Genomic DNA, 70,280 nt, shown 5'->3' with positions numbered 1-70,280 from the left:
GCTAGGGATGGAGCCGTGAAATGCAGGGCCATTTTCAAAGGCCTTGGCCTATACAGAGAATATGCCCAAGTCTCTTATCTCTGCCAGTGACTTTAAGTAGTATACAGTGAGTCCCTCAGGAAGAAAACATCTCTTTTTGGAACCGCAGAGGCTAACTAGATCTAAACTGATAGAATTTCCTCACTGGGAGAATATTTTACCCCAGTTCTTCATATTGAGAAAGGGACACTGTCAGCAAAAAAAAGAATGTAGCTAACACTTTTCTCAAAGGTTTACACAAGTCTACACTATTCTCTTTCTCCTACTACAATTGATACTCTTTAAAGTTCTTTTCAGAATCTACATGTAGAATCTCCGATGCTACATTCCAGGAAGAAAGTAAATAAATACATAAATCAATAATAATCCTACATTGATTTCCAAGTGTTATGAACACAGAAGTAAAAAAATATATAAAAAATAAAAACATCAATGGGCCAAATGAAAAAGAATAGATTCAAAGGAGGATATTTTTAATCCAAAAAAGTTTTCCAATGGTACTACAAACAATAGAGAATAGAAGAAAATTCAAACAACAATAATAAAGAAGCACCCCCAACAGTGTCCTGTTAGATAATTGGATGAGATTCACCAAGGCAGCAACTGGTGCTGAGTGTTTTTCTAATTTTCTCCTGCTGTGTCTTCTCCTCTCAGTGTCAACAAATAGATTAACTACTTGTCAGGGATGAGGCCTTCACAGCGCACAGTTGAATTCTTCAGTATTTCTTTTCCTCTTCATACCTCCTCCCCAAAGAGGAAAATCTGGCCATTTTTTTTAAAAGACCCAAAATCTAGAAATGATTAATTCTGCCCATGTGGGTCCCTTGACTACATCATGCAGAGTGCATTTCACCCCAGTCCACGCTGGAAAGCTGGGTTTGATAAGAATGACTAGTCTCCTTGCCTTCTGAAGAAATGAGCTTTGAAAGTGAAAAGACAGAGGCAGACCCATTAAGTGATGCCTTTGTGGCAAATGACAGCCAAATGGCACCAGGGGGCTGTCAACAAACAACAATTTTGCAGAAATTTGAATCCAGCAGAACGGTGGGGGCCACAGCACCAGGGGAACTAGGTTAAAAAAAAATCCATGGCTGTCCAGCTGGTGTGGCTCGGTGATTGAGCATTGACCCATGAACCAAGAGGTCACCAGTTCAATCCCTGGTCAGGGCACATACCCCGGGTTGTGGGCTCCATGGGCTCCATCCCCAGTAGGGCACGTGCAGGAAGCAGCCAATCAATGATGTTTCTCTCATCGATGTTTCTATCTCTCTATCTCCCTTCCTCTCTCTAAAAATTGATAAAAACATATATTTTTAAAAAAACAAAACCTATAGCTGAGCATCAGGGTTCCATGCCCTTCCACGTTAGAGATTTAGTTTAGGGAAAATGATATTATGGTTTAATTGGACTAATACTGTTAATTTTTTTAAAGAAATTTGTTAGCATTTAATTAATTCTTAGTTATTTAAAAGCTATAAACATTTGGGAAGTATACCTATTTTTTGTTTGCACCTTTTGTTGTGATATAAAAATTTAGGTCCATATTAGATGTCTTGAGAGAATAGTTTTCTTCTTGGAAAAAGGAACTGTATGTTAATCTAGTTGAGTAACCATGGTAAAGTAGAGAACTTTGGCCTAGAAAGTCAGACACTCTGGAGCCTGATTCAGGTAATCCCAACAAATTAGTAAAAAGAAAAAAAAAGAGAAAGCAATAGAAAATAAGCAAAGTATATAAATAAGTAGTTCATAGAAGGGGAAATCCTAAAGGCTAGCAAGTCTTTGAAGGGATGTTTAATTTCACAAATAATATGAAAAACACAAGAGAAAAATAAGATACCAGTTTACATCCAAAAAATTAGCAAAAATGAAAAATTCTGATAATACCAAGTGCTGGCAAAGATGTGGAGAAACAGGAAAGCTGATTGATGTGGTACAGCTATTTGAGAGAGCATTTGGTAGGCTTATTGGAAGGAAGAATGCATAGAGCAGGGGTCCTCAAACTTTTTAAACAGGGGGCCAGTTCACTGTCCCTCAGACCGTTGGAGGGCCGGACTATAGTTTAAAAAAAAACTATGAACAAATTCCTATGCACACTGCACATATCTTATTTTGAAGTAAAAAAACAAAACGGCAAAAACACCCGCATGTGGCCCGCAGGCCGTAGTTTGAGGACGCCTGGCATAGAGTATGGCCCAGCTCTGCCACTCTGGGTACACAACCTCTGCAGAAACTCTCACATGGAAGCATACAATGTCTACCACCTTGCTGATGGCGGTAACAAAGTGCCTGGATGTCCATCAGCAAGGGAACGGAAGGGTAAATTGTGGTAACTACAAATGACAAAATTTCTTGCAGTGGTAAGAAGGAATGAAATAAATCCACTTAAAACAACATAAGTAGGTAGAGCTCCAAAACGGAGTTGGGATGGAGGAAGAAGGAGGATACACTTATAGCACAATACCATTTATGTAAATTTGTAAAAGACACAAAGCAATACCACATGTTTCATATATGCAGATGAATAAACTGGCGGAAAGTGGATTGAAAGGGTACACATTGTAGTGGGGACAGGGGCCTTCCCCCCATTCCCTTTGTCAGGGCCAGTGCATCCGCCCCTAGGTGCAGGCATATTAGGGCTGAGGCTCAAGGCTGCATCTCAGAGGAATGCCCTACCTAAAGTTGTGCCCCTTCAAGGGGAGTGGTCAGTGGCTGGCTGGTTAGAAGATACAAAAGGCTTGGTGCCCCTTGCTTTGATTTGGGGAAACCCTAAAGGGTCATGCCAGGTCCAGAGCTCCTGTGGGCTCAGCTGCGTCCTCTGTTGCAACCACAGTGGGGATCAGCTTCGCCGTCAGTCACATCCTGTGGTCCTCACTCCCTTCCACATGCATCTCGAAAGAGCATCCTGAATAAACCTGCATGCAGCCCCCCAATCCGGAACTTGTTTCCAGAGAGCTCTCTCAAGGAGCACATTAAATAACCAGGTGAGAGCCTCTAGCGTGGGAAAGGAAACAGAAGGGAAAGTAATTCGGTAAATCAATGAGCAGTCTCACTGGATCCGTGATGAAAGCACACAATGAAATGAGGAGCACGATCACCTCAGTTATGTGCACCCAAAGTCCAAAATGTAAAACCACAAAAAGGAAAGCATCTGCCTGTGGGCACTATGCAAGTTGTTCCCTCTCTTGTTCACTTTTTTTCTGGAGTTAATCTTCTGCTTATGGGCCAGTGGTGAGCAAAGAATGGACTCAGAAAAAGCAAGGAAGGTGAAAGGGCAAGGACTTATGTTTCTTTACCTTTGCAACCAGGGGCATCCTCAGGAATCAGGAAGCCGGGACCCTCTCTGGTCCATGTCTATCCTTGCTGCAAGGAGCTGTGAGAGGTAGTTACATCCCACCCAGCAAAGGGAAGTGGAAGTAAAGGAGTGTGTGTGTGTGTGTGTGTGTGTGTGTGTGTGTGTGTGTGAAAGAGGCAGGGGGTGGGGGGGCAGGGGGAGAAGGGGGTGGAGAGACAAAGACAGAAAGTGTGTTTCTACCTCAGGCATAGAACAGCCCGAGATTAGACAGAGATATAGATCCTATTCTTCCATTCACTCCAGCACCAGATGGAGCAAGAGGTCTTTATGGCACTTGTGGGGTGGCGGTTGCTTACATCTGGGGGAGCAGCTTTGTCTGCCTCTGAGCCAGATGCCAGATGACTTGGGCATCTTGCTCTGCCTTCTACTCCCCTTCCAGGAGCTTCTCCCCTCCTCAATTCTCCTGCTTGATATTTTTCTGTAACAGAAATTTATTCACTTCCCTGGGCCCTGACCCAGCCCATTTCCTCCTCCATCTTTTTTTAAAATTGTTTTATAGATTTCAGCGAGAGAAACATCAATCGGTTGCCTCCCACGCCCCAAATGGGGATCAAACCTGCAACCTGCATATGAGTCTGGACGGAGAATCAAACGCTCCAACCGAGTCACACCAACCAGCCTCTACCCCCGCCCCCCGGCCCCCCAACCTCCATCTTTAGAATTTTTGGTCCTTTTCAGGGTCTACATGGGTCTCTGGGTTAGCTTCACACCCAGACACTGATGCAGACGAGGCTAAGGAGAGAGAAAGCTGATGCAGTAGTGCTGGCATATGCCTTGGGAAGAGGCTGACTCAGTGGCTGCCCAGAGGCTGAAGTGCCCATTCAAAGAAACATAGAGGACCATGTCTGAAGTGCCATAAGTGAATTATAATGTGAATTCACCAACCCACCCCTGCAATAAAATGCATTGAGCTCCTGCCATGTAACATGTAAGTATGTTTGAAAGGCAGGGCTTTTCCAAAATGAGTAAGATGGAATGCTAGGAGCTTGCAGCCTGGTAAAAAAGGTAAGACTTGCACACAAATATCTATGATATAAAGTATAACATGGTAATGGTAATAAGAAAGCTACCCCCAAATGCTATGGGTGTTCAGAGAAGGGAAGCTCAAATTAGAAGGAAGAATCAAAGGTTTCCTGTGCCATACAAATTTTGAGATGGATTGCAACTGATGGATAGACTTTATTGTTTATACTTTTTAAATTAATTTTAACATGTTTGAAAAATACATTGAATAACATTTTTTAAAAAGATGATCAACAACTCTACTGCTTTTTTAAAAACTGTATGGAATAAGAAATCAATATTCCCCCTTTGCCCATCCCACTCCATCCCCCAAAACTAACTACTTTAGCAGTCTGGTGTGTATCAGCACTAATCTTTGGATGCAAATGATTTTAACAGAAAGAGAAGAATGGTATCACTAGTAAAGAACAGAATGTGAGAAGAGAAAAGGCAAGTTGTGTGCCTAGAGTGTGTGACAAAAGTAGATGAGAAATGGCATCGTAAGAGGAAGTTAGAGTCATGTCATAGATGGCCCTAAATATAGGAGTTTGGGATTTCAGACATTATTCAATAGGCGATGTCTTAAAAGAAATGGTTGAAAGAACTAGGGATTTTTACTGGAAGAAGAGAAGATCTAAGAGGGCACCTGGTAGCAATAATTCAATTATATAAAGTGCTATCATGTGGAGGAGAGATTAGGCTCTTAATTTGAGGATCCATAGGTCAGAATTTGGGTTAATAACTGGAAGTTTCAGGAGTGGTACTTCAGTTTCACATAGAAAGGCCTTTCTGACAAACAGGCCTATGTAATGATAGAAAGCACAACCTGGTGAGGAGTAAGCTCCTCTTCCCTGGAGATGCTCAGTTAGAGGCCCACTGACTAATCACTGCAGGCGGAGGATTGTGCATCAGGCAGGGAGCTGGTCCCAAGAACCTGTCAAGTCTTCTCTAACGTTAAGATTCTACAGTAAGATGGGAAAGCAGTCAAGAGTTTTTAACTGAGGAGTTATACGATTAGAGCTGTGCTTTACGAAGATTAATCTGGCAGAAATGCATAGATTGGTTGAAGTAGAAACAGCCTTAAAACAGATGAGCATGCGGCTGATGGAAGAGCTCAGTCAAAAGCAATTAGGACTCCGGTTAAACATGGTGGGTTAGACAGGTTTGTCTATCTGTGCTCCCTCATGGAGCCAAGCTAAAATGACAACAAAAGAACTGTAAGGACCGGAACCCACAAAGACAAAGACTATGGAAGACAACAGCAGACAGGAGATATCAGCAAATCTGACTTGGGATTGGAAACGCCAGGTGCCTCTGAAGGCCACAGACTGGGGTGAGGATGTAATTGGGCAGCAAGGTAACTGACCAAAATGCCCCCCTCCAAGCCCAGAAGATGACAGTACCTCCCTGGAGAGAGTGCACTGGGTGGCGTTCACATGCAGGGACAAGAGTTACCGCTAAAGGTGGAGGTGAGGCGCCATTCTGAAACCTGGAGGGATAGGGGAAGATTACATGCTGAATGGTGAGATCACATGGTTTCCTTCCCTGGCCAGGCTCCCAAAGAGCCAGCAGCCAAGCTTATACTCACCTCCTCAGGCAGAAGACTAGAGAATTCCTTTCTTGGGAAACTTACCAGCTTAAGAGAAAAGGCTAACCAATACTTATGTTTAGGATTCCCCAACTAAATGGCCAGATTCCTGCCCATTCATTCTGCCATAAGACCCACTAGTCACCAAGACCAAACACATGCACTCACACACACACACACACACACACACACACACTCTCATATACAGGGGTGGGCAGACATAGGTTTACAGTTGTAATAGAAATTAATAAAACAATATAATTAATAAATATAATACAAGAATAAACTCTGTGTTTCGCATACTCAGAACTGTAAACCTATTTTCCCCTCCCCTTCATACACATACACACACAAAGAGAATCTCTATCTTTAGGACTTCATTTTCAAATACTACTTTAGAGCAAACTTTCAATAATCACTAAAAACTTGAGGTAAATCTTTAGCATGAAAAACCTAGAGGTCAAAATAAAGGAATTTTGAGGAAACAGATACAGAAAGAAAGGAAACTTTGGAAATATAGTAACTAAAAGTTAAGAGAATCAAAAACTAACATGTTATTCAATTTCCTTAAAAAAAGATACTATAAAAAAAACAAGAGAACTAGAAAGTGCTTTTTAATATTAAAATATCCAAAAATAAAACGTTAAATAGAAAAGCTAGGAAAGAGTTGAGGAGCGCTCACAGAAAATAGAACAACAACAAAAAAAAGAAAACAAAATGGAAAAGAGAAGAAATGGGATAAGAATATTTGAGCATCAATCTGGAGGTTTCAAAATCCAACTAGTAGGAATTCCAGAGAAAAGAAAGAGGACATACAGATGGCCAACTGACATATGAAAAGATGCTCAACATCACTAATCATCAGAGAAATGCAGATTAAAACCTATGAGACATCAACTCACACCTGTCAGAATGGCTATCATCAATGAACCAACAAACAAGTATTGGCGAAGATGTAGAGAAAAGAGAGCCCTCAGCCACTGTTACTGGGAATGCAGACTGGTGCAGCCACTATGGAAAACAGTATGGAGTTACCTCAAAAAGTTAAAACTAGAACTGCCTTAAGACCCACCAATTCCACTCCTGGGCACTTATCTGGAAAAAACAACAAAAAAAAAACAACACACTGATTTGAAAGAACATATGCACCCCTATGTTCATTGCAGCATATTATTTTTTAATATATATTTTTATTGATTTCAGAGAGGAAGGGAGGAAGAGAGAGATAGGAATATCAATGATGAGAGAGAATCATTGATTAGCTGCCTCCTGCATGCCTCCTAATGGAAATCGAGCCCACAACCCAGGCATGTGCCCTTGACTGGAATCAAACCTGGGGCTCTTCAGTCTGCAGGCCGACGTTCTATCCACTGAGCCAAACTGGCTAGGGCCTTGGCAGCATTATTTACAACTAAAGGCCCGGTGCACAAAATTCGTGCACGAGGCGGGGGGGGGGGGGAGGTCCCTCAGCCCAGCCTGCACCCTCGCCAATCTGGGATCCCTCTCATAATCCAGGACTGCTGGCTCCCAACTTCTCACCTGCCTGCCTTCCTGATTGCCCCTAACCACTTCTGCCTGCCAGCCTGATCACCCCCTAACCACTCCCGACAGCCTGATTGATGCCTAACTGCTCCCCTGCCAGACTGATTGCCCCTAACTGCCCTCCCCTGCAGGCCTGGTCACCCCTAACTGCCCTCCCCTGCAGGCCTGGTCACCCCTAACTGCCCTCCCCTGCAGGCCTGGTCCCCCCCAACTGCCCTCCCCTGCAGGCCTGGTCCCCCCCGCAACTGCCCTCCCCTGCAGGCCTGGGTCCCCCACAACTGCCCTTCCCTGCAGGCCCGGTCGCCCCCAACTTCCCTCCTCTTCCGGCCTGGTCACCCCTAACTGCCCTCCCCTGAAGGCTTGATCGCCCCCAACTGCCCTCCTTTGCAGGCCTGGTCCCTCCCAACTGCCCTCTGCTACTGGCCATCTTGTGGTGGCCATCTTGTGTCCACATGGGGCAGCCATCTTTGACCACATGGGGGTAGCCATCTTGTGTGTTGGAGTGATGGTCAATTTGCATATTACTATTTTATTAGATAGGATAGAGACCTGGTGCACGGGTGGGGGCCGGCTGGTTTGCCCTGAAGGGTGTCCCAGATTAGGGTGGGGGTTCCCTTGGGGCGTGGGGTGGCCTGGGCAAGGGGCCTGAGGTGGTTTGCAGGCCAGCCATGCCCCTGGCAACCCAAGCAGAGGCCCTGGAATCTGGGATTTATTTATCTTCTATAATTGAAACTTTGTAGCCTTGAGCAGAGGCCAGGGCCAGCCAGAGCCAGTGGAAAGTTTGGCTTCCTCCATCACCAGGGAAACCCAAGCCTCCTGCTCACTCCGTGGCCGGCTGCCATCTTGGTTGTGTTAATTTGCATACTTGCTCCTGATTGGCTGGTGGGCCTGGCTTGTGGGTGTAGTGGAGTGATGGTTAATTTGCATGTTTCTCTTTTATTAGTGTAGATAGCCAAGATTTGGAAGCAGCCCAAGTGTTCATCAGTAAGACGAATGGACAAAAAAGCTGTGGTACATTTACACAATGGAATACTACTGGGCCGTATAAAAAAGAAGGAAATTTTACTTTTGGGGACAGCATGGATGGACCTGGAAAGTATTATGCTAAGTGAAATAAGCCTGAAATTACCTGAAATTTCAGATTACCTGAAAAGTCAGAGAAAAACAAGTAATATATTATTTCACTCATATGTGGAATCTAATGAACAAAATAAACTAACAAACGAAATAGAAACAGACTCACATATACAGAGAACAGACTGACAGCTGTCAGCTGTCAGAGGGCAGGGGGTCAGGGGGCTGGGTAGAAAAGGTGAAGGGATTAAGCACACACCAGAAAACATATATACAAACAAAACACATAGATAGACAACAGTACGGTGATTACCAGTGGGAAAGGGGGGTGAGGGGAAGTAGAAGAGGATATAAGGGGGTAAATGGTGATGGAAGGAGATTTGACTTGGAGTGGTGAACACACAATACAATATACAGATATCGTATTATAGAATTGTTCACCTGAAACCTACATAATTTATTAATCAATGTCACCCCAATAAAATCAATTTAAAAATAAATCCCTTGGGGACTTGCATCAATGAGAATGCTCAGTGTTAATCGCCAATTTCTTTTCTCTTTTTAAAAAAATATTTTTTATTTCAGAGAGAAAGGAAGAGGGAGAGAGAGAGAGAAACATCAATGATGAGAGAGAACCACTGATTTGCTGCCTCCTGCATACCACCGAGCATCGAGCCTGCAACTGGGGCACGTGCCCTGACCAGGAATTGAACCATGTCCTCCTGGTTCATAGGACAATGCTCAACCACTGAGCCACGCCAGCTGGGCCCAACTTCTTTTCTCTTCGAAGTCTTATGAGGTGAGATTTCATTCCTTGCCTTATTGTGACTAGATGGTATTATTATCCATAAATTGTCGTCACCCTTTCTCTAAGAATGTACGTGAGATTAGTGTTCTTGTTGGGTATAAGGACAACCATCTATCTGGACATATGTGTGTGGGAGAGACTATATCTGTGTATGGGAAAGGTTACACTAATATATTTGAAAGCTTATGTGATTTCTCAGTATGTGACAGGAAAAATGACCCAAATAAAATGTGAATGTTTTCGTTTTTTTAAAAATTGGGGTCAGAGTTGGTGACAGGTACATATAAAACTAAGCAAATTTTTAGATCATCAATATTAACTAAAGAAATAAAGCACATAAGAAATGTAATTATAGAATATAACATGGCTTACCTACAGACAATATTTCCATAGTCATAATACTGTAAGTACTGAACAGCAATTCAACCAAAATTATATACTCACTAAATTAGGAGGCTCAGACATTAAACTGTCATCTTCCAGAGGAAGAAATCAATAATGATGTCAAAGTTGGGGTGGGGTTTAATCAAACAGTAGATGCATAACACTGTTTAGAAAATACAGACTAAATATTATAAGAGAAATTTAATTTTGAAAAGGTAATGAAGCCCTGAGCTAGAAGGGTGGCTGGTGGGGTTGAAAATAAGAAGATGGATTGATTGGAGTGATGTCACAGAAGCAAGACCTGGGGACCAATTAAATGTGGAGAGCAAGGGGCAGTGAAGCATAAAACAAACAGAAAACGAACAAAATTATCCCACGGTTTTAAGCCTGGGTTAGAATATGGTGGTGCTTGGGGAAAATAAAGTTTGAGAAAGGGAGCTGCTAGTAAGAAGATAAAGATCACCTTTGTGCAGTGGGGTCCCTTTGGCCCCACCCCCGTTGGCTTCTAAAGCTCAAGCACTGTGTTCCGATCACAGATCTCTGGCAGACAAGCTCAGAAGATCTTAAATGTGTAAGATTCGGTCACCAACAGGGTCTTAAAAATCACTTCAATTAATTACCCAACCTTCAACTAATCAAATCAAAGCTGAGAAATTACAATCCCAGGGAGGAAACAGTTTCAACCAAAGGATGGTCAACAGTGTTAAGAGCTTTAGAGGAAGTAAAGAAGTGAATTTGGTATTTAGGTAGTCACTGAGAAAATAAGTGCCCTGGAGTGGAGGGGAAAGCAGGGTTAAAAATGATGTGGAGTGGGCGGGTACGGGGTGGAGGGGTGTCAATGGGGAGAATAAGGTGGATGGGTTCAGGGTAGAGGGGATCAATGGGGGAATAGGGGGACATCTGTAATACTTTGAACAATAAAGATAAATTAAAAATAAATAAATAAATAAATAAATAAATAAATAAATAAAAATTATGTGGGGCTAAGGCAGTCGAGTCCATCCCCAGTGCCTAGCATATAGTAAGGCAAACTTTAGTTGTTGTTGTTAGTTCTTTTTCAGAGAAACATGGAATTAAATGAAGGGGGGGAAAGGTTAGTAGTTCAGTGAGAATAACTAAGTACTTAAGGTGTTTAAAAATAGTGGAGACTGTGTTTAGACAAAAGTGAGGTCTCAACAAAGACAAAGACTGAAGGAGCAGAGAGGAATGGCGGCTGACGGAGGTGAGGGTGGAGCACCTGTGGGGGACTTTCATAAAAGAATGATGCAATGATCAGTTCTGAAAAAGAGGATAATTCCAGGCTAAAGGGAAAGAGAAAGAATGGGGGACTATCCAGAAGAAATTGCGTGGGAAGAAAGGGGTATTCAAAATACCTAAATCAGATGATCTCTTTCTAAAGAAAATGGGAGGCATAACCATCAACGGAAAGTGTGTGTCTAAAGGTGGGGTCCTGCATGTGAGGCAGAAAAGCTTGCCCGGCTGGTGTGGCTCAGTGGTTGAGCTTCGACCTATGAACCAGAAGGTCACAGTTCGATTCCTGGTCAAGGCACATGCCCAGGTTGCGGGCTTGGTCCACAATGTGGGGCGTGCTGAAGGCAGCTGATCAATGGTCCTCTCTCAATAATGATGTTTCTATCTCTCTCTCCCTCTCCCTTCCTCTCTGAAATCAATAAAAATAAATTTTAAAAAAGACAGAAAAGCTTTAGAACAGTGGTTCTTCACCAGGGCGATTTTGCCCACCGCTCTGCCCCCAGGAGACCTTTGGCAACGTCTGGAGAAGGGGAAGAAGGTGCTATGGGCCTCTAGTGGCATCTTGTGGAGGTCAGGGATGCTGCTAACCACTCTGTAATCCACAGGACAGCTCCCCACAACAAGGAATTATTCTGTCCAAAATGTTCATTGTGACGAGGCTAAGAAACCATGCTTTAGAACAACATTGAGGAAAATTCACTAAAAAAGTCAGCAAAGGATGGGCAGGAGAGTGCTCAGCAGCTGCACAGGCCTACCCAAGCTTAAATAGCACAAATTTGTAATAAATCCAATGGGTATGTTGTTGTTGTTGTTTTTTTAAGTTTTATTGTTACATTAAGCAGAGGGCTCATACAAATAGAATGTCTCCTTTTGAAGGGCTTTACAAACATTTGTCATGAATCACTTACTAAAGGTGTAAATATCTAACACCTATTTCCTTAAACAAATCTGTTAGGTCGGTAACTTATCTCTGGTTTTCCAGACGAGGAAACAAAAACACAGAGAGGTAAACTAACTTGCTCAGTCACACAGCTAGTTCAGGGCAGAGAAAGAAGTTAAAGCCAGGCAGTTTGACACGAGTGCCTGTATTCTCATCAGATACCATGCTACCTTTGGTAACCTCTACAACTGCTTCCATTTCTCATTTTGCCACTCTTCAAATGATCTTCCAATTCTGGAATGGGATGTCCTTGCAAAGGCATTTATTTGAACAGTTCTGCACTACACATATCTTCTCCCCTTAATATAAAGAATCCAGTATTGATTTCAACAACACAAATCCTTGATGCTAAGGGCTAGGAAGGAGGTTAAGTTTTCCTTGGAGAGAAATCAAATATCTAATATATGACCTCTGAGAGAACTACTTTTTAAATTTTAACAGAGAGAGAGAGAGAGAGAGAGAGAGAGAGAGATCAATTTATTGTTCCCCTTATTTATGCATTTATTGGTTGCTTTGACCAGAGATTGAAGAGATTGAACCCTCAACCTTGGCATAGTGGGATGACACTCTAACCAACTGAGCTACCCGGCCAGGACCTGAGATAACTACTTTTAATGAGATCAGCAACCTTACCCCTTAGAAATTCTGCAAATGACCAGTCTGTTTTCTGAACCAACCTGTAGCCATGCCCCTTTTTCTGAGATGACAGAATGATTTAATGCCTCTGAGCATTATTCATTCTACCTGCGGAGGCCTTTTTGACTAATGATCCCTAATCGTATGCTCTGCTCAGCCTAGGTTTGGAATTACCAACCTCCTAGGGCAGTGTTGGGCAACCTTTTGAGCTTGGTGTGTCAAACTTCGCCAAAAAACTGAGCATAACTCGGGTAGTGTGTCACTTTGAGGAAAAAACTCCAAGACTCTAGTCGCAAATGTTTCATCCTCAGGAGCAGCAAATGTTTCATCCTCGGCATGCGGCCGCGTGTCATCAGAAATGGCTACGCGTGTCAGTGCTGACACGCATGTCATAGGTTCGCCATCACTGTCCTAGGATCATGTTCATCGAGACTGCAGAGGCACGGCTAAGGTTCCACCTTGTATGTGCATAATTCAAGAGAACTCAGGGAAACCAAACGGCTGACCTATGATGGATGCTGTTATGAAAAATGCTCAAGAAACAGATGGGAACCATCATTAATCCATCCTCAGAACCTGTTTGATTTTTGACCCAGTTCTGGCACATGACAACAAGAGGACTGTAGCAGGTGTAGGTAAGGCTGCTGCACTGGGACATGGAGAAGCAAATAGCTCACCTGAAGGACACTGAGTTGGGAAGCAGCTGGGAGGGGCCAGAGGACCAAGATTCCTGGCAGAGAAAGACTGCACCCCTCTTCTGACCCCATCATTCCTCTTCCCAGCCTATGTCAGCTCTGCCTGGAGGTCAAGGGGCTCATAGAAGACACCAGGGCTCCATCTGCCAGCTCCCTCCTTTCTTTCCAGTTCTTCTCATAGCTCCTTTATCTGGCTCTTATGTCCCCTGCTCCCCCAGTGGCCTAATACTATACAACATCCCAGCTGCCCTTGTCAACATTCAATCCGCATCCGTCAAGGCACATGCTTTCCTTGTATACTATCTCCCAGAAAGTCTTTCTTGGTTACATGCTGACAGATGAGGAAGACAGGACCAGGTCAAGGGAATGTTTTTATTTCTGTTTTAATTACTAAGTTCTTTAGGGCAGCAGCAGTCGCCAACCTTTCGGACCTCACGGACCACCAGTGGTCCACGGACCACCGGTTGGTGACCACTGCTTTAACGTTTCCACCCCTGATCTTTGATTTTGGTTCTTGCTTAAGTACTTAATTGATAGAGCATATTCTTCAGATCACTTTCATGTTTTCCCAACAATTCATATCTGATGATTCCCATTACTCTATAGATAAGATAAAGTAATCAAGGCTTAAAACACTAGGAACTTCAATTGACCCACACTGTATAACAAAAACTTGAAACTCTGAGACTAGAGCATGATGGGGGGTTACACATCTCATTCAGGGCAAGTGGTTCCAGTTCATTTGGTCTCCTATCCCTCCCTTCCCGTTAGAAAAACCCTGCTTTTATGTAACTTAAATGTATATGCTATTGTGTTGTCCATTCCAGGAGAAATCCAGATTTTCATTGTAGTACCCCTCTGAAAGAGTCACCATCCCAACTTTCTCAGGCTGTAGTTAGAGGATCTGGGGTAGGAAGTAAAATTCATCTGTTCTGACAGATGAGGAAACTGACGTCAAGGAGGACAAGGGGCTTCATCAGAGTCATGTACCTGAGAGAAAAGCCCAGAGTAGAGCCCAGATGCTCTGATTCCCCAAACCCCTGTCCCTCCTACTGCTACACCTAGAGGGCTTGCCCTTTCCTAAGCCTCCTGCTCATCTGTCAAGTGTCATTTTCTTTCTCTAATCCAGCGGTCACCAACCAGTGGTCCATGAGGTCCGAAAGGTTGGTGACCTCTGCTCTAATCTACCCCCTCCAGTATCTCCAGTAGTGAAGTTAGTATTAGGTGGTCTAGTTTGTCTTTGATTCTAACTCCCTGTTAAGAGGTCCCTCTCTTAACCAAGAGGCCTGCTTTCCTCAGCATCTCGTGTTGGCTGATTTCTGAAAAGGATATAGTTGTGCATGTCTGAAGCTGCCTGCATCTTGATTTCCTGCCAGGATGCTCAAAACCCATTTCTACCAGGAGGCGAAGAAAAATGATACAGCTAAGCTCCTCTGGGGTGGAAGACAGAGTCCCCGGGGTGCCACTGCACTCTCTCTTTAAATTATTTGGACTTTGAAACAAGTGATCTGTCTAGACACTTAGACCAATTGAGTGATGAGAAAGAGAATGCCTGCTGCTCTCGTTCCTTCTATGAGTGCCCTAAGGAAAAGCAAACGATGTAGGTGTGCATGGAGCCCACCCTTCCAGTGACCCAGAGAAGAGGTGTCATCTGCCAGGTCAGCCTCTCACCTAGCTATCCCATGAGGCCTCTTGGAACCTTCTAATCCAAACAGGACCTTACAGCAGAGAATGCATGCAGTGGGTGCCCAATAAACATTTGTTGAATAAATGAAAAAGAAGTTTTAATGCTCAGAATATCTCTTCAGTATGTAGGTTACCCTCCCTCTGAGTAGACAGAGGCTAAAAGAGACAGAAGAGAAATTAAAATGAGTTTGGCACTGAGACAGAGCGGAGCTGTGTATGAACAGGAGATAGAAATCGTGTTCTCTCCGAGCGCCCCAGATTCCCACGTGCAATGACTCAGGAGATAACACTGGCAGATGGAAGAGAATGAAAACGTATTTCCAAGACCACCAAAGCAGGGAGTGTTCCATCTCTGTGAGCCAAAGAGCATCTAGGCCTATTTCTGACCAAAAGAATGAGATAAAAGTTCCTCCTCAGGAAACCCACATTTATGCGGAGCTGGAGAACTTGCTGTTTCGCAGCGTTAGCTAAACAATGCTAGTTTGATTAGCAAATATTAGAATTGGGAGAAACAAGCATCGATGCAAGTAAAAGAATATTCTGCTGCTGATTTAAAGACAAGTGAATCGCTAAATATTTTTATTAGCAGCAAATTTGCTGCTTGCTGGAACTAATTTCACGCCCTGTAGATATGGTGCTTAAGTTGGAAATGGCGTTAAATTGCTCTCTCCTTGAGGCGGGTAAGGCCTCTCTGGTGGCAACACCCGCTAGACGACACAGGCAAGGGAGCTCCGCTAAGACAGACAGCTTTGGAGCCAATCATAGGAAAGTCCAGAGGAAGTTCCGCCCTATATTTCCCCTCCTGCTTCCAAAGAAATGTTTGTCTAAAAATCCAAGCCCTTTAAAAATAGAGTTGACTAGAAAGGGCTATTTCTCCTCAGGTTCTTGAGTTTCTCCATTCAATCTTTACTCTAAATTCACATTACTCTTTAGTCAGTATATCCAATTTGTCAATCAATTATAACATAGTTTGTGTATTGGTCCTGTCTTTCCTACTATACCATTCAGCTCCTAGAAAGGAGAAGTGAACAAACAGGTACAACTTGCAGGTCAAGGAGCTAGAATAGAAGAACTGAGGCAAAAATAGTAGCACAAAGGATGAAACCAGGTTAGAACAAGGCTGAACAGAAAATGCAGAGATCACGGCAGATGCGGGGGGCGGACATGAAAGCCGGTGAGCAATCCACAGTGGAGGCCAGGCTAGATAGCTCTGAGGATAAGAACTGCTATGGCTTAGATACCAGAGACAGAGGACACATTAAATAGTAAAGGTCAGAGCATGCTGTGGGTGAACAAATAGACCAACAGAATGCAGAACAAATGCATAAAGACAAAAAAAGGCAAGAGTCTAAAAGGCCAAAGCAACAGCCAGGATCTACATAGAAGCTGAAGAAGGTACAAAACACACAAATACACATACACAAATGGATTGAAGTGCTCATTAAACAGATGCTTAATGGTCAGTTAATACTAGAACCAACATGGGTTCACTAAGAGTAAGCCTGCCAAGCTACACTCATTTCCTTGTCAATAGAGTTATGTAGCTGATATGTCAGACCATGTTACTTATTACCTTGCTTCCTGACTTCTGACTTGACTAAACTCTTCACCTACAGGATAAAGCCTTAACTCCTCACCATGGCCCTGGAGACCCTCTGCACCCTGTTTTATTTCTTGCCATTCATTTCCCTGAACCTGGCGCTCCACCCACAAGAGAATATTTCCTGTCCCTGAACCTTCTGAAGACGTTCACTACCCCATCGCTGGCTTGTCACAGTTCCTCACTCTGGAATATCTTCCCACCTCCGTTCTCCGCTCATCTTGCCCAAATCCTAGGTATCTTTCAAGGCCAGTTAAGATGCTCCTTCTTTTGTGAAGCCCTCCTTTCTCCTTTCCACATGAAGAAGCAATCTCCCCTTGCTCTGTGTTATTGTATACTTTGTTTATACCGTTAATGCACAGTATGATATAATGCACACTATCTATTACCTATTATGTTTTATATTGAAAAAGGTATATATAACTCTAATACAGATCAGAGGTAACACATATTTAATTATACACACACTGATTTGTAGCTGGTGTATGAAGGTCCGTCACCTCCGCTAAATTGAAAGCTCTTTAAGACAAGAATGATATCTTGGTTATTTTCATGTCCTCAGCACCTAACACAGAACCTAGAAGACAGGAGGTCAACAATAAACATTTATTGATTTGGATGGGAAGAAATGCCAAGTACAATGTATCTTCAGAGTTATGAATAACGTAAAATGGGCATTAGGTGGAACTCAAGCTGTGTGAACACACACCCAGACTGGAAGTAGACCTCCAGTGTTACCGAGTTCTGTCCTAGGAAACATTTTTATTAGTGATTGGATTAAAACACACAACAAATGTTTGTCAGATGTGCAAGGAGAGCCACTCATGTCATAGAAAAGAGAATCAAGACTTTAAAAATAAAACTAATAGGCTGAAATCTAGTAGTCTGGAAAACTAACTAGGTAAAGTTTAAATAAGATGAAGTCCTATATTTAAACTTCAAAGAGAAACTGTACATACAGAGTATAGTGGAGATTTTGCTTGGCAATAATTAGTGTGCAGAAGAGTTAGAAGCTTCAGTTCATCAAAAGCTTTAAAAGCAAACAGTGGGATGTGACCAGTAACAAACTAAGAAGAATAGAGTTCCTGATGGTCATAGAGTGTCCAGCTCAAATAAGCAGTAATGGCATCACTGTACTCCGTGTCTTTTGAGCTTATTTGAAGTATCATGAACAATTCTAGTGCCAGATTCTGAAAGATGCTTTAATAAACCACAATGCAGACAGCTGTGACAGGGGTGGTAAGGAGCCTAGAAACAATGAAGTAAACAAGGAATGAGTGAACCTCTGGGTGCCTAACTTGGGAAACTGAAAACTAATGGGAGGTTGCATTGGTATCTTCAAATATTTTTAAAGTGGTCTTTCCTGTGTTGCTACAAATGGCAAAGCCAGACACAGTGAGTAGGAATTGTGAGGAGGCAGAGTTTGGCTCAATATAAGAAAGATTTTGTAAAATTTATAGTCACCCACCAAAGAAGTGGGCAGCTTTGGGAGGTTGAGAACACCCCAACCTTGAACATAATTTATGCAAAGGCCAGATAGCCAGATAAATATAAGAGATTTACAGAATAGATTATTTTTATATATACAAGTTATAAATACCTTCCCTAGTTAAATCTTTCAGTGGATCATCAGAATCTGAAAGATACTGTCTCACGTCCTTCTCACATGATGCCAGTCTCATGACACTATCCCAATACCCTCTGGCTTCTTCTGCTGCCCTTCCCCCTTCTCACGCTTTCAGCTCCAGCCCACAGCACACCAGACACTCTGAACTCCTGGCCTATCACCTATTCTCTTCTCTCTCATAGCCCTAGAAGCCTGCATGTGCTGTTCCTTGAGCCTGGAATCCCTCTCCTCTTACTCTCTGTGGCTAATTTCTAGTCACTCATAAAGACCCTATTCAAGTGTCACCTTGGAAACCTTCCCTGACCCCTCTATTTCCTCTCCTGTGATTAGGAAGCCCCCCAGACTTACCTCTCCTGTGGCCTCTATCACACAGGGTCTTATTCTTATTTGTCGCAAACAGTACCGTGTGGACAATTGGAAGAAAGGGACTGTAGCTCCTGCGTTTCTAGAACACTGCTCAATGAATGGTAGATATTTAGTGTTTGAAGTGAACTGCCTCAGGCCCTTTTTCCTTAGGTCTAAGCATGATCAAGGAGCCAGGCAGATCTAGTTTACTCAGTGCGCATTCATCTCCAGAAACAGAGGCTTTGGGGAAATGACTCATTCGGGAACGGCCATCCTTCTCAACTGCGGACCACCCACCAGAGCAACTCCACACTGTACATCCTTTCTCTTTAAGGAATCTGGCTTCATTGTTGTCATTCCTCCAGTCACCTGTCCTTCATCACTCCCTCCTTTCTCCTTCTTGTCCCCTACTTATGTCCTTCCTGACTCCCCTGTCTCAACCAGGGGAATATGCTGGCAAAGCAATCAAAGAAGCAATTCTATTTATTATCATTTATGTATTAGATTAACTAACGTATCATCTACTACCCTCAGGGCCTCTGACTTGGTTAGCAAACTCATTCATTAGCACTTTCTATTCGGGATAGTTTGGATGGTGCCCCTAAGGTAAGCAAAACGGGTTCAGAGGCAGAAATTCCAGGGACTGAAATCTTCAAGGCTTCTTCCCCTCCCTGTGGACAGTGGTCTTCACTGATCAAACATGGAATATTTGTGAGCTGTACTCTCAAGCTGGGCCATCCCCAGGTATCTGTGCACTGCTGAGAGAAGTATATTTCTAGCCCTGATTTAGCTCTGAGATCTCTTTCCTGAGGATTTGGTCTTTCAATCCCAGAACCAATGTGGAGCGGAAGGCTCATTTCTCCACATCTGTGGGGTGGGTGAGGGTTCTCTGTTCATCCTCTCCTGGAGAGTGCCAAGGGTGGTGACACAGTGGACTTTCAGGCAACACCAATCTCTAAAAAGAACCTTTCCATTTCAGCAGCTGGGAGCTCAAATCAGAGTTGTATCCATCTTTTAAAATCCTTAAGTATGGGTCTGGCCATCTCCTTCCACTCAGGGCTCAATGATCAAGACTACTCTATCCAAGCCTCCGCTTGACTCTGCTCTGAAATACCCCAGGAGAACAGACTGAAAGTGCTCATTGGTGGGACCCCAGAGCTTCTTGGACACAGTGAACTTGACATCTTATAAGGAAGCATGGGGCTCAGGCCTGTCATAGGCTGTAGCGATGCCTCCAGACATCTGCTAATCCAGAAGCCCCATGGTTCTCCTAATACTCTCTCACTCCCCATAAAACATCATGAGTTTCCTCCCCCATCTACCAAATGTTCCTGCATAGACTCCAGCTGAGTTTGCCATATATATCCTCCCAGCAGCTGCCTGGTGCCTGCCTCTAGGGCTGCAGTCCTCTCCTGCTCCACAGAGGAGAGGAAATCGGAACTCGCAGAAGCCTTCTCCTGCAAGAGCTGCGTATTGGCCAGCTGCAAACCCAGCGCTGGGCAGGGCCAGTGCTAACAGAGTCTGTGCTGTTTGATGCCTCAGATCCTCCTTCTAACTGTAGGCGAACAAAGGGACCTAAAGTCCACTGTGTCACCACCCGTGGCACCCTCCAGGGGAGGACGCTGTTTACAAAGAACACAGAACCCTCACCCACCCCACAGATGCAGAGAAATGAGCCTTCCACTTCACATACTGGGAAGCAATCACCAAAGCTAGTCACTGTTACGAGAATCAAGCCCCATTCTGACCTTAGACTGCATTAACTGGTATCTGGCACGCTCCTTCTGGCTTTGCTTTTTGGCAGGCAAGTCAGATAATGTCACTCCTCTGTGCTAAACTCCTCAAGTGGCTTCCATGTCACTCAGAAGAAAGCTACAGCCCTACAAGGCCCCTGCAGGCCCCCTCCCCACTCCAGCTGCACTGGTCTCCTTGCTGCTCTTGGGATTCACCTATATCCCTCTCAGGGCGTTCATGCTCGCTTGGCCCGCGGCTCTTCACTCTCTCACTTCCACTGCTAAGATTCTCAGGTCACTGCTAAGATTTCGCCTATTCAGAGAGATCCTCCTTCCTCATTTGTATAAAGTAATACCCCGCCCTACATGCCGCTTCATCCATCTTTATTCCAGAAGCCCACGTTTCTTCTTCACAGCACTTGAAACCAGCAGATTTTTATTTATTTATTTTTTTTACCAGCAGATCATTTATTTGTTGACTTTCTGGCTCCTTCCACTGGAATGTAAGTTCCATGAGAGCAGGGCTGTTTTGTTCATTCCTTATCCCCGCTTTCCAGGCACACAGGAATACTCAGTACAAATATTTGTCAAACGAATAAACAAATGATGAATGCATGACCCATTCTCAAGCTTCCATAAATGGGACATGATTACCAGCCCCGAGCAAATAAGGAGGTGGTGCCTGGCAAAAAAATGAAGCCCCCCTGTCCTCTATTATGCTGTTCAGAAAAGAGGGTTAAACATTGAACCTAAGATTCACACAAACCAACTATCCCTTCCCTCCCCATTTACCAGGACTCCAGTGTTTCAAATGATGATGCGCATAATCAGAATTCCATTCCCTGTCTGTCCACCACGCCTTTTCTACTCTTCAGTTTTAGAAACAGATCCTGGCCCTGACTGGTTTGGCTCAGTGGATAGAGTGTCGGCCTGCGGACTGAAAGGTCCCAGGTTCTATTCCAGTCAAGGGCATGTACCTTGGTTGCGGGCACATCCCCAGTGGGAGGTGTGCAGGAGGCAGCTGATCGATGTTTCTCTCCCATCGATGTTTTTGACTCTATCTCTCCCTTCTTCTCTGTAAAAAATCAATAAAATATATTAAAAAAAAAAAAAAAAGAAACAGATCCTAGAACTCCTTCCCAGCATGAAAGACCTTTCTAGCTATCAAATAGGCCAAATGAACCCAATTTTCTGGTGACTGAGCACCCTAAAACATTTCACTTGGTACTTGCTAATGTTAAGGTAGACCAACTTCTTCCTTGTTTGGGCAAAACAGCCTTTTCAGAGAATAGACAAAATACCTGGCTCCTACTTGTTGAGCCAACTGGTTCAATCTTCCCTGAAGGACACTTTGATTTGTAAGAACTGGCAAATAACTGAGACATCAAAGCATGTTATTTGCCTTGTCCATTTCTGAGCCCCACCAAAGAGAGAATTCATCCTCCTCCTCTAAACCACGGAGGCAGAGAGAGGCTTTCACAAGACACAATGCCGCAATAATGCTGAAGGGAGCTGTCCAGGTTTGCTTTCCATCCTATTGTCTTATTCTGTCTGCTCCCTCTTCTCCCAGAATCCAGGCTTAATAATTTACAGCGGAAAGACATTTAATAAATAAACGGCCAGATTGGAGCTGTCAGCACCGCACAATGGAGCTGTTTGCATCAGCACCCGCTCTCCCAGCTTGCTCCAGCTAAAACAATTGCTATTTTCATAAAATTAGTTCCTCTGCAGTTTCTATTAATCAGAACGTTCTCTGGTGAGAATTATGCTGGGATTTCATCACCATCTGACTTCAACCGCTTTGTGAATCTGATGAATTTTTATTACCTTTATGAGTGGCAGAGAAGGTTAAAAAAAAAAACAAAAAAAACTTGGGTGGGCTGATGTGAGTGGGCGAAGAGCTCTTCCCTCATATCAGCCGAGGTCTTACCGAAGAACCCAGATCAGTCTCCCCCAAACACATCTTTTTATATCTATCGTTCCAAATCTTCTTGAGGTCATGGCCTCTTAAAAATCTTAGGAAAGCTATGGATACCCTCCCCAGAAAAGCCCACATATGGGTATATACACTAAACTTACCAGTGGGTTTGTGGACACTCCCTCTCCCCTCTCCACACATATGGCCCATCCCTGGACTCCAGAGTGAAATCTGCATCCTATGCCTTTCTAACCATCCTCACTTCCCTTAAGAACCTTAAACCGGAACAGAAAATCAGCCACCTCGGAATTCCTTTGCTGAAGCAGACAGATTTGGTAAAAGAGAGAAAGTGAGTAAAAGTAAGCAAGTTTTTCATGATGGCCATACAACTTTTGAGAAATGAGAAAAATGGAAAATAGAAGACAACTCATATTGGCTGAAATCATGAAAGTCCAGGTATCCATCAATTGGTTACACTGCAGTGTATTCATCTGGATGAGACATGAGATCAAAATCAAGACAATGTTTGATGACTCTCTTTGCTTCCAGACCTATCTCACCCTAAGGAAGACACAACATATATGAAAGAAACCTTGAGCCAACGGAACTAGGGGTCTACTACTACTGACTATGTGATTTTAGGCAAGAATGTGAGATTTTTATCAATCACAGTGATATTGTCTCTATCGATGTGAGATTTTAAAAAAATTAACACTGCATGATTTCCAAAGTCTGTTTCAGTTCCAACATTCCATGGGGTCTGATTCACTAGCAAACTCTAAGATAGATAGTAAGGATCAGAGCTTTTTCTTAAAGACCCAATAGTAAGTATTGTAATCATATGTGCCATACAGTCGCTTTACTACCTACTCCACTCTGCTGTTGTAAAGTGAAAGCGGCCATAGACAATATGCTAATGAATAAGCATGCTGGTGCTTCAGAAAAACTTGACTTATGGACACTGAGATTTGTATTTCATGTAATTTCTTATTTTTTCCCCCCAACCATTTAAATATGTAAAAATCATTCTTGGCTTGCAGGGCATACATAAAATAGATGGCAGGCCAGATTGGGCCCACACACCATAGTTTTCTGACCCCTGTTCTATAGCATAAGGTGAATATTATAATCTAGAAAATCATGGTGGTAATTCTGGGTGACCTGGAAAATCAGTAACTACTGACAATATAACTGGGGGTGGAAGGGAGGGAGGATTTCTGTTTACTCAGTTTCCCAATTTAGCAGAATAATGGCAGCTTTTGAGTCTCAGCTAAATACCAACAATTACTAAGTTTTAGGCACATTTTCAGAATGTACCTGCAGAAATGTGAAAAATAATCACATAAGAAAATGTATACCAAAAATTCAGGGCTCCTGTCAGAAAAAAGTTTTGACAACCATAAAATGAACAAGAAAACTTTATCTTCTCTGCAATCATTTCTTGTACTCAATTACCCTAATAACCTCATTTTTGTTACCCTACCTCTCTACCAAACAGCACAACAATGACTTTGCACATTTGAGAGAGAGGAAATTAGATAGTGGTGTTTATAGTTATTGTTGCTTGGATTTTATTTAAGAGAAATTTGTAATTAAACAAATGTACACCTATATGGCACCTATGTGCACTGAATAGGTGGTACAATGTGAGTGATATATATATATGGCAGGGATGTGGAGCAATGTGGAGAGGCACTGTGTAACATGGTGTACAGGAGACAGTTTTTTAAAAGAGAAAGACTGGATGGTCAAGTAATAAATTTTCTTTAGAGTGAACTTTGATTAAGAGATGGCAAAAGATGGAGTGGTATGGTGACAGCACTTCTTTCAATTTAAATGAGAGTGTAAGATAGCATTATCTAATCAGAAAACTAACACCTCTTCCTGGTTAGGGAGTGAGTTAAAGGTGGGATTTGAGGGGAGGATACCTTCTTATAGGAGAGAAAACCCAAAATGTTATATCCAGTCAGGAAGTTGTAAGAAGTTTGGAGTGCCTCCTCACTCATGCCCTATTCTTTTTTATTTTATTTTATTTTATTTTATTTTATTTGATTTTTTTTATTTTGATTGATTTCTGAGAGGAAGGGAGAGAAAGACAGAAACATCGATGAGAGAGAATCATTGATTGGCGGCCTCCTGCATGTCCCACACCAGGATAGAGCCTGAAACCTGAGCATATGCCCTGATGGGGAATCAAACCGTGACCACCTGGTTCAGAGGTCGATGCTCAACCATTGAGCCACACTGGCTGGGCTTATGCCCTATTCTTAATTTATAATTTAACATAAGTCAGTTTGGTCATTAGAAATTATTAACTATCCCAAACTCTAATGTTGAACACTTTCCCAAAAAACATTAGGGGCTCAGAACTGGTCCTGACCGGTTGGTCTACACCAGTGATGGCGAACCTATGACACGCGTGTCAGCACTGACTGACACGCGTAGCCATTTCTGATGACACGCGGCCGCTGAGGCGGCCGCATGCCGAGGATGAAACATTTGCGAAATAAATGTTTTTTCCTCAAAGTGACACACTACCCGAGTTATGCTCAGTTTTTTGGCGAAGTCTGACACACCAAGCTCAAAAGGTTGCCCATCGCTGGTCTACACAATGTTATTTTCCATTATCTGTCTCCACTCTGGCTTAGACCAGTTTCCACATTATTTCCCAAATACTCATTGCTCATTCTTGTCTCAGCCTCTTGCTCAAACTATTTTCTCTCCCTGGATTCCCTTCCATCTCTGTTCCACCTTTCCCATTCCTACCCAAATGCCAGGGCACAGCATGAGTTCTACCTATGCCATGAAGAGCCACATTAACGCTGACCAAAACAGTATTTCACCCAAATAATACAAGCGAAGAAGTGCTCTGCAAACTACTAAAGGCTCTGTGTAGATGAAGTCTTATTATTACCTGGAGCAATTAACTATAAGTTTGGCCCATTGTTATATCTTGCTTTAAAGCATTTTCCAGTTGTTTCATTAGCAAAACACAGGCTATTAAGGCAGGAGTCACATGGTATTTCTTTTGTATCCTCACAGTTCCTACCAGTGCTTAGTACTCAATTCCAATCAAATGAATTAATCAAAATAATGGCTTTCTTAACCACAGAGCTCCTCATTGGTCCACGTACGGTCAAGTTGTTAAACACATAAGAAATCACTGGTTGTACATATCATTGTAAATGAAACTTTGAAAGTAGAATACTCAGAGGGAAGGCAGGGGAGGGTGGGTGGGTGGAAAGAGATCAATCAATATGCATAACCCCTGGACACAGACTATTGTGCAGGCCTGGGGTGGGGGGGGGGGCGGGCAAGAAGAGGTCAATGGGGGGGTGGGAGGGCACATACGTAATACTTTCAACGATGAAGATATTTTTTTAAAAAAGAAAGTAGAATAAATTTGAGACGTACATTCAGTGGCTTTCAACCATCTTCTTCAATTTCACTCACAAAGCTGTGATTCAGCATTGGATTCCCTAAACCAAAGACGGGGGGTGTTCCAGGGTTGAATCGTTTGCTTCATGCTATCTCAGAATGTTGGGTACGGCCAAGGGTTCAAATCCTAGAGCTCGCAAATTTGGTACCGTTTTGCTTTCTGTGTCCCCTTCCTGGTTCCGCAATGGAGCTTGCATCCTCTGTCCTACTTCCTTTGCTTAGCCCGGTTTATGGATCTTTTAAAGGTCCTAACAGGTTACAGCCTCGAGGCAAAAATCATGGCCAAGTTTTAGTTCGCAGTTAGATTTAAGCGCAGCTTGCTAAAAAGCGGGTGCATCAGCTCCAGTTACAGGTGCCTGGAGCTGTGGCTACAGAAGATGCACTTGACCGACCGTGGCCTCCCCTCCCCAGTTCTGTCCTGTGAGGAGAAGGAGCCTCGCCACAGTCTACTTCATAAGAATAACGGTGGCATAAGGCCACATACAATAAGGCGGGGGAAGAATAAGTGAACACACGATGTTATCGCCACTGCCGCGTCGTACTCGGTTCTCTCCGGGAGCATTGGTAAGGACCCTCAATAATTGGGCCTGTCCCCCCGACTTTGAGGCCACGTCTGCTTTGGCCCACCGGCGCCACTGGCTCAGGAACTGAGGTGCTCCTCAGACCCCGACACAGGCACTCATGTCCAGACTGCTGTACCTATCTCCGCACCTCGACCTGAAGGAAGGGTGGCCGGGACCCTGCGCATCTCCGCAGGACTGTGGCGTCTCCATAGTAACAGCGAGGGGTGGCGGGAAAAGACGCTCTTCTCCGCCCTACAGCCCGCCCTCGGGCGCGACTGGCCAATGAGCCCGCAGGTTACCTAGGGGATGGTGTGATTGACAAGGCGTGGTGGGGCGTGCGCGGAGCCTTGGACGGCTTCTACCCAATCGAGCTTCAGGCGGGGGTCCCAGGACCGACCCGTCTCCAACCAATCGGAGGGAGTGACGGGGTGCGACGTGCCCACCCACCACGCTGCCTGGAGCCACGGCGAGCGTAGGCAAATGAGGAGAAGCTGGGCGTTGAAAGACGGGCGCTGATTAGCGGATCGCGTTCAGCCTGGATGAAAGCCCATTTGTGATTCGTTAGGAGCAGACCCGGGCTGAAACCGGTGGGACTGCGAGGTGTGGGAAGCCGGGGGCGGGAGGAGGTAAGGAGTGGGGCCGCCTGCGGCGGAGAGGATGGCGGAGGTGAGAACGGCTGAGGCTGGAGCCTTAGGGAGCTGGGCCGAGGAGGCTGGGCCAGAGGAGGCTGGAAGAGGCGGGGCGGTAGGTGGGGCGCCGGCCTTGCCGCGTACGGGAGGACGCTCCAGCCGATGGAGCCACACGGGGGCCGGGGCTAGACGGGTTATTTTCTTCCATCTCCCATCTACCTGTTTTAAATGCCGCAGACATTCAGTACGTGGACTGACCCTGGAACCCAGGTTGGCTAGACCATCAGTTCTCAAAGAAGGTTTGAAAAAGCCCTGGACATTAAGTGAAAACACTATTGTTTTTACTGTTTTTAATCAAAGTTTTACGCAACAATGTATCTATTCCAGTGTGGGAAATAATATATGATTCACATTAAAACACACTGAATTAACGAGATAAAGTGACTGCATGGTCACTCCTTCCCCACCACAGCACCCTGTACTATATCCAGCCCTTCCTTTTCACTCTCAGTGAGAGAAAATGTACGGCTTGGTTACCAAGTGTTGAACTTCATTCTCATAAGAGTTTGGGGATATTGATCGCGTTACTTGAAAGCCAGACCATATACTGAACCCAGTATCTCATGAACTTTTAAGATTTTGGTGGAGGTTGGTGGGCAGTATTTCTAATGATCAGCTTCCAATGCCATTTGCCCTGTATTCTAGGGTGATCGAGTTGGTCCGATTCTTAGAGGTTTTTGTGTGTGATATCCAAAACAGCAGCAATTAAACTTAACTAGTAGCCCTGGCCGGTTTGGCTCAGTGGATAGAGTCGGCTGCAGACTCAAGGGTCCCAGGTTCGATTCCAGTCAAGGGCATGTACCTTGGTTGTGGGGCACATCCCCAGTAGGGAGGTGTGCAGGAGGCAGCTGATCGATGTTTCTCTCTCATCGATGTTTCTAACTCTCTATCCCTCTCCTTTCCTCTCTGTAAAAAAAAATCAATAAAATATATAAAAAAAAAAAATTTAACTAGTATCTTGTTAAGGGTAGTACCAAGAACTCCGTCAACCAAGCAGCAAACCTGCATCGTTTATTTTTTCTTAATTAAAATTTTTTTCAATTAGAATTTACATTCAACATTATTGTATTAATTTCAGGTGTACAGCATAGTGTTAGATAGTCATATACACTACAAATTGCCCCCCCCCCCGATATTTCCAGTACCCAATTGGCACCATACATAGTTATTACAATATTATTGACTGTATTCCCTATGCTGTACTTTACATCCCCATAACGCTTTTGTAAGTACCAATCTGTACTTCTCAATCCCTTCACATTTTTCAGCCGGTAACCCAATTCCTCTCCCCTGTGGCAACCATCAGTCTGTTCTTTGTATCTATGAGTCTGTTTCTATTTTGTTTGTTTGTTTTGTTCCTTAGATTCCACATGTAAATGAAGTCATATGGTATTTGTCTTTCTCTAACTGACTTATTCACTTAGCATAATACTCTCCAGGTTCATCCATGTTGTTGCGAAAGGTACGATTTTCTTCCTTTTTATAGCTGAGTAGTGTTCCATTGTACATATGTACCACCACTTTTTTTATCCACTCATCTTCTGATGGGCACTTGGGCTATTTCCATAGCTTAACTAGAGTAAATAATGCTGCAATGAACATAGGGTTGCATATATTTTCAAATCAGTGTTTCAGGTTTCTTCCAATATATACCCAGAAGTGGAATCGTTGGGTCATAAGGTAGTTCCATTTTTACTTTTTTGAGAAACCTTCATACTGTTTTTTTTTTTTTAATCCTCACCCAAGGATATTTTTTCCACTGATTTTTAGAGAGAGGGAAAGACAGAAACATCCATGTGAGAAAAACATCGATTGGTTGCCTCTTGCACGAGCCCTGACCAGGGCCCGGGCTGGGGAGGAATCTGCAACCGAGGTACGTGACCTTGACCAGATTCAAACCCGGGACCCTTTGGTCCGCAGGCCAATGCTCTATCCACTGAGCCAAACTGGCTAGGGCTCATACTGTTTTCCATAGTGGCTGCACCCATCCGCATTCCCACCAACAGTGCCCCAGGGTTCCCTTTTCTCCACATCTTTGCTAACACTTGGTGTTCGTTGTTTTAGTGATGATAGCCATTCTTACAGGCGTGAGGCGATATCTCACTGTGGTTTTAATTTCCATTTCTCTGATGATTAGTGATATTGAGCATCTTTTCATATGTCTATAGGTCACCTGTATATCATCTCTGGAGAAATATCTATTCAGGTCCTTTGCCCATTTTAATTTGGATTATTTGTTTGTTTTTTTGGTGTTGAGTTGCATGAGTTCTTTATAAATTTTGGTATCAACCCCTTATCAGATGTGTCATTGGCAAATATCTTTTCCCATTCAGTGGGTTGCCTTTTCATTTTGTTGATGTTTTCTGCCTCGTTTCTGATGCCTTCTTCCTAGACTCCATCTCCACAGCTAAGACAGAGTTCTGGCCCTCAACATCTCTGAACTAGAGAACTGCAATAGTATCCCAAATGGTCACCAATCTCTGTTCTCTGATCTCAATTCATATGCACCCTGCCTCCAGTTAACTTTTTAAAAATTAAAAATTTTTTGAGAATTATCAAAAATAGTATTACACTGGGTAGTATAACAAATGCCTATGCCCTACCAACTAGATAAATAAACATTGACATTTTGGCACATCAGCTTACGTTTCATATTTTAAAGAAATAAAACATCACAGACTTAGTTCAGATGCCTTTTGATCTATTTCCTGGCCCCATTCCCCTTCTTCCCTTCCTTCCCCGAGGCAAACACTCTTCTGAAATTGTTATGCATTATCTGTGCCCATATTTTCATGCTTTTATAGTATATAGTATATCATAAACAATATTGCTATTGAGTTTTTTGTACATTTTAAAAATACAAGTATTATTATACTATGGGCTTCATTTTGCAGCTTTCTTTTGTCACTCAACATTATTTCTGAGCTATATTGCTCTCAATACAGATAGATCAAGTTTATTCATTTCATGTTCAGTATGAGTATGTAATATTGCATCCATTCTCTTATTGATGGACATTTAGGTTTTTCCAGATGTTTTGGTATTATAAACTAACATCCTTGCACATGTCTCTTTGTGCATGAGTTTTTCCAGAAGAGTGATTCTCCAAAGAGGGTGGTACTTCTCCTTGGTCATTTTGGAATGTACGGGGGCCTATTTGAGTATTATTGTGACTTTGGGGGTTTACAGAGCAGGGCCCGAGCTGTTCGATACTCTGCGATGCACAAACAGCCCTCACTGTGGAGAACTGTCCTGCATCCTGTACAACTCTGGAGTGTCCCACAGGATACTCATTTATAATCTGAGCCTAAATCTAACTTTATTTTTTGAACAAACATAATGTATTTTTTGGCAGAGTTGAACATAGTTAAAATTTCCAGGAATGCAACTCTTAATGTAAATCAAGGGGAAATTATACTTATTTGTGGTTTGGAACTTTAACAAGAGTTGTTCATCACTCTAGAAAATTCACATAACTGAAGGCAGCCCAGCTCGTGGTATTTGAGCTGCCATCCAACGCACCTGCATCAGCCTTGCATTTTGTACTTTTCCGTTCATGGTGATTCTAAGTTTAGGTGCAAGCATCTGACTGCTGTACTTCATTATGTATTCTAGGGTAGTCAGCCCGAACATTTGTATATTTAAACATATGCTGTTTTATAATGAATTACTTTCCATTTAAAATTGGTTTCTGGGTATGATTTAAAGTAGAGATCTAATTTTATTATTTTCTGATTGGATAATCACTTGTCCCAACACCATCTATGAAATCCACTGAATCATAAAGCCAACTCCATCCTGAACAAAGCTCTCATAAATGCCCGGATCTGGCTCCAGGTTCTCTTGTCTTATTCTGCGGGTCCATGTGTCTTTATGCCACCATCACACTGTTTTAATTACCTTGGTTTTATAATGTGTCTTGTGGCAGTTGGTAACAAGAAAGGCAAGTTTCCATCCTAGTTCTTAAAATTGTTTTTGCTATTCTTGGGCTTTTGCTCTTCCATATGAATTGAGGATCGGTTTTCAAGTTCCACACAAAAAAAAAATACTATTTTTGAGATTTTTTTGGTGAGAATGGCATTGAATTGATAGATTAAGGAAAATTAAGATCTATTAAAGTTGAACCATCCCAAATAGGAACATGGGTTATGTCTCTATTTGGGTCTGTTTTATTTTGCTATTCAGATCTTTTTTAAAAAAAACTTCGAATAAAATTTTATAAGTTTTGTTATAAAAATCCTATACATCTTTTGTTGGACTTATTCCTACTTATACATATGTACATATGCATATAGACATCTTTTTATATTACGAGTTTGGACTTTCTGTATTTGGCTGAGTGCTTTCATGTACCCCAGGAGTGTGCAGAAGGTGGGCAGGCTGGGGGCTGAGAGGACACCTGGTCCCGCGCTGGCCCAGGGCTGGGGTGAGTGCAGGGCTCCGGCTTCCTCTCCCCACAGGTGGCCGGCACTGTGCTCGGCGTGGGCACTGGCGTGTTCGTCTTAGCTCTGGTCTGGGTGCTGGCGCTGCTGCTGTGTGCGGTGTTGTCCAGAGCCTCCGGTGCAACCAGGTAAGGCGCCCGCTCCCCCTGGGAACCCACGGTAAAACAATGAGGAGCAAAACCGCTGGTGCTCATAACACATTTAGAATTCAGAAGATCCTTTCGGTAACTATTGGCACATTTTCACCTTGTGCCATAAGCACCCAGTGTTGGGGCTGTGCATGTGTGAGTTTCCTCATTGTTCAGCCTGTGGCCGATGCTTGGTCCAGTCCCTGAGCTCTAGACCTGGGCCCAGGGGCCCTGATAACGACCGGCTCTCCATCATGCACCAGCCTCAGGAGAGAGGCCATAAGCTGACACAACGCTATAGCTCTGTGCTCTCTGGCCAGTGTCCGTGTAAAGCGGCGAGTCGCATACTTTACTCAAGTGTTCTGGTCTAAAAACAAACACGGAAGTCGGGGTGAGGTGGGGTGGGGCCACTTTGGTTTTTTGTGATTATGACTCCGCAGAGGCAAAAAAGGAAAACTCCCAATTCCCATTCTTAGAAGCTTGGAATGACTGGGGCTGAACAGGAATGCATCCAGCTGGTACTGTCCAGGCAGAAGGGCTTCGGGATGGAAACATTTCTAAAGTTACAGGCTGCCTGGACTTCCGGTCCCTGGGCTTTGTTAATGGGCTGAAACACAGAAGACTGGCCCCAGGGAAGAGCCCACCGGGCCTGCCCGACAGAGAGGAAACTGTAAGCAGTGACAGAGAGGAAACTGTAAGCAGTGCTGTCACACTTGCCCTTTGACCCCAGGTTCTCCGTGGTTTTGGTATTCCTCGGTGCTCTGCTCATCACGGCAGTCCTGTTGCTCTTCCCCCGCGCCAGTGAAACCCCAGCCCCAGAGGTCGAGATGAAGGTAAAACTATTGCTTTTATTTTGCCTCCCAAGTTGTAACTCTTGTTCCTCTTAGCCTGGACCTCACGCCTGCCCTGCGGTGTTCCCTGATGTCAGGTGGGCTGAGCTGTGTTAGAAGGTTTGTAAAGTTAAAGCGAGGATGAGGAAAGCTCGGGGGAGGTTTAGATTCCCCGCCCCTTCGCCCAGGAATAGAATCGTATTCTGAGTCCCCATCAAGATGAATGAGCACCTCCTGCTGTGGGGCAGGGGGAGGAAAAGTGAATTAAGAACAGGACTAGACCTGCTCCTGACGTCACAGTGTCCCTTCCAGGTGGCCTGGGCTCAGAAACTCGGATCCTGGGCCTAACCTTCTGCAGTGCCCCCAAGGTGCTGAGCGGCATGCTTTTCTGCCTCCTTGTGTTTGAATTTTCCATTTCTGACGAGAAGAATACACTTTTCATAGAGAAGAGTAGTGAGGAAGCTGTTCCAATAGATGAGTTCACCACTCAGTCTTCTGGGCGTTCCTTTGGTCCTCATTGCTGGAACCGCACCTGCCCGCACCACCTCTCAGAGTGGATTTCTACCATCTTTCTCATAGCCCAGCCCTGGACACTCTCCTCCTTCTGGTTCATTCCTGGTTGGGGCCCTGGCTTCTTCATGCCCAGCTGCTCTCAGACCCCTACCATCTAAATGGTATTGACTTCTTATGTCCCATTATTCCTTCTATCAGCTTCTTTCAACCTCCACTGTAACTTCTTAAGCAGGAATGGTGATAATAGCTAACATTTTTTAAGGGATTACTGTGTGCAAGGTCCTGTAACAAGCACATTGTTTGCATGATCTCATTTAAACCTCTAGATGACCCAAAGTAGTATGAAGTAGGTACTGTTATCCCCATTTTATAGATAAGGACACTGAGGCTGTAAGAAGTAAAAGTACTTGCCCAAGGTCAGACATATATAGAAGGAGTCAGAGCAAGGATTGAAACTGAGCTCTGTCTTCAAAACTTTCATTGTTGGGGACTCAAGACTATTAGGGGCCATCACAGAGAGTTCATAAACTATTTTGACACTTTACAGCAGTACACAAAATTACATAATTCTGAACCAAAATTGGCACATATTTCCAACTCTAGGGCTAATCATGGCAAAAGCGGGGAGAATTGTTCTGAAAACTCGCAGGAAATAATACCACATAATTTAAGGAATTATTTCCATCCGAGCTAGGTTCTTTGGTCAGCGTTTAAAACCACTCTGCTGGTGTGAGTACCGTGTGCGAGCTGGGGTAGCTCCTACCTCGGCTTCCCTGACTTAAAGGGGGAGCGCAATGAAGGCTGCTAATTTCTGGACGGCTGCAGATACCAATGTTGGGAGAAGGGCACAGAGCAAGCACACTGTTCACAGTCAGTCCCTCTGTCCTGTCACGTGACCTGCAGACCCGGAAGAGGAGTACGGGGTTTGAGCAGAAGATGTTCGTCAGCATGGCCAGCGGACTGGGGTTCTCATTTTCGGGCTCTGAGAACCGGTCCGGCCGCAGCCTGGCTCAATACCTATCCATAATACATGACCTGGGCCTTCTCCACCCAGGGCCTGCTAATTGGCTAATTAAAAAGTGAAACGTGTCGAACGAGCAAACATGTAGCCCGCAGGAGACTTGTTCATACTGGAGCCAAGGTCAAAGTTGTGTTAAAGCTGTTTGATCAAACTGACCTTTGTCTGCGTTGGCTGTGGGGGTGTCTCTGGAGCAGCCCTTTCTTCGTGTTGTCTTTGGGTCTCAGCGATCAGGGCAGTGTTTGGACTTGACAGGTGCTTGGTGGGTGGCCCCTGTACTGTCACTGTCCGGCGGCTGCTGTAACAAATGACCACAAACTCAGAGGCTTTCAGTACAAATGTGTTATCTTAAGAGTGAGCTAGAAGTTCAAAATCGGTCGCACTGGGGTAACGCCAAGGGGTTGGAAGGGCTGAATCCCTTTCTAGAGGTTCTAGGAAAGACTGTGTCTTTGCCCTTTCCATCTTCGGGGGGATCACCCTTGAGACTGGGAGTCTTTCGCTCCCTCTTCAGAGTCAGGAAGGTAACACCTCTCCGACTTGGCTTCCCTCCTGTACTTTTGAGGACCCTCTGATTACACTGGGCCCGCCTGTCAGCCAGGCTAGCCTCTCTATTTTGAGGTGAGCTCATTAGCAAGCTTGGTTCCACTTACAACCTTAATTCTGCTTTGCCATGTAATCTAACACATCCCCAATTTTTTTAAAATTAAGATGTGGACATTCTTGCACTGTTGTTCTGTGCACCCCAGTCACCTTTTAAATATTTGGGATTCTCTGCGAGGTACTGGCTTCTCAAAGCTTCTGGAATCTGTGAAGTCACCCAGTCCCTTGGTTTGTGTAGCTGTTCCATTACGTCTATAGATTAAATTTCTTTTTTCCTGCCCAAACTTAAGCACCACTGTTTGGATCTGAAGAGAGAAGAGCGCTGGCTAGCAGACAGCAGACCAGTGGGTACCTAACACTAATTAGAGGTTTTTATCAGCAAAGACTAACAGCTTTGGGGCCTCAAGTATGACTGGTTGCCAAGCAGCCAACTGTTTGATTGGAGGACATGATCTACCTATCGTCTTAGTGCTTTAGTATCTCAGGTAAATGGCCATTCTCCCTAACCCCTGGAATGCTGGGTATGAATGTTAGGGTTCAGAACTCTTCAGATGAAAGTTTTAAAGAGCCACCTTTTTATTTTGAAAATGAACCCTCCACTATTGGCAATGGGTTATTTTGGGGGTTAGGATTTGGAGTACATAGGATTTATTATGCTATCACATTTATATGCATGTTTAAAATTCTCTCTAAAGAAAGTTAACTAAAATGAGCCTTTCTAAGACCAAGCAAGCATCTCAGAAATGCTTTCAGATAACATAACATATGATTCCAGAACATAAAGAACTTGTCCAGGGTCTTCACAGTGTTTACAAATCTCCTAAATCAAGCCATTTGTTTTCTGTGCTTCATTCATTCTTTCTTTATCTTGCACTTCTGGCTCAGGTCGTTAAGAAAATGTTCTTTCTTGACCATTTACAGAGGAGACCAGGGCAGGATGTTACTGGAAGGCACAAATACGAACAGGCTCTGGGCCCATTCATCAACGATTTCAGACGAGCACAGCTGGTGCTGAAGTGAGAGTAACTTCATTTTTGATGTTTCTTTCTCCAGATTGTGGATGCCTTCTTCATTGGTCGCTACGTCCTGCTGGCTTGCCTCACTGCTGTCTTCCTCGGAGCTCTCTTCTTGGTTCTAACTCATCACATCCTGGAGCCAATCTATGCCAAACCACTGAGGTCCTACTGAGCGCTGCTCACGAAAACTAAGACCCCGTCCTCTCCCTCACTTGGATGTTACTCATGAGCAAAGGGCACGAGTTGGAGAGCCTTGTTTTGATAGCCTTCATGCCTGAAGACCGGGGGAAATCCATTCATTGCTAAGACAGATCCCTTGAGTCCTGGCTTCCAGACACGGGGCTGCTGGTTGAGCATCGACCTATGAGCCGGAAGGTCACGGTTTGATTCCCGGTGTGCAGGAGGTGGCCAATCAGTGATTCTCTCTCATTGATGTTTCTCTCTCTCTCTCCCTCTCCCTTCCTCTCTGAAATCAATAAAAAAAAATGTATATTTTTTTAAATTGTCTCTTTGGAGGTAGAGTCTGACCAGCTTGAGAGGCATATTGCACTCTTCTTAACACCTGTACCCAGGTTTCCCATCTGTTCTCTAAGGGGAATAGTAACTGATCCGCTTAGAGGAGATTTCAACCAGGACGTCAGTAAGGGGATTTCAGGAAAAGGCACACTTGGCTCCTGCTGTCCAATAAAGGAGAGAATTTGGTGCTTTTGATAACGCATACAATCCTTAGTTGTAAGGTTGGGGCCATGTGGGAAGGAAAGGCACCCAGCGTTCAAAAGGTGATTTTACTGTGATGAGTTGGCAAACTACTCGGGTGTTGTTACTGGCCACGGAACTCCCAAGCCACAGAACTCCCAGGCAATGGTGCCACTTCCCTCCGCTCTAAGAGAGCCCACACACCAACCCAGGACTGGCTCTCGCTGTAAGCTCACCACAGCTCCCCGCATCTAGTATTTGTGCATTTCGGGTTTACGCGGGGGATTTGTGAAAGGCTGTGGAAGTGTTGAGTATTTGCCTTGCTGCTGTGTATCTCTGGATCCTCTTTCTTCCAGGACTTGGTGGCCTTCGTGTGCCTTATTTAATCACCAGTGAGGCCATTTGGGGTTATTGTCATTTGTTTCGTCTTTGTAGCCCTTTCTCCGAAGCTGGTGAGGAATGTGTTCCCAGGATCAGAAATAACTTCATACCTGTCTCAGTTCCTAGGCCAAGTGGGATTTGTCACTAAATAGAGGGACCCTGGCTGGCTCCACTTTGAGTCTCATCCTGACTCCCCAGAGCCATTTGAAGAAGAATCTCCCGGCTTAAAGTTAAGAATCAGAACACAAATTGGGAAGAGAATGTTGACTGGGTACATGCTATACGCCAGCAATACACTAGTTCCTTTGAAACTGAATTTACTTAATTTTTACAGCAATCTATTATCACCCCCAATTTAAGGTAGCAAAAATAAAGGCGTAAAGAGATTAAGGAACGTGCCCAACTTCACACAGTGCCCAGCGTGCACGCAGGTGTGCTCTCCCCGCGTCCCCCCCCCCCCCCCCAGGCCCATCTTGGACTGAAATCAACTGAGCTCTGTGAACTTGGACTGAGAGGAGGCGTCCAGGCCACTCCTCTGCCTTCCCTGCTGGATCCTGTTGTCACCCAGCCCTGCCACCCAGCGGGTTTCAGCTCTAAACTAAGAGTGGAGAGAACTGGTGACTTTGGGGGTCATGGGCTGGTGAGGATCAGGCGCAGCATCCCTGCCCTTGAATTGTCTATCCTGTTCAGTTTGGAAAAACTTTGCAGATATAACTTGGCCACAGACTGTTTCAAAGGAAATCGTTTCCTCTGGCCTAGAGTCCTTAGGTAAGAAAAGAAAAAAGAAACAAACATCTCCCCTCCCCGACCCCCCGGACACCCCCCCACCCCCGAGCCCCCAGCAGATTGAAGGGAAAAGGAGGATGTGGACGTGGAAATGTTGAGTGAAGTGGGGCAGGGTGGCTCCTTCGGACATTCCACCGAAGCCCGCAGGTTCTGGCGAGCCCGTGCGGAGTTGCTGAGCCGGCCCAGTGACTCCCAACAGCACAGGCTGCCACTTGGCGCCTTCTCCGGAGAGACTTGCTGAAAAAGCAAGTCTGGGAAAACTTGTAGGTTTCCATCTTTCTTATTCCCCAGCAAAGTGGTCCAACCTTTAGATCAATGGATAAATGGTCACAAAGTTTTGGGTGACTACTTATGTGGAGAAAAATGTGTTAAGGTTGGAAATTGAATTCCTTCCCGTCCAGTTGTTGTTATTTTCACAGATGTAAATGGCAGGCTGTGTGTGGAGGGCAAAAAAAATCATACTAGGAACCACGTGTATTTTCTTTCGCTCAGCCTGCCTTCCATAGATCCTGTCCGTAGCTACCGGCCATCGTGAAATGAATGACAGACTACTTTCCACCTTCATACTCCAAGCAGCTGTAGTCAACCACCTCCCCAAACTGCACAGGGTTGGGATAAGAAGTAAAAGGCTGGGAGGGCACAACATGAATTTCATGGAGAGTTCTACATGGGCACCCCTGCCGCCAATGTCTGATATGGCACCGCGTGAGCATATGGCCTCCCTGGAGGTCGTCCCTTAGATAAAGCAGAAGTTATCTTAATGTCCCTGGTCACCATGTTTTGATCAATGGCCATGGAGCAGGTGTTGCTGTACCATTCCCTACCCAGACGGGTCCTGTGGCAAAGAGACGGCGGTGATCCCTACTGTTTGTAAGGTGGAGAAGGAGAGCAAATCAGGGCTTCTGTATAAGAGAACAGGCTATATTTCATAGCCTTTTAAAATTGTGTCCGGACAGACGCTAAGTGAGCAGGACACGTCCTTTCCCCCACAGTGCAGACATTGGTCCTCTCCGCTAGGCGGCGCTGTGTGTGTGTTGTGTTTTAGAGATCTCAGGCCAGTAAAAAGCCCTAGGTACCGTATTTTCCCGCGTATAAGACGACTTTTTAACCCAGGAAAATCTTCTATATGCCCAGTCGTCTTATACGCCGGAAAATACGGTAATTTCTTGACAAGTTCCTTAAATTTCTCACAAAAATGAAAGTCAAGCTAACATTCTCTACTGATGCACGATATCATATATTTCATTTTAAAAGTCATCAAAATCATTGTACCAATGTTCCGTTACTAGGGTCTGCGTAGGTATCCACTCCTGCTGCGCACACTCCGATTGCCCTGCGTTCAACGCTTCGCATCGCTGTTGGGTATATAGCATCGGTCCTGGTAGAGGGAGCTAATCTGAGAACTGGGTTCTGAGGCATCTAGACAGTCTTCCTAACTCTGTCCCGGGAGGAAGGCACCCAAATTACTTTTAAATATTTTTAAAATATATTTTATTGATTTTAGAGAGGGAAAGATAGAAACATCAATATGAGAGAGAATTATTGATTGGCTGCCTCCTGCACGACCCCCCCACTGGGGACCGAGCCCACAACCCAGGCATGTGCCCATGGCCAGAACTGAACCCGGGACCCTTCAGTCCGCAGGCTGACACTATCCATTGAGCCAAACCAGCCAGGGCACTTTTAAATATTTTTATTCTAACATAAAGTCCTCCATTTCTCGTTGTGTTCTCTAAGACAAACTTTTTTAAAATAAACGATGTCATTGCTGCCGCAGTCGAAGTGTTTTTGTTTTACTTTGACTTTAATTCAATGTGTAAAGAAACCTGCTGCAATTTGACGTGAGAGACAGGCAGAGAGTTACGGCTAGTCAGAAGAGAGGCTCAAACTTGACACCAGGATCCCCCATGCCTCGTTTCTCGGATAGTTTAAAGATCACTTTTGGGTTTCAAAACGCCTTATTTTTCCATTGGTTAATACTGTTTCTTAGCTATGTGTACCCACCATTTCCCTAATCCATATCCAAAAAATGATAAACATTTCATTAAAGAATTCCTAAGCATTTAATCATAACTTCTTGGCCTAAATCTTTAAGTACGTGGCTGTTGTTACTTATGGAGGAGCAAGTTTCCAGATGTGGGAACCAGAACCACATGGGAGTTAATTAAAAAAAAAAAAAATGCTGATTATCCTCTCACGGGCATAAAACCCAGGATTGGAAGGGGTTTTACAGTTCATGGAGTTCAATCCCTGATCCCTATTTCCATCCCAATATTTGGGAATATTCCACTTTTCACATGCGGAAGTTACAGTTTGTATTATGCTTAGCAAACATGTGCTAGACATTTCTCTAAGCGCTTTGTAAGTATTCTGCAACCTTCATAGCAATCCCATGACGTAGGCACTCTTAATGTCCCCATTTCACAGATGGGGAGCAGGCCCAGGGTGGGGACGGTGCTTTGCTTGAGGCCCCTTAGCAAGGGGTTAAATAGGAGACAGGCAGTTTGGCTCCAGCCAAGCTCTTCCTGTCTACAGAGGACTTACTCCATACAATGAAAACAGAGAGAAAGGAGAAGCTAAGCTCAGGAGATGCGAATTCCATTGACAGAAACACCGAGGAGAAGCCACTGAGTCTAATGGAACATCTAGAACCTTAGAGATTGGCCAGGAATCCAGGCAGAGCAGCTAAACACCACGTAGGGCCTCAGAGACAAGTTCACGGATCACATGGGTTTGGGGCGGGTCTTTGCTCTGTTAGACGTGGACTCCTCTCTTCTTGCTTAGCGATACACTAAATAGCAGGCAGCTCCTAGACTGAGCTGTCGGAAGGACTTGCACAGCAACCTCTCTCTTAGGTGCGGTCCACCTGCAAACCGATACTCGTTCGTTTTCAGAGATGCCAATGGGGGAATCAAAGCCACAAGCCACGAATGTGCTGGTTTCTTCATCTCTGTCTGGAGCAGATCATGGTAGCTCCAGGGAAGAAAAAAGATGTTTCCAAATCCCCACCCCAACACGCACCCTTGTCTCGGTTTCCTGGGACCTAGGAAATGACAGCAGGGATCAAAACCAGCGCCCAACGCCACGGACAGAAGGATAACATTCCTTTTCCTGGTTTTCACCGTCCTGTCGGGTATTCTAAGGGTGTGCAATGCACACAGCCCCTTTCCTGCCTTCGGAGAACTCGGAGGAGTGACCGGTGGCATGGATGTGGTACCTAAATACTGCCTGGACACCCCTCCACTGTTTTTCATCTTTGGGGGACTTCTTCAGTTTTCCTGTCTTCCAACTGATATTGCCTTCGTTTTACAGGAAGAACACATAATAGTTTCCTATTGCTGCTGGCTGGAACCGATTTCAACAACCTCTGTGGTTGAGAACAATACAGATGTATTATCTTACAGCTCTGGAGGCCAGAAATCTGGGTTCCACGAGGCTAAAATAAAGATTTTGGAGGCCCTAGGGGTGAATCCCGCTTCCTTGCCTTTTCTAGCTCCCGAAGGCTGCCCACATCCCCCCTTCCTGTTTCTTCAAAGCCAGCATCTTCTTATCTGACTCAGGACACTTGCTTCACTCTTTGGTTTCTAAGGAGCCGTGGGATTACCTTGGGCCCCGCCCTGATAACCCAGGGTGGCCTCCCCATCTCACATCTGCAGTGTCATTTGCCGCCTAAGACAATGGGTTCACTGGTTCTGGAGTTAGGATAAGAAGGGGGAGGGGCACCGCTCTGCCTCCCACCAATACGTGGCCCCATCCTCCTTTTCTAAGGGTTGCCTCCTTCCACCCTCCTCCTTCCGGCCTCTCCCCAGCCCACCCCTCGTTATACAAAGTGCACCCCTTTATCTCCAGTATCGCTCCCCAGTCCTGGCGGTTCCCACTCCCACACTCCGGGCGCGTGAAGAATTTCCTTCCCCCCCCCCCAAGTTCAGTTTCAGTGGCAGCCTCCGCGAGCTCGCGTCTACCCAGAGCGTCTTCCCTTCCCTTTCCGTGGCCGCCTCCCTCCCCCTGCCCCCTGCTAGCCCAGCCTCCCAGCGGATCGCTAAAGGAGAAATGCGAAGAGTTATTGCTTTTTAATTACAAGTGCTATTGTAACATCTATAAGGAAGAACGCTTTAAGCTTAATTGAGACCAAATGTGAAGTTAAATTAAATGAATAACTAATTAATGTAACGCTCCTGCATTAGCCCCCAGTGAATGCTGAGGCCCAGGGAGAAGGCGGGGGACCAGGCCTCTGGGAACAGCAAGCGCCCAGAGCTGGGGGTGGGGCAGGGGCCCACCCGGGAGACAGTGCGGAAGGTCAGGTCCCCCAACGCCCACCTCCAGCCCAAAGTGGTGGTTTGTGAGGCCGGGCCCCGAGTTCCCACGCTGGCCTCTCCTCCGTGCCACCCTTACCTGCTGGCACGAGCGGGTGTGCCCTGCTCATGTCCCAGTCCCCGCCTGGCACGTGGGGCTTGGTAAGCATCATCTTAACTGCCTCCCTCTCCTGCCCCCCCCCCCCCACGACCTCAGCCACCTGGCAGCCCAAGTCCCACCATTCTTCCTCCGTGCCTTTCACACCTGTCCCTGCCAGCCCCATCCCGTCAGGGCTGGGCTCCGTGAGTCACTATGATCGCGTGTTTTCTCCTGTGCTGTGTCGTTTGTAAACATGTTCCTATTCCTCTCTCACCCCCTCACCAGACAAGCTCTTTACCAGACAAGGGCGGGCAGTGTTGTATACCCATTTGCCTCCCTTCACACCTGTCCTCTGAGGGAGGTAATGCTGTTACTGTTTTCTAGATGACGAAACAGGCCGAAAGCTAGTGAGTGGTGAGGCTGGGGGAGAGAAGACCTCAAAAGTGCCAGGGAGGAGCAAGATTCCCCCCCTCTTACCCTGACCCGTGGGCAGCGGCAGCGGAAAGCAAGCTGGCATTTGGTGAGCGAAGAAACCTCTGCTCCTTGGTGCCCCCCCTGAGGGATAGAAGGGAGCCCAGGCTCACGCTGGTCTCTACCACGGGGTTAGGGCGCCACCTAGCGGCCCCTGAGGGATGATGTCAGATAAATCTCGATAGCGTCAACTCAGTCAGTCCACCTGCTTTCAAAGCCAGAGTACGGGCCACGCTAAGACGTATGTGCACGTCACCACTGGGGCCGGTACTGCCTATTTCACATTGAGAAATTGCATCCGGCTAATGCACTGGCCCAGTGTCCCAGCTGATGCAATGGTGGTGTCTTCCGTGGGGCTTTAAGCTCCCGGACTGCCCCACCGGGCATCAACGCTGTCATGAGCGTCTCCTCTGGAAATGACCGCTGTGGCCAGCCCAGCACACAGCCTGGAGGCCCCAGGACACTGCCTCCAGAGCCCACGGGAGCCCTCGCACCTGCACAGCCAGCAAACGAAGCCTGTATCGGTGCTGAGAGGCGGCTTCGGGGGTCAGACAGAACGCCACGAGCTAGCCTGGCCTGGCGCACGCCGGGGACTTGAGGGGGCAGAACAAGTCCACCCGGAGCCCCAGGGCAGAAGAGGCCACGGCCGAGAGCTGCAGGCAGCTGCACGGGTGACAGCTCCTGAGGGACCCAGACTGGTCACCCCGATCCCTATGGTCAGGTGTTAAGTCCTTTTCCTGTGTCCACTGTCTATTCCGTTCCCAGAAGAGAGCAGGCATCCAGGGAGCACTCAACAACCACTGACACTTCTTTATCAAAACACTGGCATTTTAATCAAAACACACACTGGGCCCGGCCGGTGTGGCTCCGTGGTTGAGCATCCATCTATGAACCAGGAGGTCATGGTTCGATTCCCATCAGGGCACATGCCTGGGTTTCGGGCTCCAACCCCAGTAGGGGGCATATGCAGGAGGCAGCCAATCGATGATTCTCTCTCCTCATTGATGTTTCCATCTCTCTCTCCCTCTCCCTTCCTCTCTGAAATCAATAAAATATATATATTAAAAAAAACACATACACACTGGTATTTTCAGTCCTGGCTCCCACTCCCCACAGCACTGCCCTGATGTGTGGTCTCTACTTGAGACATAGAGGTCGGGACAAGGGTGCGGCAGAGGAGGCCCAAGAATGACGCCTTCTGCACCTCCCCCTAGTCCTGGCCCTGGATACAGCAACGATGCTTCAATCCAAATGGGTCAGGAGGTAGAAACAGGTTCAAATGGCGATCAATGGCTTGTGAACAAAGGGACGAAGAGAGGCTGGGCTGCTCTGAAATCGGGTCAGAATCCCATCTGTAGGTACAAGCTGATGACAGAGGTTCAATTCTGCACAGAAAGGACAGACATGCCTTTCCCGGCGTTGGCCCTGGGCAGCCTCGGCCTCCGTCCTGGGATCTGAACCAGCAGGAGTCTGAGCAGGTATTTCCCTCTGCAGGATGGAGACGCCTTCCGCCTGGCCGGCCTCTCCCCATGGAGACTCCCCCAGCCCCTCAGGGTCCCCGTGTGCTGGGAGGGCTGGTGTGAGAATCAAGAGGCTTTTGTCTCAGTGTCCCCAGATTCAATGGTCTTGCCACGGGGAGCACTTTGGGGCCCTCCACGCTTCTCTTCCAATCGGGGCCTCATAGTTCTTGATACCTGAATGAGGAAGAGAGAGAGAGAGAGAGACAGTTTAATAATCTCCAGCCCCAGCGGTGGGAACAGGGAGAGCGGACTCCTGGGGGTCCCTTCATAATTGCCTTCATCCCTGTTCTCTGTAACCAGGGCTCCCTCTCGCCTCTTCCGCGGGGAACAGAAAGCCAGATTAAATTAAAACCTTAGGATATTTGTACCACATCTGGCAGCTTTAAAAAGCAATATCACGTATCCCATGCCGTCTCGGCCTCGGATCAACCGCGGCAGGTACGTGGGGCTAAGCGGCTCCGTTTTACACGTGGGGACGGGGAAGTTCGGAGAACGTGGCCAGGGCCTCACAGGGGAAGGCGAGCGGAGAAGGCGGGCTGCCCAGGGATTCGTGGTTCCCGCCCAGAGCTCCTCTGCCCTGGTTCCTTACTCTGCTCCCCACCCGGGCCTTTCAGAGAAGGACCCCTCACACCAGGGACACTTAGGCAACCCGATCCCCGGGCCACTGTTCTCTCGTCTCTAACGGGCCTGTCTGCCTCTCCAGGTGGCTGGGAGGTAAGCTAAGGATCTGACGTCAGGCTGCTCCAGGCCCAGGGCAGAGCTTCCTAAATGTTCATTCCTCCCCCTTTCTGCTTCTTTCCAATCCTTCATCCCCCAACCTCCCCGCGGGCTGGCTCAGGGAAGGCAGCTGGAGGACCCACTGGCCCCAGGGCCTGTCCCCCTGCTCCTCCAGGCCAGGGCACGACAGAGGTCCTCAATGCCTCCTCTCTCAGTGTGTCGCCCTGAACCTGGTTCGCCCTGAACCTTTACGGCACCCGCCCCAAAGGGAAGCGCTTCCCCACACGGCATGCTGGTTACCAGGACCCACATTTCCCATCCCCACCAGGTCCACAGCTCTGCCAGCTTCCCGATAGCGGGGGGGGCCCTGCTCAGGGGGAGAGCCAGACGGGCCAGCAGAGCCCTCAGCCCCAGCGGAGCCCCGCTCAGCCACCAGCCTGTCCGCGCACGCAGCCTGCGCACCCACCACCACTGGCTAACAGGCAGCGCACACCAGCGGTCACCGCCACGCATTCGATTTTTGTCCCAGGGGCTTTGATTGGCAACCGCTTCTGTCTGCACGCCGCAGGCAGGGGCCCAGGGGCTTGGTTTCTGAGCCTGAGGTGCACTTGCTCCCCTAGCGAGGAGGCTGCGACCCTGCTTGCAGCTCAGGCCTCAGGAATCACTTCCCAAGCACCCTGCTCTGCGGGGGTGGACGGCCTTTGGAACTGGCCCCCAGGAAGAAAGAGAAAGTTGCGGGTAGGGGTGGGGGGGAGGAATCACTGGAAGAGGGAGGCTTTGCAGGCAGGACCCATTCCGCTGGCACATGATTAGTTACAGACTTGAAGGAAATACTCACAAAAGTCATGGGGCTTGAGGGAACGACTACTGCGTGTGGGTTAAGGCGAGACAAGAGCTACGGAGACACACGGGACAACAGAGGGCAGGTTAGTGGGGCCGGGGCGGGGCGGGCGTTCACGGAACTCATCGAGGTCCGCGCGGAGCTGGGCTCCGCCGCTGCCGGGGTGCCGCGTGCCTGACCGCGGGTTTGACCTGAGGTGGGAGGCGGGGCTCCCGCTCTCCGGAGGACTCACCCTGTGCCTTGGCTCAGGTGTGACTTCCAGGCCAGGATCTCTTTGTACACCAGCCGGCAGAGGAGCTGCGGGGAGTTGGAGGCACAGAGGGAAGGGAGCAGTGGTCAGTCGCCAGTGCTGTGACCAGTAACGGGCTGGCAGGAGGGAACGGGCCGGCAGGAGGGAACGGGCCGGCAGGAGGGAACGGGCCGGCACACCGCTTCCTTCAGCAGGGGTCTCCGTGGGAGTGGCGTGGTTCTTAGCAAAGGGCTGCTGTCCCAGAGCCCCTAGGGGACCATACTTTGGGCCTCCAGGGCTCTGGCCTGGCAGGACAGGACACCCCACAATGTCCATCTGTGCACCCCAAGGACTCTTACCAAGCAGGCCAGGACGTCAGCAGAGATGAGCATGTAGAAGACGTTGTTCCAGCCCGTGGGCGAGATGAGCCCGGCCAGCAGAGGCCCCAGAGCCGCACCTGTGGAGCGCAGTGTCAGGGCAGGGCTCCCGCCAGGGGACCCGGGGCCCGCCCACGTGACGGCAGCAGCCCGAGGCGTATGTCCAAGACAAGGCTCAGTGCTCGGCCGCCAGGAGCCAGAAGCCAGTCACAGACCTATGGAGCCGGTGCCGTCGATGATGGCCGTGACGGTGGACAGGGCCTTTGCGTTGCCTTTCAGGCTCTGGTGTGTCCCCTGGGGAGAGAGAGCAGAGTGAGGCCCGAACCGAGAGGCAGCACCGGGCGCCGGGCCTGGAGGGGCGCTGACCCCCCGGGACAGGCCTTGGGGCTTGGAGTAGAGGAAGGGCGATTCCGAAGGACTTTGAGGACCTTGTCTGAACCGGCCAAGAAGGGAGGAAAGGGCTGTGGGGAAAACGAACCAGGAGATAGAAGCCCCGACCAAGACCCCCAAGTGACCCCTGGCTTCCGGGAGGCGGCCCACTTACGAGGTCAGCGGAGACAGCCGTGGTGATGAGCGCGTAAGGGCCATTGACCAGGGCCCCGCAGACGATCAGCATTACTGAGGTGTCACAGAGAGCCGGTTAGAGATGCGGGGCTGCACCCAGCCTCAGCCCCAAAGCAGGAGACCCCTGGCATCAGGCTGAGCACCTCTGCTTCCCCGTGCCTCCCACCGGCGCCCCCAAGGCAGTGCCCTTCCTGAGGCCTGGCAGGGCTGGCAGCGTCTCACCTATGGAGCTGGCAATCCCGCTCTGGCCAAAGCGGTTGTACAGGAACAACTAAGAAGGGAGAGGCAGCGTCACGCCCAGGCTTCCCACGGGCCGCCTGTGGTGGACAGGAGCCCGGAAGTCTGGGACAACCCCCTGCTGCCCTATATCCAACAGGTCACCCCACTCCTGCCCTATATCCAACAGGTCACCCCACTCCTTTTCCTTCTCATACCAGGTCTCACGGTCCTTAAACGTCCCAAGGATGAGGGTGTCTGAGATCTGGAAACTTGTTGTTTCCTTCCCCCCCCCGAAAGTCTCTCGTATCTAAGCTCAATTTCCTGTTCTTTCCTTGGCCAAGAAGTTGATCAGCCCTGGACGGTATGGCTCAGTGGTTGGAGCATTTGGGTCAAGGGCATGTACCTCGGTTGCAGGTTCCATGGCCAACCCCCATCCTCCTTTCCCTCCCCCCACCCCCATTGGGGCTCGTGGGAGAGGTGGCCAGTCCATGTGTCTCTCTCACATTGATGTTTCCTCTCTCTCTCTCTCCCCGCTCCTCCCTTCTACTCTCTCTAAAAATCAATGAGAAAAATATCCTCGGGTGAGGATTTAAAAAAAAAAAAAAAGTTTATCAGCTGGTCTCCCCTTCTCCACCAAAGCCAAATAGTCACTAATCCTTTCTGAACTCCAAGTCTGGGTCTCTTTCCTATGCACAGGGATGCACCCACACACACGTCCCTCAGTGGTTGGAGCATTGGGGGTGCCCAGGTGCACACCCAGGTCCGCAGCCTCACGCAGGGACAGACGCACACACACTTGACCCTGAGCGTATACACACCATGGGGGCGGCCAAGATCAGCATGACGCAGCAGGTGGTGGCCCTGCCATTGGTGTAGTCGGAGATGAGCCCCGCCAGGATGCCACCTGGAACACAAACCAGCCCGCTCACTGCTGCCCAGGGCACGACCACAGCCCCCCACCCACATGGTACCCCCTCCAACCCCCCGGGCCAAGCTCGGCCCCATCACTGCCCGGCGCTGGCCTGGGCCTCCAGCAGAGCATCTCCCTTAAAGTCCTCCCTGTACAAGCATGTCAAACTCGTGGCCACATGCCTCGAAACGAGTTTGACGTGCTTTCTGCACCCACTGCTTAAGGGGAGAGCAAACACGAGAGCTATGGTTCTCCACTGGGCAGGAGCCCTATTTTTCTCTGATGCCACCTGCCCAGGTCCCGTTCTTTCTGCAACCCCGCCCCCCCCCCCCCCCCCACAGGAGGAGAGGGGAACGCAGCGCAGAGGCCCCACCTGTGATGCCACCGACGTCGAAGAGCGTAGACAGGTCCCCTGCCTCCTTGGCACTGAAGTGAGCTGTGGAAACACAACTGTGCGGTCAGGCCTGAGGGCTCGGGGCGGGCATCCCGGGGCGTCGGCCAGAAAGACCGGCGACGGTGCAGCCCACGGCCTCCTTTCCCAGAGGGAGGCGTGAGGACCAGGGGAAGGGATGCGCCAAAGGGAGTTCACAACAGTTTGGGACCCCAGCCCTGCTCTGCCTTCTTCCCCCGCAGGATGGCCTTGGCCTCCCAGACTGGCCTTCCCCTGAAAGCCCTGGGCTCTGGCCTAGGCATCCAATCCCCAGGCCACCTTCCCCTGGGGATCAACCTCTCCCTGCGCCTCGGCCCAACCAGCCGGTGTCTGCTCTGCTCCAGGCTGAGCGGCAGGCCACCACCAGGGGGCGTCACATCCCCCTGCGATCTCCGCGGAGAATCAGCCAGGGAGGAGGCTCACCGGAAGCAGGACCTCAGGTCCCAGCCTTGCCCAATTGTTACTCAGCACTAGAAGCCTGAACTGCAGCCCAGCCCTCAAGGTTGACTCATCCTCTGACACAAGTCAGCACCGAGGCCACAACACAAAGAGTCGCCCTGTCCGCGAAGCTGCCTGAGGCTCCACCTCTATGTTTGCAAGGGGCCCCTCAGACAGGAGCTGTGGGGCACGTTACAGCTTGAAATGTGGCCCTGACTGAGCCCCACCGTGCCCTGTCTAGAGTCAGCACAGTACATGGCAAGGCAGCCTTGGCCCTCGGCCCTCCCGTGGGGCTTGGAGGGAGCAGCGCAGCCTGGGGGAGGGGCCTGGCCCTGGCGGAGCTCTGAGGCTCAGGGACAGGGGTCTGCTTGTTTCTTTTTTTTTTTTTCAATTCTTACCCGAGGATATGTTTATTGATTTGAGAGAGAGAGAGAGAGAGAGAGAGAGGAACGTTGATGTGAGAGAGAAACAATGATCGGATGCCTTTTGTATACATCCCAACCAGGGATCGAACCCGCAACCTTTTGGTGTACGGGATGATGCTCCAACTAACAGAACCACCTGGCCAGGACCAGGAGTCTGTTTCTTGATGGAGTAGCCACCTGACCCAAGGGAATAGCAAAGACCCAGGCCAGGCCGACATAAACGTCCTTTTCAACCACAACAGTGACCTCTCCTCATCTGTCCATCCTTGGGCGGGGCAGAGGCAGGAAGAGCGGTCCAGGAGCTGGGCCGTGCAGCCAACCCAGCACCGGGCAGAGTCCCATGAGGCTCCCAGCAGCCCCTTGGGAGAGGAGAACAGTGTTCCCCTCCAGGCTCCAAGCTGTGGGGGTGGCTCACCAGGTCTTCCCCGGGTTGGCAGAATCTCAAGGGACTACGGGAGCATTCAAAAGGCAGACCTTGCCCTGATTGGTTTGGCTCAGTGGATAGAGCAGTCGGCCTGCGGACTCAAGGGTCCCAGGTTCAATCCCAGTCAAGGGCATGTACCTTGGTTGCAGGCACATCCCCAGTGGGGAGTGTGCAGGAGGCAGCTGATCAGTGTTTCTCTCTCATTGATGTTTCTAACTCTCTGTCCCTCTCCCTTCTTCTCTGTAAAAAATCAATAAAATATATTTTAAAAAACAAAAGGCAGACCTTTTCTAGAGCCCTCCAATCCCACCAAGCAGCCTGGAGGTGGGTTTCCCCTACACTAAAGGATGGAGAAGTTGGGGGGGATTACAGAACAGAGCTTCCGGTTCCTAACTCAGCCCAAGGAGGGAAGGGTGGCTGGAGTCAGGGCCTGAGGGGTAGCATACAAGGTTCATCTTCACATTTAAAAATAAAAATCGCACCTGGCAGGTGTGGCTCAGTGGTTGAGCATTGACCTATGAACCAGGAGGTCACGGTTCAATTCCCAGTCAAGGGTACATGCCCGGGTTGCGGGCTCGATCCCCAGTGTGGGGCGTGCAGGAGGCAGCCGGTCAATGATTCTCTCTCATCATTGATATTTCTATCCCTCTCCCCCTCTTTCTTCCTCTCTGAAATCAATAAAAATATTTTTTAAAAATAAATAAAAATCACTCTTTGCCCTCCGAGTGGCTCAGCCGAGATCCTGCCTGCATCCTGGAATCACAGGCATCACGCAGTGGTTTCCTCTCGGACCAGAAACCCCTTCCTCGCCGCTTCTCCCCGGAACTTACCCACATTGAAGATGTAGAGGGGCAGCCAGTAGAGGAAGGTGTAGCTGACCAGCTTGGCAAAGAGCAGACACAGAGAGAACTCGATGACACCCTGGGAGCGGAGCAGAGGGCACGGTGAGAAGGGTGCAGCCTCCGGGGCAGCTGAGCACCACCCAGCACCCTGCACCCCTCACCACCCGAAGCACCTCCAGCCACACCCACTGTCATGAGAGCAACGTGTGCGCCGCCCCAGCGCTGTGTCCAGACAAGCCTCCCTGTGACCCAGCCGAGGCCCCTCCTGTGACGAAACTCTGGAAACCCCAGAGCACCCTGCGACCCCCTCTCCCGACATCCTACAGAGAAACCTAGAGGGCCCCGCCCCTCTCCATTCCCCCCGCTTCTCACCGGGATCATGAGCGCCCCCCAAAAGCTGATGGCCGCGGGCTGAGCGCCTGGCTCCTTGGAGCATCCTGCGGCCGCCTCCAGGCTGCTCTCCTGGTGGCAGTAGGGGTTGTTCCCGGCGTCCTCAGGGCTGTCCTGCTTCTCATCCGGCTCCCCCTGAACAGAGATGAGACCGTGCTGTGGGCACGTCCATGTGCCCCCTCCTGCCGGCTGGAGGGATGGCCCTCGTGAGAGGCAGGGGCTCCGAAGCGGGGAGAGATGTGAGTCCTCTTGGGACTGGACTGACCACCTGAGGCCCCCCCGGGCTGCGAGGAGCCAATCCAAGGGCTTGGCATGGGGCCTATGAGGTAACCCGGCTCAGAGCTTCCTCCTCCAACCCCCAGCCCTGTCTGGGGGTGCAGTGGGAGGGCAGGGAGCGGTGGGGGGTGCACACTCACGTGGTGCTGAGGGGTGGTGCAGTCCACATCCTCTGGGTCTGAAACAAAAACCTTCTAAGAAGCTTTCCTCAGGCCGGGCCCTCCCCTTGCACTGGGACTGGTCCCCACCCCCAAAGTGGCCACACGAGGGAGCCGGAGCCGGAGCCGGAGCCCACCTGCTAGGCCTGGCTCTCCATCACCTGCCTTGTCACTAATGCCTCCGGGACTTCCCTTCTCCTGCTACGAAGTGGCCCTGCTACCTGGGCTAGCTGACTCAGGCTGTCAGGGGTGGGATGAGAACAGCGAATGTGGGAGTGTCCTGTCTACCCCCCCTTCTCCCCTCACACTCAGCCAGCACTTGCCAAGCACCAACTAGCTCAGAGCGGTGGCTTGTCCCGAGTCCCACATCCGGTCCTCCCGCTCTGTGACCAGGCATCTTCCCCTAGCCAGCTGCCTTCTCCCAGAGCTACGGGCCCTGTGGGGAGGGAGGGTCCACTCACACTCGATGAGAAAGAGGAAGGTGACGATGCCCATGGCAGCCGTGATGACACCGGGGACGACGAAGGACAGGCCCCATTGCTCGCTCACCCAGATGCCGGCGATCAGGGAGCCCAGGATGTTGCCCACGGATGTGTGGGAATTCCAGATGCCCATGATGAGCCCCCGCCTGGAGAGAGGGAGGGAGTGAATGAGGGAAGATGAGGAGGGGGAGGGGAGAAGAGCAGAAAAAGTAAAAAGGGAAGCATAGGGTTCACCTCGATTGCCCTGGCCAAGTGCAGAAAGCTGGCTGCTCCGTACCAGGGAAAGGGGAGGGATGGCTGGGATCAGACGAGGGACAGCCAGGCCTGCAGACCTGAGCCGGCACACAGGGCCTGCCCGTGGAGCTCTGCTGTCCTCAGGGGTCAAGACCCCCACCCCCTCGTCTCCCTTTCCTGTGGCTGTAACTCTAAAGCACTGGTCCTCAACCCCCAGGGGACTGGGCCATGTCGGGAGAGTTTTGGCAGTCACAGCTCAGGATGCGCTAGCGGCACCTAGTGGGCAGATGCTGCTAAGCATCTACAATACACAGCTGGCCCTCAGGATCAAGAATCCTCCAGCCCCAAAAGTCAACAGTGCCGAGGTGAGAAGTCCTGCCTTAAAGCAACCTTTTTTTTTTTGCATAAAACCTAGCTCAGGCACAGCTGGCGTGGCTCAGTGGTTGAGCATCAACCTATGAACCAGGAGGTCATGGTTCGATTCCTGGTCAGGGCACTAGTCTGGGTTGCAATCCCCAATGTGGGGCATGCAGGAGGCAGCCAATCAATGATTCTCTCTCATCATTGATGTTTCTTTCTCTCCCCCCCCTCCCTCTCTCTCTCTCCCCTTCACTCTCTCTCTCTCTCTCTTCCTCTCTGAAATCAATAAAAATATGTTTAAAAAAAGAAAAGCCAGCTCAAGGAAAAAACAAACAAAACCCACAGTTTTACAGGCTTCTTTTTTGCCTTTAGGAGAAATGGAAATTCATTTGTTACGAGGAAAAGCATAATTAAAGTTGCTGTTTTATGCGTTAAAACCTAATCAATAGAAAATCAGTACTGCTTTTGTCACTGACATGTTTATCTCACTCAGCATATGCAACTCGGCAAAATGGAGGCAAGTTTCTAACTGTTTACCCTAAAATGACGTTAGGGGCCCAGTGACCTCCTCACTACCCCCGCCCTCCCAGGGAACCTCCTGCTCACACTCCTTTGTCACACTCACCTCCCCTTCCCAAACCAGTTGCCCACGCAGGTCACCACCGAGGGCCAGCCTGTGGTCTGGACGAGTCCATTGCAGATCTGCAGGGAGAGAGCAGGCAGGTGGGACCGGCCTGGCATGCTGCCCACTCCCTGCTCTGACCCATCCCGGGCTGGGGAGGTTCAACATCAGAGGCCCAAGATCCTTTGCTGCAGAGACCCAGTCTCAGGCACCGTAGTGACCCGGGGTGTGCTCAGTGCAGACTTACGGAGGGGGAGAATGCGTGACCCTGGGAGGTGAGACCCTATGGGGCATAACACAAGAGCAGTGGGCTGGGCGGGAGGCGTGAGGGCCTCCTTCGGCCATGACCTGGGGCGGGTGAGGGGGACTGGATTCTTCCTGAGATGGAAACAGCGGCCCGAGAGCAAGACGGAGGCTCATACCTGAATGAGCACGAAGTACCAGAGCACGTGGATGTCCCAGAAATACCCCAGGCCAAAGAGCGAGGTGAAGAGGCCACTGAGCAGCATTCCGGCTGAAAGGTAGTAACGAAGAGGGAGCCGCTCCCCGAAAATCCCACTGGAGAATTGAGTTAGGTTTGTGGTTAGCCCCGCGATCTGCACTCCTCAACCCTGCCTCCATTTCTTCCCCCAGCACTCCACTGGGCGGGGCGGCCCTGGCCAAGGTGACCCACAGTGACCTCTGTGTTGCCACAGCCAGGGACACCCGCTGCCCTCCACTCACTAGGCTTCTCTGCTTTACTTGAACCTGCTGACCACGCTCCTAGATCTGTTCTCCCGCTGGCCTGCTCCAGGTCACTCTGGAGGGTTTCAGCCCCTCCCCCTTGGCTGACCACGCCTCCTCACTGATTTTCTTGGGAGCCTCTCTTGCAGCATTTTTGCGGTTGTAACTACCACCGAGTGCATTTCTTCAGTCCGCTCTCTCCCCCGGCGCTGCCAGCACATCCAGATACTTCTGGACACCTTGGCCTGGAGGCCCCCAAACACTTGAGACTCAACACTCGAAAACTGAACTCTTCCTCCTTACCCCACCCAGCCCGCTCCGGTGCCCTCATCGGAGTGAATGGCACCACCGCCCGTGGCCACTCGAGCCAGAAACCACAAAGCCACCTCCATCCCACCCTTCACATTCAATCTCCAAACCCACCAATCCTACTCGTAAAGAGTTCCTAGCATGTCGTCTTTCCACCTCTATTACTGCTGTTCCAACTCAGTGGTCGGCAAACCGCGGCTCGCAAGCCACATGAGGCTCTTTGGCCCCTTGAGTGTGACTCTTCCACAAAATACCACGTGCGGGCGCGCACGTACAGTGCGATGGGAAGGAGTACCCTAATTAAGTGAATAACAATGCACCTACCTATATAGTTTAAGTTAAAAAAATTTGGCTCTCCAAAGAAATTTCAGTCGTCGTACTGTTGATATTTAGCTCTGTTGACTAATGAGTTTGCCGACCACTGTTCTAACACAAGTGCTCTCCAAGCGTAGCTGCGCCCAGCCAGTGTGGCTCAGTGGTTGAGCATCGACCTATGAACCAGGAGGTCACGGTTCGATTCCCGGTCAGGGGCACATGCCCAGGTTGTGGGCTCGATCCCCAGTGTGGGGCGTGCAGGAGGCAGCGGTTTAGTGACCCTCTCATCATTGATGTTTCTCTCTCTCTCTCCCTTTCACTTCCTCTCTGGAACCAATAAAAAAATATATTTTTTGAGTGTTGCTGCACTGTCATCCATCTGCTTCCTCGCATAACCAGGCCTTCGGCCTTGCCCTCCCTTTACCTGCCTCTCGTCCCCCTCGGCGTGGCCTGTCTGAAATGTAAATCTGAACACGACACCCCGAGTGGAACCCTCCAACGCTCTCCTGTGCCCATGGCCTGGCCCACGTGGCTCATTCTCCAGCCCATCTCCTGCTGCTACCTGCACCCCAGCCCTGATCACGCCGCCTCCCACTTCCTTCCTTTCCCCATGCTAGCCTCCTGCCTCGCCCCTTCCCCACCGCCACCCCCTGCTCCGCATCGGTGCCAACAGCATCTCCTTCAAGAAGCCTTCCCTAGTCCCTCTTCTCTAACCCCGGCCTGGACTAAGTGGCCACCCCGGAGCCTCCGGAGCACCCCGGAACCCCCACACTGTGTGTACCCAGCTGCTGCTGGTCCCGTCAGGCTGAGAGCTTGCTGGAGGTGGTACCTGCCGGACTCCTGGTGACAAACACCATGCCTGCCTTGCTAATGGAGGCCCAGGACCAGAGACAGGGCTTCCTGCCCGTTTTTGCATCCAGCGCCCCGCCTTGAAGGATCCGGGTCCAGAACAAACTGTATTCCAGCCACACCACGGACCCTGCCACCCCGCGCGGAATCAGAAGGAGCGTCCGGGAAAGGCTTTCCAGGAAAAGAGCGACTGGAAGTGGGAGTGACCACACGGGGAAACGAGAATGGCTGTGGCTGAGCGCACGTGCAGAAGTCTCGGTCTCATTTCCACCGGGGGAGCTGGCAGCTTTGTCACTGTGACCCGCTGTGCTCCCCGGTGAATGAGGGCGGCAGCAGCTCGGGACCACCCACCCCGGCCCCGCCCCGCTCACCTGATGAACATGCCGATGGCGTAGGCCACCAGGAAGGCGTTGTCCACGGCGCCCAGCAGCTCCTTGTAGTTGTCCTGGTCTGGAAGCGGAAGGGGGAGACAGCTGAGCTCGCTGCCCGGCTCCCCTGCCCCTGCAGGAAGGCCTCTCTGGCCCTGGACCCCCTTCCCGGGGAGGGTGGGGGAGTAACTGGCCCCATTCTTACCAAACGGAGGCCAGTTGCACCAGGTGGTGTCGTTGGGACTGTGGGTGGCATTGGGGGGCTGGATGATCTCTGAGCAGTTCTGGTGCAGACGGCTCTGGACAGACAACGGGATACACGGGCCAGGGGCCCCTCAGCCCCCTCAGCTGAGAGGAGCAAGCAACTCCCTCCCCAGCCAGACCAGCTATACTGCCTCCCCACCGGCCTCTGCTCCAGCCTCTGGCACCTCCCCTGGTACAGGGACAGGAGGCCATAGCGGACCCTCAGTGAAGGCAGAGCCCACAGAGCCCAGGGTCCTTGCTCGCTCATGCACCACAGCCACGGGCCCTGTGTCTCGGTGAATAAACTCACAGGAGCGCTAGGGCGGGTCTCTGCAACAGGAGGGCTACTAACAGAGGGAGCCGCCAGGCGGAGGAGCCGGCTCGGTGGCCGCGGTAAGAAGGAGGATGGTCCTGGGCCGAGTTCCGGGCCCCTCGCCTAGCACGTATTTCTCTAGCATCTCCTGCATCTTCCCCACCGCTAGGCCAGCCTCACCTTCACCACACTGATGGGCTTCCTGGACATGTGATAACACGTGTAGATGAGGAAGGTGAGCAGCAGGATGAAGCCTCGGTACCTGCAGGGAAAGGTGGGCGTCCGGGTTAGCAGGGAGATCGGACCCAAATTGCCGCCTAGGCCCACGCTGCCGCCCCGGGCCTCAGCGCCTCCACGTCTCTGCCTTCAGGCCCCCTCCAGACACGAGAGTCTTGGGCAGAGGCCACAGGGAGAGGAGGAACAGATGCCCAGGCCAGGGTGCTCAGGGAGCCCGGTCTTCCTGGTCCCAACTTCCAACAGCGCTGGCTCAGCACCAGCACCCAGCATGCCTCTTGGCACCTCCGTCACCTCTGCGCTCATCCGGCCTCACTGAGGTCAGGGTGCCTGGGTGGAGGCATGTGTGAGAGAGACGGGGAGCAGGGAGCTAAAATCGTGTTTAAAATACCAGAAATGACGGGAGCGGGTGGGAGGCTGAGAGGGGAGAAGGGTCTCTCTCCACAGTGAGCTCAATAGTCCCTGTGAGCTCAGAACACAGCGGAACCAGCCCCCGGCGGCCTGTCCCCCGCAGAGCCCAGACCGTACATGGAAACGTGGCCCCAGGGGAAAAGCTGCAGACAGAACCACGTGCTCTTCCTGGTCCCGGTCTCGCCTCCCGCTGGACAGCAGGGTCATTCCCTCCATCTGTGGCTCACACATCACATGTGCCCCCTCACCCCCCACTTCTCACCCCGTGCGCTGCCGTCTGGGGTGGAAACAACGGTTCAGCCAAACACCAGTCAAGTTTCCATGCATGCCCGGCTGCGGGCCTGCGAAGGGCCTCGGTGCCCTGAGTCACTGTCTGCGTCCCCAGCAGAGATCAGCTGAGCTGAGTCAGCAACTGGCGTCAGGAGGTGCATGGAAAATGGGCTGCAAAAGGGTTCCCTGCCCAGGAGAAAGGGCCAGGCACTCAGAGAGACCCAAAGCTCTGGTCCATTCAAGATCTCATGGTGGGGGTGGGAGGGGGAGGAGGCTGGGAGGGACCTGAAGCCCTCTGCATCCCTCAGCGCCATGAACCTAAGGGGCCGGACAGTGGGACTCAACCGGCCCTTCCTGGAATCTACCTCCAGAACCCACACTCACTTCTTCTAAATGTGTCACGAAGGGAATTTAGGCAGAGCCTGAATTTAGGGTGGGCTCCCAGGCCCTTCTCTAGGCACGCCTGGATGCACGCTTTCTGCCTCGGTTCTCTGTCTCCATTCTCTCCATTGCCCCCAATTCATCTTTTTTTTTTTAATATATTTATATTTTTTTATTTCAGAGAGGAAGAAAGAGACAGAAACATCAATGATGAGAGAGAATCATTGATCAGCTGCCTCCTGTATGCCCCACACTGGGGATCGAGCCCACAACCTGGGCATGTGCCCTGACCGGGAATCGAACCGTGACCTCCCGGTTCATAGGTCAATGCTCAACCACTGAGCCACACTGGCCGGGCCCCAATTCATCTTCTGAAAAGGATGAAGGCACACGTGCCCCGCTTCATTCATTACCCACTTTTCCAGGGGCTCTCCATTCTGCTGAGGACGAAGTTCCAACTATCTAGCCTGGATCTCACGTTCCCCTACCACCTGGCCCCTCCGGCTACCGGCTCCCAAGGGTGCGTGGGTTCTCCAGGGACCCTGGGGTTACTCCAAGGTGACTGTCACCGTGACGGGCATCAGCAAGCTTGGTGGCAGGAGTGTTTCCCACCGTTGGCATTTGGCTCATGACTCCTAGTCAGGGGCTTGCAGACTCCGAGGGGAATTTGGAGGGGGTGCCCAGCTGGCCTTCAGAGAGCGATGGATGGAAGAAAGCTGCAGCCCTACAGGTAACCCCTGGGGGTAGCTCCCTGCCGGGGAGGCTGCCTGGTCGGGAAGAAGCTGAAAGCTCTGACTGTGTATCAGATGCAAGCCCCTGGTTTCCTCCTCAATTGCACACGGAGATAAGCACCAACCACGTGTGCCTCGAAGAGAGGCGAACCCATAACTGCTCTCACCCTGGTCCCTGGTCCCTGTGGTGCCACCATGAAGACTCTGGGCCTCAGCGGAGCCTATCTTGGCTGCCACACGGACGCAGCCACTGACCATGGTGACAAATCACATCTCCTCTGGATCTGAAAGGTCCCCGAGGCGCTGGCTCGGACTGCTCTCCCCTGACGGGCCCGGCAGGGAGGCCCCTTGCCAGCGATGGAGCCTGGTACTGCCTGGGAAGCCAGGCTGCCACTCAGCAGCCACGTGAGCCCTCTGAGGAGCTGCTCAGAGCCAGTGAGGGGCTCGCAAGTCCAGCGTGGCGGCCAGCCGCCCTGTCCTCCCACCGCCACTCCCCACCGCCACGCTGCTTCCACCCCAAGCGCCAGGACCTGCCCACCGAGCAGGGACCCAGACAGTCTCCCTGGGCTCTCTCCTGCCGGTGTCCCCGCTGTCCTTCCCTCGCTGCTCCAGGCACTTTTCATCTGGACTCCTCTCCGGACCGCGGGGGAGGGGCCGTGCCACCACAGGACACAGCGATGCCAGCTCTGACATCTGATTCTCCCACCCACACGTGTGCCTACTGCGTGCCAGGCACTGGGTAGGGATCCAGCAACATGCCAGAGAAACGGTCGCAGGGATCTCTGCCCTCGGGTGCTCACAGGTCAGGGGGCGCATACAGAATTGGGGCACAGTGCTACACAGGCGGGCGGCCATGCACAGCAAGGAGGCACAGGAGGGGCGCCGAGGCCAGCTGGGGTGGGAGGCGAGGCTTCAGCGGAATCTTCAAAAACAAGCAGGGGGAGGCCAGGTGGCTCAGGGCATGTGGAAGGCGGGGCTGAGCCACGCTGGAAGGAGGCAGGGGACAGGTCATGTGGGGCCATGTGGTGACAGTGATGGGAAGGCACGGAAGGGGCTGGCATTTTCTAGGTCAGAGAGGTCTGGACACCCCCCGAGGCTCTGCTCTGTGCACTATTTGGGGGAGCTCGGGGCAGGCTTCCTCACTGCCTTTTCCATGCTGCCAGCCCCTCCCCGGCACACGGCTTCACCGTGGGGAACCCTCGGAGCTACATCTCGGGGAGTTGGAGTCTCAGTAGAAAAAAAAAAGAGCGAGGACTTGGGAATCAGGCAGAACCTGGCTTCACTCCTCACCCCCATTTGCTCACGTGAAAAGCGGAGATCGGCACCTTTCTCGTAGGGTCAGTGACAGGTTAGGGAGGTGGTGCCAACGACCAAGGGTCTTATGAGTTCCGGACACCCAGCGGGACAGCTGCTGGTGTTTTATTTTTATGTTTTAATATATTTTTTATTGATTTCAGAGAGGAAGGGAGAAGGAGAGAGAGATAGAAACATCAATGATGAGAGAGAATCATTGATTGGATGCCTCCTGCACACCCCACCCTGGAGATCGAGCCCGCAACCCGTGCGTGTGCCCTGACCGGGAACTGAATTGTGACCTCCTGGTTCATAGGTCGATGCTCAACCACTGAGCCACGCCGGCCGGGCAGCTGCTGGTAGTTTAAACTTTCAGATGGGGAAGACGAGCTGGAGGGGCTGAAACACCCCGTGCTGCTCTGTTACAGGCGGTGAGGCGGGGTGGGCCTGGCACCACACTCCTCCGGGTGGCGGGCGTTCCAGCCCCTGGACTCCCTGGGAGGTGGGGATTGGGAGGCCAGGACTCCCCTTCCGCCCCACTCCCCCAGTATTCACACCTGGGCCAGCTGAACCACCCGGGGCAGGTGCCAGTGCCTGCGGGGAGCCTGCCATGGTTCAGAGCAGACCCGGCCTGCCGGGCCTGCCACGTGACCTGGGAGCAGACACAGAGGCTCAGCAGAGGTGCACGCTGCCATCCCGACTGGCAGCGCTCCCGCCCTGGCGGGGGCAGGAGGCCGCCACTGCGCTGAGTGATGCTGGGCCTGGCACGGCCCCCTCTGGGACTTCCTGCCTGGGCTCGGCGTGCCGGAGGGATGAGCTCAGTCTCCCAGCTGGCTGGGCAGAGCCTGCAGCCAGGCCTCCTCTCCTCTCCGCCCAGCCCTCTTCCCATTCCACTTTGGCCACTGTTCTGAGAAAAAGGCCCAGTTCAAAGGGGACCGGGAACATCTGTCCGGTTAAGGGCTGGGCTGAGCTGAGGGCAAGGCTGCCAAACGCACAGTAACTCGCAGGAAAGACAGCTGACGCGCGCCAGCAGCGTGGGCAGCCGCAGGTTTCACTTCTCACAAGCCCTGCCTGCAGAATCGGGAGGCCCCGAAGGCGCAGGGGGCAAACACACACACAGCTGGGCTTCACCTCACTGCCCCAGGGTGGCTGCGAGGGCGGAGGATGGCAACCTGGCACAAAGGTGAGGCTGGCCTGGCACAAGGGCCAAGGACCAACGCACATGAGTGGTGAGGTCCCCAGACCGGGGCCGGCTTTGTTTGCCAGAAGCGGCCCGTTTTACACTTGATCTTCGCCAAAGGGCAGAGAAGCGACGAAGCAGCGGCGCTTTTTAGAGTCCCACCTGCCGTGCGGGCACTGGATACCGGGCAACCACGACCAGCAGAGAGGCGGGCCGCTATCTCAAGGATTAGCTGACGGTCCAACGGATCCTCTCGGGGGAGCATGATATGACTTTGGCTTTATCGACCATGGTATGACTTTGCACTGGGACCGCTTCTGAGATAGGAACCAACTTGTCACAAAGCAGCAACAGAGAAAAAAAAAAACACCCACAAAAAACAAAGGATCTATTGGACCTACCACCAGTACAGAAAACAACAAGGGACCTTGGCCTTAGAAGATGGTGGGAAGAGGTCCCTTTCCTGAGTGGCCACCCAGTCGGTCACCCCCCACTCCCTGCATCCCCCTTCCTGGCTCTGCATCCGCATTGCTGACAGTCCCTCCCCCATGTAAGGCCGGTGGGAACTTACACTCCCTCCTCAATCAATCCTGCCACTCCCTGCCCTAAGAGGGGCGGCTACTAGGTGTCTAGGGCTTCTCACGTGGCTCCTGGCTGTGGCTGCAGGGGCCCGTGGCACTTGCCCTGGGAAAACAGACCTGGTGGCCTGTCCGTGGATGTGCCTGTTCTAGGACTCAGCGGGACTGAAAAGGATAGAGTGCTGGGCTCTGTAAGAACCAGGCCAGCCGAAACCGGTTTGGCTCAGTGGGTAGAGCGTCCGCCTGCGGACTCAGGGGTCCCGGGTTCGGTTCAGGTCAGGGGCATGTGCCTTGGTTGCGGGCACATCTCCAGTGGGGGGTGTGCAAGAGGCAGCTGATCCATGTTTCTCTCTCATCGATGTTTCTGGCTCTCTATCCCTCTCCTTCCTCTCTGTGAAAAATCAATAAAATATATATTTTAAAAAAAAAGAACCAGGCCAGTGGTGACAGCGCCGCCGCTCCACGCCCTGCCCAATCCTGCCCTGCCCCTGGAGACTTCACGTGGGGAAAGGCCAGCCTGGGACAGACACCACAGGGCAGGGTCCTGAGCCAGGCCTTCCGTGCACAAGATGGCACAGCGACAGGCCAGGTCTGGGAGGGCCTCTGGGCACTGAGGACATGGAGCCCTCCTGGAGCAGAGAGCCAGCCAGCGAGTCCTCTACTGTTCCCCTTCCTGGGACTCGGGGCGCTTGCTCAGAGAGGCCAAGATCACTCAGGGCTTGTCCCCCGCCCGCCCCGCACACCTTCCCACAGGAAGCAGACATCAGCTAGTAGCCACGAGGAGCCCGGGACTCTACAGAAGAATGAGTAGGTCACATAATGATCTTTTTCAGGGAAGAGGAAAACATGATTGTTTTGCTTGGAGAAGGGAACTAAGTAGGGGAGCCCTGTGCATCCAGGCAGAGTGAAAAGGCACGGCTTTAAGCTCCAGCTTGAGGTTTTGTTCAGGCAGCTGGACTAAGCTGGGAAGAGTGGGAGGGTTGGGAGGGTTTGGAAGAGATGGTCAACGGGTGTGACGTCGGTCCTTCTGAAGAAGGGCTAAGCCAGTGGTCGGCAAACTCATGAGTCAACAGAGCCAAATATCAACAGGACGACGATGGAAATGTCTTTTGAGAGCCACACTTTTTAAACTTAAACTTCTTCTAACGCCACTTCTTCAAAATAGACTCGCCCAGGCCGTGGTATTTTGTGGAAGAGCCACACTCAAGGGGCCACAGAGCCGCATGTGGCTCGCGAGCCGCCGTTTGCCGGCCACGGACTTAGACCATCCAAACCCTCGCTGCCGTCTAGACCCGTCCATGGGGCCTGGGAAGGTGCCCCCATCCTGCTCTGAAGGAGGGAAAGAGGAAACTGCAGGGAGGAAGAGGAAGCAGCAGCCGAGGGGGAAGCAGCAGTCACACTGGGCGGGGGAGGGAGGGGGGACCTGGGTCACGCGCCCTGGCTCAGCCCTGACCCTGAGAGGCGGAGGAGAGGGACAAGGCCCCGGCGCTGAGCTCTCCGGGTCCTGCTCCAGGCCCTCGCCTTCCTTTTCAGAGCATCCTGTCACCGTCATTGCTCGTCTGAAGGAGGCCTTTCTGCCACCCTCACCGAGTACCGCTTTGCCGCTTCCAGGAAAATAAGACAAAAGAAAGCCATCTTGGCAGCACTGGGGCCCCAGATCTGAGTCATCGCAAAACAGGGAAAGAACTTAGACCATAAGAGGATGAGTCTTAAATTCTGGTTCAGCTGCTAGCCGTGTCCTTGAGCAACTTGCTTAACCTCTCTACGCCTCAGTCTGATCTTCTTATAAATAAGATAATAATAAGCTCCCGCCACACCAGACTGTTGTAGGATTAGACACAAAAGCCAATGGATCCGCAGCGTGAGCCCTTGGCCGAGTAAGGGCAGAGCCATTCATCCCTGCAGCAGCCACCCGCCAGCCTCGGCCCCTCCGGCCCACATGGAAAGACTCAGGTGTGGGGACACGGCCAGGTGGGAGTCACAGCTCCGGCTCCCCTGCCTCCCCTTCCCCAGTCCTGCTCATCCTGCTGGTCCCTCCTCCCACAGGCTTCTCCTCTCCTTGGCCTGAGCTGTTCCCCTCCCAGGGCCCCAGGAAATGGGCCCAGCCCCACAAGGACAGCCCCGGGCATCTCTCTGGCAAGATGCCCATGTTGCCAGCTCGCAGACATGTCTGTGCAGACGCTGCCACGGAAGGCAGGGCCCTGACCAGGCCCAGAGCTCGGGAGGACGATGAATGGCCACGAACCGGGTAGGAGGAGGGGCAGGAACCCGTGCTGCCTGCCTCTGGGCCTCATCTCAGGGGCTGAGATGTTCCTCAGTCCGCTGGGCACCTGCAGCTGCAGCTGCACCTTCTGGCCTTCAATACACAGGCCACACCTTCACTGCCAGGTCCTTGCTCCATGCCCTGGGCTCACAGTACCTCCAGCTCCACCAAGTCACCCGCTACCTTTTCCTCTAATGAGGAGGAATCCCTCCCTCCGGAGCAACGCACCAGCCCCCGCCGATGCTGACTGTACGCCAGGCACTGGGCTGAGTGCTTTAAATGACTTATTTAATTTCACCAAAACCCTGTGATATAGGTACACCGTTTTTTGTTTTTTGTTTCCATTTTATAGACCAGGACCTGGAGCCTTAGAGAGATAAAAATGATCTGCCTAAGGCCAAATGGCCTTGTGATCTCTCCCCCTTCCGTACTCTCAGCAGGAGGACAGCTTGGGCGGCAGGCTCACCTGGATTCAAATCCCGGTTCAGCCATTTACGGCTGTGCGACGCTGGACAAGCAGCACAGCTTCTCTGTGCCTCAGCACACCCATGTCGGGTGGGGGGACTCTGCAGTGAGCTACAACTCAACGAGGCCTGATGCTAGTAGGAAAAGCAAGTGGAGGGATAGTCCATAATCAGTGCCCAATGGGAGCCTGCCGCTGGCCTGGGAGCCTCAGGCACCGACCTCCTTTAACCCTCACATCTTCCCCGGGAGGGATTCCCAGTATTCTCACTTTATAGGCGAGGAATCCAAAGTTCAGGCCCAATCCACCCTCGCTGTGTCCAGCTACGCCTGCTTCCTCCATTCACCTAGAATACCTTCCTTGGGGACATGCAGAAGCAGTAAATTTGGTAACAGGCGTGCACACCCTCTCTCCAGCTGAGCCTTCGTTCCGAGAAGGGAGGACCATGTCCTCTCCATCTCTGCAGGCCTCCAATCTCAGCATCATCATGTGCCTACAGTGGGAACTACACTGAGTGGCCAGATTATGATGATCTCTGAACGCATAATAATCTGGCCACTCAGTATATATATATATTAGAGACCCAGTTCATGAATTCGTGCATGGGTGGAATCCGGCCAGCCTGGCCAGGGGGAGGGGACATGGGCGGTTGGCCAGCCTGCCTGCTGGTCGAACTCCTGGTCGAGGGGACAATTTGCACATTAGCCTTTTATTATATAGGATATACACTGAGTGGCCAGATTATTATGCGTTCAGAGATCATCATAATCTGGCCACTCAGTGTATATTAACACCGACTGTTCGATAGGAGTCCAAACCCACATTCACGAGGGAAGAAGAGCATTTATCGCGCCCCCGCCATTAGGCACCGGGGTTCAAGAATGGACACATACCACGTTTGTCCTCTAGAACCCACCTTTTACCGATGGGGAAACTGAGGCTGAGGAAAGCTAGCTGCGCGGGGCATACAGTGGGGAAAGGATTCCGGGCCAGATCTTCCTTAAATCTGGGAGATTCGGGCGAGCAGTGGTTGGATTTATGCTTGAAGAAGCGGGTGAATGACGAGTGTGGCTGTAGAAGTTGTGTCCTGTGTGTTTGCCAGCTCTTCCAAAATGCTGGTGTGGGACAGGCCGCTTATAATCAACCACTCTCCCCGCATCCACCCCCACCCCCACCATTTTCACTGAAATATGTTACTCTGGTTAAAGGGTACAGTCGATATCTGTGAATGAGACTCTATTAGGAACAATAGTGGCAGAGAGGTGCAAATTTGCATACAGGGAAATGAGATGTGTTTTTGTTTAATAATAAGAAGAAAATAAAAGTTTTACCCTAACGTAAAGTGACTGGTTGTTCCAGAATAAGGAAGAGGACAATGAAGGACAGAACCTGAAGGGTGTGTGGACAGGGGATTAGATTTGCCTTGGATTATAGCAGCTGCAGATAATGCGTTAAAAAGAAGCAATTAACATTTTTGTTAATTGGTATTTGTTTTAGGAAATTTGTCAAAGCTGGCTCAGTTTTTATTTTATTCCTATTATTTAAGAAAAAGAGGATGTGGTTCCTTTAGTATCGGAAATTATGTCAATGCAAACGTAGAATTTGGTTTTCTCTCTGTTAAAATCACATTTTCTTGAATATTGGTCTGCTCTTAATGAATTGTAAAATGTTATTATTTTTTTTTTTACCTCCTATCTAATCTGCCTAGATAGCACAAATTCTGTGTCTTACCAGAATAATTTCCCACACTTTTTAAAGCAAAAAAAACCCTCTTAGGAAAGCACCATTTCTTTACGGCGTTACCTTCTATGTTTATTTTTAAACATAATGTTATTACTTTCAAATGGGTGGGGCAAGGGCTGTTTCTTAGCACTCATGATAAGCGTTCAGGCCTCCTAATCACCTTTGTCTTCCCCCAACCAAATCCTAAACAAACACAAATCAAATAAAGCGTTCAGGATATCTTTTGTACCTAAAACTACCTTTGAGATGCCCTAGGGCAGTGATCGGCAAACTAATTAGTCAACAGAGCCAAATATCAACAGTACAACGATTGAAATTTCTTTTGAGAGCCAAAATTTTTAAACTTAAACTTCTTCTAACGCCACTTCTTCAAAATAGACTCGCCCAGGCCGTGGTATTTTGTGGAAGAGCCACATTCAAGGGGCCAAAGAGCCGCATGTGGCTTGCGAGCTGCATGTGGCTTGCGAGCCGCAGTTTGCTGACCACGGCCCTAGGGGACTTCTGGAAAAACCACAAAGATCAGTTCTTTCACCTTTTAAAAAGAGAGGGGCTAGAACTAATCAGGTGTATTTCATATGTTATTGTTGAGCAACTGCACGGAAATAACTGTGAAACCAGAAGAGATGCTCAGCCTTCTCTAAGTTAAATTTTAAAGGGAAAATGTTATTTATATAAATGTTTCAGAAATTGCATGCTGTGTGAGAAGTTTCTACAGCTTTCTTAGTGCCCTCTCTGGTCCACGGTTTGTTTCCATGGATCAGCATCCTGCTGATACGTTACCTGATAGTAACGGTATATAGTGTTACCAGTCATGATTTGGGTTGGGTTTAAAATGTTCTCTGGGCTACAACCTCACTTCTTTGAGTCTAACATCTTCTAGGTCAGTGGTTTTCACCAGGGCATGTACATCAGACTTTCCTATGGAGTTTTATTAAATACAGATGTTTAGGATTCACTCCAGGCTTACGAACTGAGTTTAGTTGATATTCTTGGAATATCCTTGGTACATATGTAAATTATGTCTTGGGGTTTTTATATACCTCAAGATTTTTCCTCTATAAAAAGCATGTCCAGCCATTTTTTTTTTTATAAATCAGATGTTATTGTCTAGATTGGGGGAAGGGGTGGCTTTATTTTGTTTTGCATACTTCAGGAACAACAATAAAGCAGTCCTTGTTAGCTCTTTTGAAAATTATCAGTAGTACGTTAATCTGCTCCTTTTTAGGTCTCTGTCATTTACAAAGGGCTTTTGTTTTGTTCTCCTCGGAGGCTTCCTAAAGGCTCTGCGATAGAGGTCCAAGGTCTTATCTTTAACAACCAAGAACTGGCTCGGAAAAGTGCTGTACCAGTCACTTGCTCTTGGACACTCGCTTCTGATGGCATCGCTTAGACACCCTTAAGGACATACCAACGGACTAAGTCAGGAATTTTCAAAGCTCTTTAGTCAAGAAGCAGACAGGTCTGTGAGGCTGCAAACCCAACTCGGCGAACAAGAAGCAGCCACATAGGAGTGAATAAACTGGCGAGGGATGCTCGCTGTTTGTGATTGGAATATTGTTGACGTCGTGTTGGTGTTCTGCTTTCTGGATCTATAAGGCAGCCCTTTCTCCTTCTTCTCAAGCTGTATGTAGCCCCTAACAATTTAGTAGACTCTGTTTTAGTAAACCGAAATGAAACATTGGTGAATATCTTATTCCCCCTACCTGATTCCCCAGAATTCAAAAACTTTTGTTGAGTCTTCTTGCTTTTCATAGCAAGATGGTTATTTTCAAAAGTTCAATAAGCATCTGTCCTTTTTTTTTTTTTTTTTTTTTTTAAAGCAGGGCATAGTTAGAAAAATTGGTTATGCAACCAAGGCCTTCCCTGGAATGTCGTAATTAACAACGATGCTCAATTAATTAGACATACTCAGCCCTTTTTAAGGAACCAAGGTTGACTGTATGGAGCCAAGACTAATAAAACCCTCCCAAGAAAATTGGCTTATTGTTTTCCCTTATATGCAAATAAGGGAGGTCACTCCCTGGCCAGCCCAGAAGCCTTAGGATATTTGGGGGACCTCAGGGAAGGAGGACTTTGCCCAAATGTACAGGCACAGCAGGTAAAACCGAGTGGCATTTCTTGGCTTCCTTATTTCGAACCGTCACCAATAACAAGTGTTTCGAAGTCCAATCTAAGATTCCTTATAAAAAAAAAATCCAGCAAAACAAACTTCCCAAGGCCGATATTACAAAATAGCCCTCTTGCTACACTTATATCATACGATCATATCCAAGGAGACAAATCTTATTTTATGAGCAAGCCTGGTCTTTCTTTGTGACTGTTTGTTATCAGCGCAGGGGAAGCTACAGGAAATACTTCTGTGATTCACTGGAGAACTGCAGTGTCTAGAGGACTCCTCTCCGGCTTATCCGATTGTGCCTTTCATTGACCCACAGGCTGTTGACAGGGCTTCACGGGGGTGGGAAACTAAGTCAGACAAAATACGTCTGTGAACTGGCAGTTTCAATAGTCTTTCCTCCCAGCCTGTGGAAATACTAGTTTCGCCTCAATATTCCTGATTTATAAATGGGCATGCTCTTTGGAGTCTCTCTTTTTAAAATTGTGGTAAAATATATATAACATAAAATTTACTGTTGTAACCATTTTTGTTGTTGTTGTTGTTGTTAATCCTTATCTGAGGATATTTTTTTCCAATGATGTTTCTTTTTTTAGAGAGTGGAAGGGAGGGAGGGGAGAGAGAGAAACATTGATGTGAGGGAGACACATAGATAGGTTGCCTGCCGCACGCGCCCCAACCAGGGCCAGAGATGGAATCTGCAACACAGGTTCGTGCCCTTAACCGGGACTTGACCCCTTGGCCTGGAATCGATCCTCAACCCTTTGGTGAGTGGGCTGACGCTCCAACCACTGAGCAACACGGATGTTCCAACCAGTGAGCCACACTGTCCAGGGCCCACTTTAATCCTTGTTAAGTGTACGGTTCAGTGGTATTAACCCCCTTCATACTGTGGTGCAACCATCGCCACCATCCATTTCCAGGACCTTTTCATCTTCCCAAACTGAAGATCTGTCCCCATTAAACAGTAACTCCCCATTAACCCCTCCCTACATTTTATGTTTCCTAGATTATAACATCTTCTGATTCCCTCGTTATGAGTAAAATAACATCTTTAACACTTGTTCATTTTTACATCCTTATGAGAAGCAGGTTTTCTCTTTTTCTGAAAAGATCTATTTTAATAGTTCCAAGCTCAAAAAGGACCAAATGAGTCATGTATAGAAGTGAAGAAGGCTGGAAGGAATGAGGACTGTCACCAATAGGAAAGACCAATAGGAAAGCCCATAGGGTGGCCAATAGGAAAGCGCCTAGAGTGGCCAATAGGAAAGCGCCTAGAGTGGCCAATAGGAAAGCGCCTAGGGTGACCAACCAGCCCAAGGACCAAGGGGGTCAGGAATGTGGGATTTTACGTTTTAAAACTAGACCGAGTTGGTCACGTTCAGAACACGTGCCCCATCTAAAGGGGAATCTCTTAAGTCCTAGTAAGATAATTTGGGAGTTCAGGCCTGGTATTGCTTCATCTGTTTTTTAAGAGAAGCCAGGAATCTGGCTATGTTAAATTTTATAATTTGTAAATGTTGGCAACAAACGATATTAAAACAACAACAACAACAAACACTCTGCAGACCAAACCAACTGCTCCAGGGGGTGGTCTCTGGTGAAGAGTGAGCTGAAAGCTCTGCACCACACACACACACACACACACACACATACACACACACACACACACACACACGGCCATCTGGGGCCGCCCTGGGTCAGGAGGAAAGCTACTGTGGAAGTGGCTCACTCACTGTTGGGGTTGCCCACTGTTGGGGTGACTACCCAGCTGAGCGGCTGCCTGCTCTGGTCTGAGAGATAAGCCCTCCCGGTAAGTCCCTGGGGGCCGGGAGCCCCTGGAGACAAGCTCCCGGGACCGCGCGTTCTGGCCTTTGTGTGTGTGTTGTCCGAGGGGAAAGGGGCACTCCACGACTCCAATCGCCACTTTCCAGCAACTCCACTATCCCGGGTTTCCCGGGCCCCAATGCAAGTGAGGGGCCCTGAAGGTCCTCCCGAGTGTGTGTGTGTGTGTGTGTGTGTGTGTCCCAGCGCAAGCCATTCGGGTTCACCTTCCTGCGGCGCCGCAGAAGGAGCCTGCGCTCAATCAAGCGCAGCGAGGCCGCCCGCCGCCGGGTCCCGGCCCCGGTCCACAGGCTCCCGGCCCGCGGAGGGGAAGCTGCCCCAGCCCGGCGCGCCTCCCTCCACTCCCCGCGCTGCTCACCAGCTGTCCCTGGAGAAGGTGCGGAGGAACCAGATGCCCGGAGCCAAGGAGGACCGCATCCTGCCTGCCTGCCGGGGCCCGAAGTCGGCGGCGAGGTGCACGGCGCGGGGCGGAGGGTGCGGGGCGGCGCGTCCCAGCCCGCAGCAGCTGGGTTTAAATGCCCCGCCGGCCGGCCCGCCCCGGCCCCGCGGCCGCTGGCCCGGAGCCCCCGCCCACTTGCCCCGAACCGCCCTGGAGATCGGCCGGGTGCAGAGCAGAGCGACTGCCCATCCTCCGGCCGGTCCGCCGGCGCCCGGTGTTCTCCCGCTTCGCCTTGGGCTGGGGGCCCGCGGCGCGCCGAGCTCCTGGGGCCGCGCCCGCCCTGCGCTCCCCACTCAACCCCCGACGGGGAACCGAAAGTCACACCCCACACTTCTCAGCTCTACGGGACGACCCGTCTGTCTCAGCTGTTCTTGCGACGCCTTCCTGTCCTGAGAAGTGGTGTCCCCGATGCAGACGGGAAACTGAGGCACACCGGAGGGCCAGAGCTGACACCCGGTGGGTGGTCTCATCATGACCCACTAAGCGGGGAGCGCAGGGATATCCCGCGGGGCTACAACACGTGTCCCAAATACACCTCCCGGGCGGGACAGGAGCTTCCTGCCCCTCAGACT

At 49.5% G+C, this 70,280-nt stretch overlaps 2 protein-coding genes across 4 annotated transcripts; one reads left to right on the top strand and one right to left on the bottom strand.

Annotated features, from left to right (window-relative positions):
• Positions 1–26,816: 26,816 nt before the first annotated feature.
• TMEM218 (transmembrane protein 218) lies at positions 26,817–35,933 on the top strand. The gene is made up of 4 exons (XM_008142863.3): positions 26,817–26,887; positions 31,371–31,480; positions 32,211–32,313; positions 35,495–35,933. The coding sequence occupies exons 1-4, from the start codon at positions 26,879–26,881 to the stop codon at positions 35,627–35,629; spliced, it is 357 nt and encodes a 118-aa protein (XP_008141085.1). The 5' UTR covers positions 26,817–26,878; the 3' UTR covers positions 35,630–35,933.
• A 7,063-nt stretch (positions 35,934–42,996) lies between these two features.
• SLC37A2 (solute carrier family 37 member 2) lies at positions 42,997–69,978 on the bottom strand. 3 transcript variants are annotated; one of them, XM_008142575.3, is made up of 19 exons: positions 69,628–69,978; positions 55,942–56,023; positions 55,411–55,504; positions 55,209–55,287; positions 53,064–53,199; positions 52,645–52,721; positions 51,405–51,571; positions 50,926–50,963; positions 50,492–50,644; positions 50,108–50,198; positions 47,934–47,996; positions 47,469–47,554; positions 46,654–46,702; positions 46,412–46,485; positions 46,083–46,161; positions 45,850–45,947; positions 45,494–45,558; positions 45,259–45,315; positions 43,817–43,877 (listed from the first exon to the last, which is right to left on the bottom strand). In XM_008142575.3, the coding sequence occupies exons 1-18, from the start codon at positions 69,684–69,686 to the stop codon at positions 45,285–45,287; spliced, it is 1,521 nt and encodes a 506-aa protein (XP_008140797.1). In that variant the 5' UTR covers positions 69,687–69,978; the 3' UTR covers positions 43,817–43,877; positions 45,259–45,284. The 3 variants fall into 3 exon arrangements, with proteins under 3 accessions (XP_054568436.1, XP_028002773.1, XP_008140797.1); XM_028146972.2 differs by lacking the exon at positions 45,259–45,315 and having other exon boundaries at positions 43,780–43,877; XM_054712461.1 differs by lacking the exons at positions 45,259–45,315; positions 45,494–45,558 and having other exon boundaries at positions 42,997–43,877; positions 69,628–69,977.
• Between the last annotated feature and the right edge of the window lie 302 nt (positions 69,979–70,280).

This window comes from Eptesicus fuscus, chromosome 23 (assembly GCF_027574615.1).
Source record: "Eptesicus fuscus isolate TK198812 chromosome 23, DD_ASM_mEF_20220401, whole genome shotgun sequence".
NCBI classification, from domain to species: Eukaryota; Metazoa; Chordata; class Mammalia; order Chiroptera; family Vespertilionidae; genus Eptesicus; species Eptesicus fuscus.
This window is presented reverse-complemented; position numbering and strand designations above follow the sequence as displayed.

What these genes read in the sequence shown, in the direction of transcription:
- TMEM218 (XM_008142863.3), top strand. An exon ending in AGAGCCTCCGGTGCAACCAG is followed by an intron (nt 31,481 to 32,210) that starts GTAAGGCGCCCG and finishes CTTTGACCCCAG; the next exon opens with GTTCTCCGTGGTTTTGGTAT. An exon ending in CCCCAGAGGTCGAGATGAAG is followed by an intron (nt 32,314 to 35,494) that starts GTAAAACTATTG and finishes TTCTTTCTCCAG; the next exon opens with ATTGTGGATGCCTTCTTCAT.
- SLC37A2 (XM_054712461.1), bottom strand. Translation starts at nt 69,686, where the DNA reads ATGCGGTCCTCCTTGGCTCCGGGCATCTGGTTCCTCCGCACCTTCTCC. An exon ending in AGCCCATCAGTGTGGTGAAG is followed by an intron (nt 55,505 to 55,941) that starts GTGAGGCTGGCC and finishes TTGTCTGTCCAG; the next exon opens with AGCCGTCTGCACCAGAACTG. An exon ending in CGGGATTGCCAGCTCCATAG is followed by an intron (nt 46,486 to 46,653) that starts GTGAGACGCTGC and finishes GTGACACCTCAG; the next exon opens with TAATGCTGATCGTCTGCGGG.